The sequence below is a fragment of the Conger conger genome, chromosome 17 (genome assembly GCF_963514075.1).
Source record: "Conger conger chromosome 17, fConCon1.1, whole genome shotgun sequence".
Classification (NCBI taxonomy): Eukaryota; Metazoa; Chordata; class Actinopteri; order Anguilliformes; family Congridae; genus Conger; species Conger conger.
The window spans coordinates 40,752,552-40,823,027 of NC_083776.1; the positions used below are offsets into that span (position 1 = coordinate 40,752,552).

Below are 70,476 nucleotides of genomic sequence, written 5' to 3' on the forward strand. Positions count from 1 at the left end.
ACAGATCGGTGCCCCACAGAACTGCAGAAGCACCGACAGCACCATGGAGAGCTGCCATACTACTGCCACGGGGCCTAAGGGATGTCGCTGGAAGACCAATATTATCCCATTGAATTGGCCAGGACCATGGAGCGCTCCTCACACCTCACACAAGTGGCCAGCATTTCCCCCAACAAGCAGGAGCCACAGGTGTGCTGCACTGCTGATCAGCCTGCAGCAGTCTTAAGCAGGAGCAGAGGCTGTTTGGCTTGGACTTCTCAGGAGAGAGGGCTGTTGAGACCCACTAACTGGGCTCAGGGGAAGGGGCTGTGGGCCACCGATTGATATGAAATACTGCTGCTTGAAGATTGGAACTAAACTGTGGAGTCAGGGATTTGCCACCTGGTGGCGGTTGTGTGAAAAGCACTATGGATTATGGTACAAATGACATCTCTGCCTGTTACAGGCCAAAATTAAATGCGGCTGCCCCTACTCTCAGAACCTCCAAATTATATTTTCCCAGCTAGCAGAATTCTTACTGGAGAAGCAACTCGCTAAAATCACTGTAGCTGTCACAAACGGTACTTTACTTCAAAAATACAATGTACTTGAAATTATTAGTTTCATAATAAAAGATTATTTTAGCCCTAAAAGACTTCAAAAGTTGTTTTGGGCTATTGCATTTATTCTTGCTTGGTACAGCATATGAAGCTGCCATAGAAACCAAACCTATCAAGACTCCCTGACAATTTGTTTCATGAAAGATGTTTTTGAGTGAATCTTCAATGTATCCAAAGTTGAGGATGGTGGCACATTTATGACACCCCTTTTCAGTGTAAAAATAAGCGTAAATTAACTTTATTGCATTATTCCTGAGTTATATTGTCATTGCTAATAACCAGATTGTCATTTTTTATATGACTCAGGTCTCTGAGACTTCCACAGACAAAAATGAGTTTACTTTTTTGAGCTATGATGCTTCGAAAATGGCTTCTTGTGAAAAATAAAATTACATTTAAGGCCCAATATCTTTGAAATGAAATAAGAAGAATGTTTTTGACAACAGATTTGAATACTCCCAAGATAGCAAATATGAAATGATTTGGCAGTTTCCTGGTAGAATTATGGCCATTTCATGCAACTCTGTACTTTTAAAGTGATGACCCCCTAAATTTTAGAAGGTTCTTGTACAAAAACGTAAAACGAGTATGAAGCTGAAAACATGATGAATTTTTTTTTTTTTAATTGCAATTACAACAGATGCCGCAGTGTCCTTAATTTGAATTGACATTTGGAATGGTCCTGTTCTATTTTCTCACACTGGACTGCACTTTTTGCTTGAAGGGGTTTGTGCTTGTACTCACCCCAGTCTCTGTAGTTTACAGTGTGGGTCCTCCAGTCCAGCAGAGAGCGCTCTCACTCCTGACTCCTGCAGGCTGTTGAATTGGAGGTCTAGATCACTCAGCTCTGAGTGAGGAGAGCGCAGGACTGAGGCCAGAACATCACAGCAGCCCTCTGTGAGATTACACCAACCCAGCCTGCAGGGAAATCATACACGCATGCATGCGCGCGCGCACACACACACACGCACACGCACACGCACACGCACACGCACACGCACACGCACACGCACACGCACACGCACACGCACACGCACACACACACGCACACACACACACACACACACACACACACACACACACACACACGCACACACGCACACACGCACACACTTCAGCTTCAGTCCTGTCCACAGTAAATAAATTAACAGATTTGTTTACTTTAATGTTAAGTTCATTTTGTACTGATCAGCTGATTTTAACAGCATCCACCATTCTAGAAACTAATGTTTCCCTGAGGATGTACCAGCCTTTCTTCAACAGGTCACCAGGAGGCTGATGCATTAGGACCTATCCAAGTTGTAATTTGGCGTAAAATCAAAGACCAAAAATATATATATATTTTTTGTTAAAGATAGTCCTCCAGATGACGTTTCACCTATGTTTGTATGGTTTGTAGTTTAATTCTGGGACATTTGTCTTTCCAAAAAATCTCGAGGCTACCATTATGTTATTGTCTCATAGTTTTATTTATTTTTGCCTTATTTATCTTTGTTGGTTTCTTTGACTTTGGGGATCCTCTTTTGCAGGTGTGGATTTTGGTATGGGCGACATGGGCTGCCTGCCAGCCGATAGTCCCCCGGCCACCCCCAAACCCCACACAGGGTAACATGCACTTTCAACATACATCCATATGTTTTATTAAACACTTAACATTGTTCACGAGTCAAGTAACACATTCTCAATGACAATTTTAGGCAACAGCGCTTGAATAATTTAAAAAGTTATTTTGCCAACCCGGAAGTGGCTGACCCATGCTGGGACCCCCTGGTTGGCCAGCCTGTACCCCCGGACACCACAATATCATGTCATCCCTGCAGGGAGTCATTTAGGAAATTTGATGGTACTGAGTACACCGCAGAAGTGCAGTTTCACAATTCTCATTATACCTTTGCAAACTTTTGTGAATTGAAAGAACAAAATATGTAAGGAATTCCCACATACAGTGAGAGCAATAATTATTTGATCCCTTGCTGATTTTGTACATTTGCCCACTTACAAAGAATGGAAATGTGTAGAATTTATATTATAGGTACATTTTAACATTGAGAGACAGAATATCACAAAATAATCCACAATAACAACATCATATACATTTTATTAATTTAATATCATATTTTCATATGAAATAAGTATTTCCAAAAAATGTTGTGATCACATCTACTCAAATGTAATAATTGATTTAGCTCAGAGAAGGGACAGACAACAGAACCCACTTCTAAGAAATGTATCATGGCTCCACAGAGCTGAATATGTCTCCTTCCACTCAAACGTTTGGTGGAGGTACATTAATCACTCCGCACAAGGACAAGCTAAAATAACCACAGGCTGCTATGTATGTGCTATAATGCCTCACTCCATTGCTTCCCCTAACTTTCTTTTCGCCCAACCTCATTCCCAGAATAAATCATTAGAGCTAGCTTGCTCAGTGGGAAATGCTGCACACTGCACTGCCCCACGCAACACCACACAACCAGGTATGCTGACACCAGGAAAATGGGCCCATGTTGCAATATCTTTTGGAATGGCCACCCCAAACTACCGAGCACCAATCCCCTGTAAAAATTATTGCCAAAATACGACCCAGAACCCTTTTTCCTGTCTGCTTCAAAGGAAGCGGTAGTTTAGATATAGGAACAACTACTCATTGTAATTTAACCTTAAATCTCACCGATGTGCGGGAAATGACTAACACTAATTTAACTGAAGAGACTGATTGAGGAAATGGAACCGCTATTGCATTAGACATGTATTGGCAGTGCGGGGAAAATGCTTGGAACTTCCTGCCAGTTCACTAGGGTGGACATGTGCCCTTGTCACACCAGTACAGTCAGTTTTAATAGTGCAAGCAAAGCCAGAGGATGTAGGGAAACATAAAATAACACATAAAAGGAAGGAAGACAAACCAATCAGGGAAGATCACATCCAACTTCCCACATGTGCGTTTTCTGTGTTTGTGTGTAGTTAAGACTGGGTAAGATTACATTACATTACTGGCATTTGGCAGATGCTCTTATCCAGAGCAACATACAGTTCAGTAGACTAAGCAGGAGACAGTCCTCCCCAGGAGCAATGCAGGGTTAAGGGCCTCACTCAAGGGCCCAACAGCTGTGCAGATCTTATTGTGGCTACACCAGGTTTAGAATCTCCGACCATGCGTGTCCCAGTCATTTACCTTAACCACTATTGCTACAGGCCGCACCACTGATTATTGACTGTGTATTTGTCTTCTTCATTTCTGTATTAATTGACTGCTGAATTCTAAGATAATGGCCTGTTAAGAAATTCTTACTTTTAACTTGTGTGATCTCCATGGCTCTAATTCATTTTATACCTTTTTCAGCAATAGTGCTAATCCTGGGAGCATACATTGAGTACTGGTGGCATATAAGGGAGAGTGGAGTGTCAGGCATGATTAAATTCTACTTTAAAATGGAGTCAGATAACAAAGGTAAATGTATGGGCCCTATTATGGAGATTCTTGGTCGGCCCAGACAGGTAGAGAGCGGAAGGTAGTGTGGTACTACTGTCTTTGTAACGTTTTTAATTTTTTGTCCGTGTTATGTAGTGTGGTGTAATATTATTTGTATTTATTGTATGTTTGGGTGCATTGTACAATATGATAAACATGAAATAAAAATCATGCATTAAAAAAGGAGATGAACTGAATGCTACATAAATATTATTGATTGAAAAATCCATGGTTATATGAAATTAGACTCTTTAAATGTTGTGCTGCCCTGATAACAGATCGGTGCCCCACAGAACTGCAGAAGCACCGACAGCACCATGGAGAGCTGCCATACTACTGCCACAGGGCCTAAGGGATGTCGCTGGAAGACCAATATTATCCCATTGAATTGGTCAGGACCATGGAGCGCTCCTCACACCTCACACAAGTGGCCAGCATTTCCCCCAACAAGCAGGAGCCACAGGTGTGCTGCACTGCTGATCAGCCTGCAGCAGTCTTAAGCAGGAGCAGAGGCTGTTTGGCTTGGACTTCTCAGGAGAGAGGGCTGTTGAGACCCACTAACTGGGCTCAGGGGAAGGGGCTGTGGGCCACCGATTGATATGAAATACTGCTGCTTGAAGATTGGAACTAAACTGTGGAGTCAGGGATTTGCCACCTGGTGGCGGTTGTGTGAAAAGCACTATGGATTATGGTACAAATGACATCTCTGCCTGTTACAGGCCGAAATTAAATGCGGCTGCCCCTACTCTCAGAACCTCCAAAAAATTTTGTGATCACATCTACTCAAATGTAATAATTGAATTAGCTCAGAGAAGGGACAGACAACAGAACCCACTTCTAAGAAATGTATCATGGCTCCACAGAGCTGAATATGTCTCCTTCCACTCAAACGTTTGGTGGAGGTACATTAATCACTCCGCACAAGGACAAGCTAAAATAATTATAGACTGCTATGTATGTGCTATAATGCCTCACTCCACTGCTTCCCCTACCTTTCTTTTAGCGCAACCACATTCCCAGAATGAATCATTTGAGCTAGCTTGCTTAGTGGGAAATGCTGCACACAGCAGTGCCCCACCCAACACCACACAACCAGGTATGCTGACACCAGGAAAATGGGGCCATGTTGCAATACCTTAGATATGGGAACAACTACCCAATGTAATATAACCTTAAATGTCACCAATATCCGGGAAATGACGAACACTAATTTAACTGAAGGGACTGATTTAGGAAATGGACTAGACATGTATTGGCAGTGTGGGGAAAATGCTTCGAACTGCCTGCCAGTTCACTGGGGGGGGGATATGTGCCCTTGTCACACCAGTACAGTCCGTTTTCATCATTCAAGCAAAGCCAGAGGATGTAGGGAAACATAAAATAACACATAAAAGGAAGGAAGACAAACCAATGAGGGAAGATCGCATCCCACTTCCCACATGTGCATTTTCTGTGTTTGGGTGTAGTTAAGCAGGCTGGGTAAGATTATTGACTTTGTATTTGTCTTCTTCATTTCTGTATTAATTGACTGTTATATTCTAAGAAAATGACCTACCTGCCTGTTAAGGTAGGTAGGTCATTATGAAATTCTTACTTTTAACTTGCGTGATCTCCATGGCTGTAATTCATTGTATACCTTTTTCAGCAATAGTGCTAATATATATGGAGCATATATTGAGTAATGGTGGCATATAAGGGAGAGTCGAGTGTCACGCATGATGAAAACCAAATTCTAAATTCTAGTTTAAAATGGAGTCAGATAAAGGTACATTTATTGGCCCTATTGTGGAGATTCTTGGTCAGCCCGGACCAGTAGAGAGCGGAAGGCAGTGTGGTACTACTGTCTTGTGGTACTACTGCGGTGCACTTTGGAGTGGCCCTGTTCTATTTTCTCACATTGGACTCCTTTTTGGTTGAAGGGGTTTGTGCTCATACTCACCCCAGTCTCTGTAATTTACAGTGTGGGTCCTCCAGTCCAGCAGAGAGCGCTCTCACTCCTGACTCCTGCAGGTTGTTGCCGCTGAGCTCTAGGTCTTTCAGCACTGAGTGAGGAGAGCGCAGGACTGAGGCCAGAACATCACAGCAGCCCTCTGTGAGATTACACCAACCCAGCCTGCAGGGAAATCACACACGCAAGCACACATGCATGCGCGCACACACGCGCACACACGCGCACACACGCGCACACACGCGCACACACGCGCACACACGCGCACACACGCGCACACACGCGCACACACGCGCACACACGCGCACACACACGCACACACACGCACACACACGCACACACACGCACACACACACACACACACACACTTCAGCTTCAGTCCTGTCCACAGTAAATAAATTAGCAGATTTGTTTACTTTAATGTTAAGTTCATGTTTGTACTGATCAGCTGATTTTAACAGCATCCACCTTTCTAGAAACTAATGTTTCCCTGAGGATATACCAGCCTTTCTTCAACAGGTCACCAGGAGATTGATGCATTAGGACCTATCCAAGTTGTAATTTGGTGTAAAATCAAAGACCAAAAATATATTTTTTAATTTGTTAAAGATAGTCCTCCAGATATGTGCCCCTGTCACACCAGTACAGTTAGTTTTAATAGTGCAAGCAAAGCCAGAGGATGTAGGGAAACATAAAATAACACATAAAAGGAAGGAAGACAAACCAATCAGGGAAGATCACATCCAACTTCCCACATGTGCGTTTTCTGTGTTTGTGTGTAGTTAAGACTGGGTAAGATTACATTACATTACTGGCATTTGGCAGATGCTCTTATCCAGAGCAACATACAGTTCAGTAGACTAAGCAGGAGACAATACTCCCCTGGAGCAATGCAGGGTTAAGGGCCTCGTTCAAGGGCCCAACAGCTGTGCAGATTTTATTGTGGCTACACCAGAATTAGAATCTCCGACCATGCGTGTCCCAGTCATTTACCTTAACCGCTATGCTACAGGCCGCACCACTGATTATTGACTTTGTATTTGTCTTCTTCATTTCTGTATTAATTGACTGCTGAATTCTAAGATACTGGCCTGTTAAGAAATTCTTACTTTTAACTTGTGTGATCTCCATGGCTCTAATTCATTTTATACCTTTTTCAGCAATAGTGCTAATCCTGGGAGCATACATTGAGTACTGGTGGCATAGAAGGGAGAGTGGAGTGTCAGGCATGATTAAATTATACTTTAAAATGGAGTCAGGTAAATTTATTGTCCCTATTGTGGAGATTCTTGGTCAGCCCGGACCAGTAGAGAGCGGAAGGTAGTGTGGTACTACTGTCGTTGTTTTTTCTTTTTTGTATGTTTGGCTGTATTGTACAATATGATAAACATGAAATAAAAATGCATTAAAAAAGGAGATGAACTGAATGCTACATAAATATCATTGATTGAAAAATCCATGGTTATATGAAATTAGACTCTTTAAATGTTGTGCTGCCCTGATAACAGATTGATGCCCCACAGAACTGCAGAAGCACCGACAGCACCATGGAGAGCTGCCATACTACTGCCACAGGGCCTAAGGGATGTCGCTGGAAGACCAATATTATCCCATTGAATTGGTCAGGACCATGGAGCGCTCCTCACACCTCACACAAGTGGCCAGCATTTCCCCCAACAAGCAGGAGCCACAGGTGTGCTGCACTGCTGATCAGCCTGCAGCAGTCTTAAGCAGGAGCAGAGGCTGTTTGGCTTGGACTTCTCAGGAGAGAGGGCTGTTGAGACCCACTAACTGGGCTCAGGGGAAGGGGCTGTGGGCCACCGATTGATATGAAATACTGCTGCTTGAAGATTGGAACTAAACTGTGGAGTCAGGGACTTGCCACCTGGTGGCGGTTGTGTGAAAAGCACTATGGATTATGGTACAAATGACATCTCTGCCTGTTACAGGCCGAAATTAAATGCGGCTGCCCCTACTCTCAGAACCTCCAAATTATATTTTCCCAGCTAGCAGAATTCTTACTGGAGAAGCAACTCGCCAAAATCACTGTAGCTGTCACAAACGGTACTTTACTTCAAAAATACAATGTACTTGAAATTATTAGTTTCATAATAAAAGATTATTTTAGCCCTAAAAGACTTCAAAAGTTGTTTTGGGCTATTGCATTTATTCTTGCTTGGTACAGCATATGAAGTTGCCATAGAAACCAAACCTATCAAGACTCCCTGACAATTTGTTTCATGAAAGATGTTTTTGAGTGAATCTTCAATGTATCCAAAGTTGAGGATGGTGGCACATTTATGACACCCCTTTTCAGTGTAAAAATAAGCGTAAATTAACTTTATTGCATTATTCCTGAGTTATATTGTCATTGCTAATAACCAGATTGTCATTTTTTATATGACTCAGGTCTCTGAGACTTCCACAGACAAAAATGAGTTTACTTTTTTGAGCTATGATGCTTCGAAAATGGCTTCTTGTGAAAAATAAAATTACATTTAAGGCCCAATATCTTTGAAATGAAATAAGAAGAATGTTTTTGACAACAGATTTGAATACTCCCAAGATAGCAAATATGAAATGATTTGGCAGTTTCCTGGTAGAATTATGGCCATTTCATGCAACTCTGTACTTTTAAAGTGATGACCCCCTAAATTTTAGAAGGTTCTTGTACAAAAACGTAAAACGAGTATGAAGCTGAAAACATGATGAATTTTTTTTTTTTTAATTGCAATTACAACAGATGCCGCAGTGTCCTTAATTTGAATTGACATTTGGAATGGTCCTGTTCTATTTTCTCACACTGGACTGCACTTTTTGCTTGAAGGGGTTTGTGCTTGTACTCACCCCAGTCTCTGTAGTTTACAGTGTGGGTCCTCCAGTCCAGCAGAGAGCGCTCTCACTCCTGACTCCTGCAGGCTGTTGCCTCTGAGCTCCAGATCACTCAGCTCTGAGTGAGGAGAGCGCAGGACTGAGGCCAGAACATCACAGCAGCCCTCTGTGAGATCACACCCACCCAGCCTGCAGGGAAATCTCTCACACACACGCACACGCACACGCACACGCACACGCACACGCACACGCACACGCACACGCACACGCACACGCACACACACACACACACACACACACACACTTCAGCTTCAGTCCTGTCCACAGTAAATAAATTAGCAGATTTGTTTACTTTAATGTTAAGTTCATTTTGTACTGATCAGCTGATTTTAACAGCATCCACCTTTCTAGAAACTAATGTTTCCCTGAGGATGTACCAGCCTTTCTTCAACAGGTCACCAGGAGGCTGATGCATTAGGACCTATCCAAGTTGTAATTTGGCGTAAAATCAAAGACCAAAAATATATATTTTTTTTTTGTTAAAGATAGTCCTCCAGATGACGTTTCACCTATGTTTGTATGGTTTGTAGTTTAATTCTGGGACATTTGTCTTTCCAAAAAATCTCGAGGCTACCATTATGTTATTGTCTCATAGTTTTATTTATTTTTGCCTTATTTATCTTTGTTGGTTTCTTTGACTTTGGGGATCCTCTTTTGTAGGTGTGGATTTTGGTATGGGCGACATGGGCTGCCTGCCAGCCGATAGTCCCCCGGCCACCCCCAAACCCCACACAGGGTAACATGCACTTTCAACATACATCCATATGTTTTATTAAACACTTAACATTGTTCACGAGTCAAGTAACACATTCTCAATGACAATTTTAGGCAACAGCGCTTGAATAATTAAAAAAAGTTATTTTGCCAACCCGGAAGTGGCTGACCCATGCTGGGACCCCCTGGTTGGCCAGCCTGTACCCCCGGACACCACAATATCATGGCATCCCTGCATGGAGTCATTTAGGAAATTTGATGGTACTGTTTACACCGCAGAAGTGCAGTTTCACAATTCTCATTATCCCTTTGCAAACTTTTGTGAATTGAAAGAACAAAATATGTAAGGAATTCCCACATACAGTGAGAGCAATAATTATTTGATCCCTTGCTGATTTTGTACATTTGCCCACTTACAAAGAATGGAACTGTGTAGAATTTATATTATAGGTACATTTTAACATTGAGAGACAGAATATCACAAAATAATCCACAATAACAACATCATATACATTTTATTAATTTAATATCATATTTTCATATGAAATAAGTATTTCCAAAAAATGTTGTGATCACATCTACTCAAATGTAATAATTGATTTAGCTCAGAGAAGGGACAGACAACAGAACCCACTTCTAAGAAATGTATCATGGCTCCACAGAGCTGAATATGTCTCCTTCCACTCAAACGTTTGGTGGAGGTACATTAATCACTCCGCACAAGGACAAGCTAAAATAACCACAGGCTGCTATGTATGTGCTATAATGCCTCACTCCATTGCTTCCCCTAACTTTCTTTTCGCCCAACCTCATTCCCAGAATAAATCATTAGAGCTAGCTTGCTCAGTGGGAAATGCTGCACACTGCACTGCCCCACGCAACACCACACAACCAGGTATGCTGACACCAGGAAAATGGGCCCATGTTGCAATATCTTTTGGAATGGCCACCCCAAACTACCGAGCACCAATCCCCTGTAAAAATTATTGCCAAAATACGACCCAGAACCCTTTTTCCTGTCTGCTTCAAAGGAAGCGGTAGTTTAGATATAGGAACAACTACTCATTGTAATTTAACCTTAAATCTCACCGATGTGCGGGAAATGACTAACACTAATTTAACTGAAGAGACTGATTGAGGAAATGGAACCGCTATTGCATTAGACATGTATTGGCAGTGCGGGGAAAATGCTTGGAACTTCCTGCCAGTTCACTAGGGTGGACATGTGCCCTTGTCACACCAGTACAGTCAGTTTTAATAGTGCAAGCAAAGCCAGAGGATGTAGGGAAACATAAAATAACACATAAAAGGAAGGAAGACAAACCAATCAGGGAAGATCACATCCAACTTCCCACATGTGCGTTTTCTGTGTTTGTGTGTAGTTAAGACTGGGTAAGATTACATTACATTACTGGCATTTGGCAGATGCTCTTATCCAGAGCAACATACAGTTCAGTAGACTAAGCAGGAGACAGTCCTCCCCAGGAGCAATGCAGGGTTAAGGGCCTCACTCAAGGGCCCAACAGCTGTGCAGATCTTATTGTGGCTACACCAGGTTTAGAATCTCCGACCATGCGTGTCCCAGTCATTTACCTTAACCACTATTGCTACAGGCCGCACCACTGATTATTGACTGTGTATTTGTCTTCTTCATTTCTGTATTAATTGACTGCTGAATTCTAAGATAATGGCCTGTTAAGAAATTCTTACTTTTAACTTGTGTGATCTCCATGGCTCTAATTCATTTTATACCTTTTTCAGCAATAGTGCTAATCCTGGGAGCATACATTGAGTACTGGTGGCATATAAGGGAGAGTGGAGTGTCAGGCATGATTAAATTCTACTTTAAAATGGAGTCAGATAACAAAGGTAAATGTATGGGCCCTATTATGGAGATTCTTGGTCGGCCCAGACCAGTAGAGAGCGGAAGGTAGTGTGGTACTACTGTCTTTGTAACGTTTTTAATTTTTTGTCCGTGTTATGTAGTGTGGTGTAATATTATTTGTATTTATTGTATGTTTGGGTGCATTGTACAATATGATAAACATGAAATAAAAATCATGCATTAAAAAAGGAGATGAACTGAATGCTACATAAATATTATTGATTGAAAAATCCATGGTTATATGAAATTAGACTCTTTAAATGTTGTGCTGCCCTGATAACAGATCAGTGCCCCACAGAACTGCAGAAGCACCGACAGCACCATGGAGAGCTGCCATACTACTGCCACAGGGCCTAAGGGATGGCGCTGGAAGACCAATATTATCCCATTGAATTGGTCAGGACCATGGAGCGCTCCTCACACCTCACACAAGTGGCCAGCATTTCCCCCAACAAGCAGGAGCCACAGGTGTGCTGCACTGCTGATCAGCCTGCAGCAGTCTTAAGCAGGAGCAGAGGCTGTTTGGCTTGGACTTCTCAGGAGAGAGGGCTGTTGAGACCCACTAACTGGGCTCAGGGGAAGGGGCTGTGGGCCACCGATTGATATGAAATACTGCTGCTTGAAGATTGGAACTAAACTGTGGAGTCAGGGATTTGCCACCTGGTGGCGGTTGTGTGAAAAGCACTATGGATTATGGTACAAATGACATCTCTGCCTGTTACAGGCCGAAATTAAATGCGGCTGCCCCTACTCTCAGAACCTCCAAAAAATTTTGTGATCACATCTACTCAAATGTAATAATTGAATTAGCTCAGAGAAGGGACAGACAACAGAACCCACTTCTAAGAAATGTATCATGGCTCCACAGAGCTGAATATGTCTCCTTCCACTCAAACGTTTGGTGGAGGTACATTAATCACTCCGCACAAGGACAAGCTAAAATAACCACAGGCTGCTATGTATGTGCTATAATGCCTCACTCCATTGCTTCCCCTAACTTTCTTTTCGCCCAACCACATTCCCAGAATAAATCATTAGAGCTAGCTTGCTCAGTGGGAAATGCTGCACACAGCAGTGCCCCACCCAACACCACACAACCAGGTATGCTGACACCAGGAAAATGGGGCCATGTTGCAATACCTTAGATATGGGAACAACTACCCAATGTATTATAACCTTAAATGTCACCAATATGCGGGAAATGACGAACACTAATTTAACTGAAGGGACTGATTTAGGAAAAGGACTAGACATGTATTGGCAGTGTGGGGAAAATGCTTGGAACTGCCTGCCAGTTAAATGGGGGGGGGGGGGTATGGGCCCTTGTCAAACCAGTACAGTCCGTTTTCATCATTCAACAAAGCCAGAGGATGTAGGGAAACATAAAATAACACATAAAAGGAAGGAAGACAAACCAATCAGGGAATATCGCATCCCACTTCCCACATGTGCATTTTCTGTGTTTGGGTGTAGTTAAGCAGGCTGGGTAAGATTATTGACTTTGTATTTGTCTTCTTCATTTCTGTATTAATTGACTGTTATATTCTAAGAAAATGACCTACCTGCCTGTTAAGGTAGGTAGGTCATTATGAAATTCTTACTTTTAACTTGCGTGATCTCCATGGCTGTAATTCATTGTATACCTTTTTCAGCAATAGTGCTAATATATATGGAGCATATATTGAGTAATGGTGGCATATAAGGGAGAGTCGAGTGTCACGCATGATGAAAACCAAATTCTAAATTCTAGTTTAAAATGGAGTCAGATAACAAAGGTACATTTATTGGGCCTATTGTGGAGATTCCTGGTCAGCCCGGACCAGTAGAGAGCGGAAGGCAGTGTGGTACTACTGTCTTGTGGTACTACTGCGGTGCACTTTGGAGTGGCCCTGTTCTATTTTCTCATATTGGACTCCTTTTTGGTTGAAGGGGTTTGTGCTCATACTCACCCCAGTCTCTGTAGTTTACAGTGTGGGTGCTCCAGTCCAGCAGAGAGTGCTCTCACTCCTGAATCCTGCAGCTCGTTGTCTCTGAGCTCCAGATCTCTCAACTCTGAGTGAGGAGAGCGCAGGACTGAGGCCAGAACATCACAGCAGCCCTCTGTGAGATCACACCATTCCAGCCTGCAGGGAAATCACACACGCAATCACAAATGCATGCATGCACACGCAGACAGACACACACACACACACACACACACACACACACACACACACACTCACTCACTTCAGCTTCAGTCCTCCATCCATCCATCCATCCATCCATTATCTGAACCCGCTTATCCTGATCAGGGTCGCAGGGGGGCTGGAGCCTATCCCAGCATACATTGGGCGAAAGGCAGGAATACACCCTGGACAGGTCGCCAGTCTATCTCAGGGCACACACACCATTCACTCACACCATTCACTCACACACTCATACCTATGGGCAATTTAGACTCTCCAATCAGCCTAATGTGCATGTCTTTGGACTGTGGGAGGAAACCGGAGTACCCGGAGGAAACCCACGCAGACACGGGGAGAACATGCAAACTCCGCACAGAGAGGCCCCGGCCGACGGGGATTCGAACCCAGGACCTCCTTGCTGTGAGGCAGCTTCAGTCCTGTCCACAGTAAATAAATTAGCAGATTTGTTTACTTTAATGTTAAGTTCATGTTTGTACTGATGAGCTGATTTTAACAGCATCCACCTTTCTAGAAACTAATGTTTCCCTGAGGATGTACCAGCCTTTCTTCAACAGGTCACCAGGAGACTGATGCATTAGGACCTATCCAAGTTGTAATTTGGCGTAAAATCAAAGACCAAAAATATATTTTTTATTTTGTTAAAGATAGTCCTCCAGATGACGTTTCACCTATGTTTGTATGGTTTGTAGTTTAATTCTGGGACATTTGTCTTTCCAAAAAATCTCGAGGCTACCATTATGTTATTGTCTCATAGTTTTATTTATTTTTGCCTTATTTATCTTTGTTGGTTTCTTTGACTTTGGGGATCCTCTTTTGTAGGTGTGGATTTTGGTATGGGCGACATGGGCTGCCTGCCAGCCGATAGTCCCCCGGCCACCCCCAAACCCCACACAGGGTAACATGCACTTTCAACATACATCCATATGTTTTATTAAACACTTAACATTGTTCACGAGTCAAGTAACACATTCTCAATGACAATTTTAGGCAACAGCGCTTGAATAATTTAAAAAGTTATTTTGCCAACCCGGAAGTGGCTGACCCATGCTGGGACCCCCTGGTTGGCCAGCCTGTACCCCCGGACACCACAATATCATGGCATCCCTGCAGGGAGTCATTTAGGAAATTTGATGGTACTGTTTACACCGCAGAAGTGCAGTTTCACAATTCTCATTATCCCTTTGCAAACTTTTGTGAATTGAAAAAACAAAATATGTAAGGAATCCCCACATACAGTGAGAGCAATAATTATTTGATCCCTTGCTGATTTTGTACATTTGCCCACTTACAAAGAATGGAACTGTGTAGAATTTATATTATAGGTACATTTTAACACAGAGACAGAATATCACAAAATAATCCACAATAACAACATCATATACATTTTCTAAATTTAATATCATATTTTCACATGAAATAAGTATTTCCAAAAAATTTTGTGATCACATCTACTCAAATGTAATAATTGATTTAGCTCAGAGAAGGGACAGACAACAGAACCCACTTCTAAGAAATGTATCATGGCTCCACAGAGCTGAATATGTCTCCTTCCACTCAAACGTTTGGTGGAGGTACATTAATCACTCCGCACAAGGACAAGCTAAAATAACCACAGACTGCTATGTATGTGCTATAATGCCTCACTCCACTGCTCCCCCTACCTTTCTTTTGGCCCAACCACATTCCCAGAATAAATCATTAGAGCTAGCTTGCTCAGTGGGAAATGCTGCACACTGCACTGCCCCACGCAACACCACACAACCAGGTATGCTGACACCAGGAAAATGGGCCCATGTTGCAATACCTTTTGGAATGGCCACCCCAAACTACCGAGCACCAATCCCCTGTAAAAATGATTGCCAAAATACGACCCAGAACCCTTTTTCCTGTCTGCTTCAAAGGAAGCGGTAGTTTAGATATAGGAACAACTACTCATTGTAATTTAACCTTAAATGTCACCGATGTGCGGGAAATTACTAACACTAATTTAACTGAAGAGACCGATTGAGGAAATGGAACCGCTATTGCACTAGACATGTATTGGCAGTGCGGGGAAAATGCTTGGAACTTCCTGCCAGTTCACTGGGGTGGATGTGTGCCCCTGTCACACCAGTACAGTCAGTTTTAATAGTGCAAGCAAAGCCAGAGGATGTAGGGAAACATAAAATAACACATAAAAGGAAGGAAGACAAACCAATCAGGGAAGATCACATCCAACTTCCCACATGTGCGTTTTCTGTGTGTAGTTAAGGCTGGGTAAGATTACATTACTGGCATTTGGCAGATGCTCTTATCCAGAGCAACATACAGTTCAGTAGACTAAGCAGGAGACAGTCCTCCCCAGGAGCAATGCAGGGTTAAGGGCCTCGCTCAAGGGCCCAACAGCTGTGCAGATCTTATTGTGGCTACACCAGGATTAGAATCTCCGACCATGCGTGTCCCAGTCATTTACCTTAACCACTATGCTACAGGCCGCACCACTGATTATTGACTGTGTATTTGTCTTCTTCATTTCTGTATTAATTGACTGCTGAATTCTAAGATAATGGCCTGTTAAGAAATTCTTACTTTTAACTTGTGTGATCTCCATGGCTCTAATTCATTTTATACCTTTTTCAGCAATAGTGCTAATCCTGGGAGCATACATTGAGTACTGGTGGCATATAAGGGAGAGTGGAGTGTCAGGCATGATTAAATTCTACTTTAAAATGGAGTCAGATAACAAAGGTAAATGTATGGGCCCTATTATGGAGATTCTTGGTCAGCCTGGACCAGTAGAGAGCGGAAGGTAGTGTGGTACTACTGTCTTTGTAACGTTTTTAATTTTTTGTCCGTGTTATGTAGTGTGTGGTGTAATATTATTTGTATTTATTGTATGTTTGGGTGTATTGTACAATATGATAAACATGAAATAAAAATCATGCATTAAAAAAGGAGATGAACTGAATGCTACATAAATATCATTGATTGAAAAATCCATGGTTATATGAAATTAGACTCTTTAAATGTTGTGCTGCCCTGATAACAGATCGGTGCCCCACAGAACTGCAGAAGCACCGACAGCACCATGGAGAGCTGCCATACTACTGCCACAGGGCCTAAGGGATGTCGCTGGAAGACCAATATTATCCCATTGAATTGGCCAGGACCATGGAGCGCTCCTCACACCTCACACAAGTGGCCAGCATTTCCCCCAACAAGCAGGAGCCACAGGTGTGCTGCACTGCTGATCAGCCTGCAGCAGTCTTAAGCAGGAGCAGAGGCTGTTTGGCTTGGACTTCTCAGGAGAGAGGGCTGTTGAGACCCACTAACTGGGCTCAGGGGAAGGGGCTGTGGGCCACCGATTGATATGAAATACTGCTGCTTGAAGATTGGAACTAAACTGTGGAGTCAGGGATTTGCCACCTGGTGGCGGTTGTGTGAAAAGCACTATGGATTATGGTACAAATGACATCTCTGCCTGTTACAGGCCGAAATTAAATGCGGCTGCCCCTACTCTCAGAACCTCCAAATTATATTTTCCCAGCTAGCAGAATTCTTACTGGAGAAGCAACTCGCCAAAATCACTGTAGCTGTCACAAACGGTACTTTACTTCAAAAATACAATGTACTTGAAATTATTAGTTTCATAATAAAAGATTATTTTAGCCCTAAAAGACTTCAAAAGTTGTTTTGGGCTATTGCATTTATTCTTGCTTGGTACAGCATATGAAGTTGCCATAGAAACCAAACCTATCAAGACTCCCTGACAATTTGTTTCATGAAAGATGTTTTTGAGTGAATCTTCAATGTATCCAAAGTTGAGGATGGTGGCACATTTATGACACCCCTTTTCAGTGTAAAAATAAGCGTAAATTAACTTTATTGCATTATTCCTGAGTTATATTGTCATTGCTAATAACCAGATTGTCATTTTTTATATGACTCAGGTCTCTGAGACTTCCACAGACAAAAATGAGTTTACTTTTTTGAGCTATGATGCTTCGAAAATGGCTTCTTGTGAAAAATAAAATTACATTTAAGGCCCAATATCTTTGAAATGAAATAAGAAGAATGTTTTTGACAACAGATTTGAATACTCCCAAGATAGCAAATATGAAATGATTTGGCAGTTTCCTGGTAGAATTATGGCCATTTCATGCAACTCTGTACTTTTAAAGTGATGACCCCCTAAATTTTAGAAGGTTCTTGTACAAAAACGTAAAACGAGTATGAAGCTGAAAACATGATGAATTTTTTTTTTTTTAATTGCAATTACAACAGATGCCGCAGTGTCCTTAATTTGAATTGACATTTGGAATGGTCCTGTTCTATTTTCTCACACTGGACTGCACTTTTTGCTTGAAGGGGTTTGTGCTTGTACTCACCCCAGTCTCTGTAGTTTACAGTGTGGGTCCTCCAGTCCAGCAGAGAGCGCTCTCACTCCTGACTCCTGCAGGCTGTTGAATTGGAGGTCTAGATCACTCAGCTCTGAGTGAGGAGAGCGCAGGACTGAGGCCAGAACATCACAGCAGCCCTCTGTGAGATCACACCGACCCAGCCTGCAGGGAAATCACACACACACACACACACACACACACACACACACACACACACACACACACACACACACACACACACACACACACACACACACACACACACACACACACACACACACACACACACACACACACTTCAGCTTCAGTCCTGTCCACAGTAAATAAATTAGCAGATTTGGTTACTTTAATGTTAAGTTCATGTTTGTACTGATCAGCTGATTTTAACAGCATCCACCTTTCTAGAAACTAATGTTTCCCTGAGGATGTACCAGCCTTTCTTCAACAGGTCACCAGGAGACTGATGCATTAGGACCTATCCAAGTTGTAATTTGGCGTAAAATCAAAGACCAAAAATATATTTTTTATTTTGTTAAAGATAGTCCTCCAGATGACGTTTCACCTATGTTTGTATGGTTTGTAGTTTAATTCTGGGACATTTGTCTTTCCAAAAAATCTCGAGGCTACCATTATGTTATTGTCTCATAGTTTTATTTATTTTTGCCTTATTTATCTTTGTTGGTTTCTTTGACTTTGGGGATCCTCTTTTGCAGGTGTGGATTTTGGTATGGGCGACATGGGCTGCCTGCCAGCCGATAGTCCCCCGGCCACCCCCAAACCCCACACAGGGTAACATGCACTTTCAACATACATCCATATGTTTTATTAAACACTTAACATTGTTCACGAGTCAAGTAACACATTCTCAATGACAATTTTAGGCAACAGCGCTTGAATAATTAAAAAAAGTTATTTTGCCAACCCGGAAGTGGCTGACCCATGCTGGGACCCCCTGGTTGGCCAGCCTGTACCCCCGGACACCACAATATCATGTCATCCCTGCAGGGAGTCATTTAGGAAATTTGATGGTACTGAGTACACCGCAGAAGTGCAGTTTCACAATTCTCATTATCCCTTTGCGAACTTTTGTGAATTGAAAGAACAAAATATGTAAGGAATTCCCACATACAGTGAGAGCAATAATTATTTGATCCCTTGCTGATTTTGTACATTTGCCCACTTACAAAGAATGGAACTGTGTAGAATTTATATTATAGGTACATTTTAACATTGAGAGACAGAATTTCACAAAATAATCCACAATAACAACATCATATACATTTTATTAATTTAATATCATATTTTCATATGAAATAAGTATTTCCAAAAAATGTTGTGATCACATCTACTCAAATGTAATAATTGATTTAGCTCAGAGAAGGGACAGACAACAGAACCCACTTCTAAGAAATGTATCATGGCTCCACAGAGCTGAATATGTCTCCTTCCACTCAAACGTTTGGTGGAGGTACATTAATCACTCCGCACAAGGACAAGCTAAAATAACCACAGGCTGCTATGTATGTGCTATAATGCCTCACTCCATTGCTTCCCCTAACTTTCTTTTCGCCCAACCTCATTCCCAGAATAAATCATTAGAGCTAGCTTGCTCAGTGGGAAATGCTGCACACTGCACTGCCCCACGCAACACCACACAACCAGATATGCTGACACCAGGAAAATGGGCCCATGTTGCAATATCTTTTGGAATGGCCACCCCAAACTACCGAGCACCAATCCCCTGTAAAAATTATTGCCAAAATACGACCTAGAACCCTTTTTCCTGTCTGCTTCAAAGGAAGCGGTAGTTTAGATATAGGAACAACTACTCATTGTAATTTAACCTTAAATCTCACCGATGTGCGGGAAATGACTAACACTAATTTAACTGAAGAGACTGATTGAGGAAATGGAACCGCTATTGCATTAGACATGTATTGGCAGTGCGGGGAAAATGCTTGGAACTTCCTGCCAGTTCACTGGGGTGGACATGTGCCCTTGTCACACCAGTACAGTCAGTTTTAATAGTGCAAGCAAAGCCAGAGGATGTAGGGAAACATAAAATAACACATAAAAGGAAGGAAGACAAACCAATCAGGGAAGATCACATCCAACTTCCCACATGTGCGTTTTCTGTGTTTGTGTGTAGTTAAGACTGGGTAAGATTACATTACATTACTGGCATTTGGCAGATGCTCTTATCCAGAGCAACATACAGTTCAGTAGACTAAGCAGGAGACAGTCCTCCCCAGGAGCAATGCAGGGTTAAGGGCCTCACTCAAGGGCCCAACAGCTGTGCAGATCTTATTGTGGCTACACCAGAATTAGAATCTCCGACCATGCGTGTCCCAGTCATTTACCTTAACCACTATGCTACAGGCCGCACCACTGATTATTGACTGTGTATTTGTCTTCTTCATTTCTGTATTAATTGACTGCTGAATTCTAAGATAATGGCCTGTTAAGAAATTCTTACTTTTAACTTGTATGATCTCCATGGCTCTAATTCATTTTATACCTTTTTCAGCAATAGTGCTAATCCTGGGAGCATACATTGAGTACTGGTGGCATAGTGTGAGAGTGGAGTGTCAGGCATGATTAAATTCTACTTTAAAATGGAGTCAGATAACAAAGGAGAATTTATGGGCCCTATTATGGAGATTCTTGGTCGGCCCAGACCAGTAGAGAAGGGAAGGTAGTGTGGTACTACTGTCTTTGTAACGTTTTTAATTTTTTGTCCGTGTTATGTAGTGTGGTGTAATATTATTTGTATTTATTGTATGTTTGGGTGTATTGTACAATATGATAAACATGAAATAAAAATCATGCATTAAAAAAGGAGATGAACTGAATGCTACATAAATATCATTGATTGAAAAATCCATGGTTATATGAAATTAGACTCTTTAAATGTTGTGCTGCCCTGATAACAGATTGATGCCCCACAGAACTGCAGAAGCACCGACAGCACCATGGAGAGCTGCCATACTACTGCCACGGGGCCTAAGGGATGGTGCTGGAAGACCAATATTATCCCATTGAATTGGTCAGGACCATGGAGCGCTCCTCACACCTCACACAAGTGGCCAGCATTTCCCCCAACAAGCAGGAGCCACAGGTGTGCTGCACTGCTGATCAGCCTGCAGCAGTCTTAAGCAGGAGCAGAGGCTGTTTGGCTTGGACTTCTCAGGAGAGAGGGCTGTTGAGACCCACTAACTGGGCTCAGGGGATGGGGCTGTGGGCCACCGATTGATATGAAATACTGCTGCTTGAAGATTGGAACTAAACTGTGGAGTCAGGGATTTGCCACCTGGTGGCGGTTGTGTGAAAAGCACTATGGATTATGGTACAAATGACATCTCTGCCTGTTACAGGCCGAAATTAAATGCGACTGCCCCTACTCTCAGAACCTCCAAAAAATTTTGTGATCACATCTACTCAAATGTAATAATTGATTTAGCTCAGAGAAGGGACAGACAACAGAACCCACTTCTAAGAAATGTATCATGGCTCACATAGAGGGGATCCAGATGCGAGACTCAGACAGAGGTTTTGTTGTAATAAAGGTCTTTATTACCAGATAACAGGTCAGACAGGCGAGGTTCAAAAGCCAGCAAACAGATGCAGCAGGGATAAGGAAGTTTGTAATAGGCAATGGGTCAGATTTCTAGCAAAGAGATCTATCAATGGTAATCCAACTAGTGGCACCAGTGAGAATTACCTCCCACCATGACAGGACCCCCCTACTAAGGAGCGATCCCAGACGCTCCTTTAGCCCCCCACCTGTGAAACTCACGAATCAGTTCGGGGTCTAAAATGTCCCTAGAGGGAACCCAACAGCGTTCCTCCGGCCCGAAACCTTCCCAATCTATAAGGTATTGTCTCCCTCTGCCTACGCGACGTTCCGCCAGGATGCGACGGACGGTGAAGACCGGGCCCCCGTCAATTAATCGAGGGGGTGGTGGAGGAACTTCCGCAGGTGCCAGTACGCTCGTCGACACGGGCTTGAGACGGGAAACATGGAAGGTAGGGTGGATCCTCATAGAGCGAGGCAACTGGAGGCGCACCGTGACGGGGTTGATCTTCCGAATAATTTTAAAAGGCCCCACGTATCGAGGGGCAAGCTTACGCGACTCGACCCTCAATGGCAGATCGCGTGTGGACAGCCATACCCGCTGCCCCACCCTATAGCAGGGCGCTGCTCGACGACGCCTGTCGGCCAGCCTTTTCTGGTTGGCCGTAGCTCTTAAAAGGGCCACTCGCACTTTCCTCCATGTGGCCCGGCACCGCCGAACAAAGGCCTCAGCAGAGGGCACTGCGCCCCCTCTCTCTAGCTCCGGGAACAGAGGCGGGGGATAGCCAAATTGTACCTCAAACGGTGAGAGACCTGTGGACACATTTAGTAACGTATTGTGGGCGTACTCCGCCCACGTGAGCTGGCGGCTCCATGACGTGGGGTTGTCCATAGCCAGACACCGGAGCGTGTTCTCGAGAGTTTGGTTAGTGCGTTCTGTCTGTCCGTTGGTCTCTGGGTGGAAGCCAGACGAAAGGCTCACCGAGGCCCCCAACAGAGAGCAGAACGCACGCCAGAACCGGGAAGCGAACTGGGGTCCGCGATCAGAAACCACGTCCTGTGGGAGACCGTGAAGTCTAAACACATGATCTACCACCAACCTAGCGGTCTCCCCTGCCGATGGTAATCTTGGCAGTGCCACAAAATGAGCCGCCTTGGAAAAACGGTCCACCACCACTAGAATGACCGTTTTACCGTCCGATGGTGGCAACCCCGTGATAAAGTCTAGTGCGATGTGACTCCATGGGCGCTTCGGGATGGGTAACGGACGTAGCCACCCTGATGGTGGTCGGTGGGAGCCCTTGCTGCGTGCGCAAACTGGACACGCGGCTACGAATTCCCGGACATCCTTTTCCATCCCGGGCCACCAGAACCGTCGAGACACCAAATCTTTGGTGCGGTGGACCCCGGGATGCCCCGCCAGCCGTGAGGCATGTCCCCATTGTAGTACTTGGGAACGGACCCCCGCAGGCACAAAAAGGCTACTAGGTGGACCCCCCCCTGGACCCGGATCTTGGCGCAGTGCTCTCCGCACTGCCGACTCCACCCTCCAAACCACAGGCGCCACAATTTGAGCCCCGGACAGAATGGGTTCAGGCTCGTGCTCCCTATCCGCCTTGTCAAAAACCCGTGAGAGGGCATCTGGCTTGGTGTTCTTGGACCCGGGGCGGTACGTCACAGTAAAAGAAAAACGCGCAAAAAACAGCGCCCAGCGGGCCTGGCGCGAGTTGCGAGTCTTAGCCGATTGAATATACTCCAAGTTTTTATGGTCCGTCCACACTGTGAACGGATGCTCCGCCCCCTCCAGCCAATGCCGCCACTCCTCCAAAGCTAGTTTGACCGCTAGCAGCTCCCTGTCTCCCACATCGTAGTTTCTCTCGGGTTGGGACAGCGACCGCGAGAAAAACGCACAAGGGTGCACCTTTTGGTCTTGGGGGGACCGTTGAGACAAAATAGCCCCTACCCCCAGCTCAGAGGCGTCAACCTCTACAATGAATGGTAGGGAGGGATTCGGAGTTATTAAAATAGGTTCCGAACAGAACCTATTCTTTAACTCAATGAACGCAGCTTCCGCACGAGCTGTCCATACAAAACGCGTCGGGCCCTTCTTTGTGAGCGCGGTAATGGGTGCGACTACGGTGCTAAAATTACGGATAAAACGACGGTAAAAATTGGCGAAGCCTAGGAACCTCTGCACCTGCTTAACCGATTCCGGGGTAGGCCAATTCTTTACCGCAGAGATTTTATTCGGGTCCATCTCGGTTTTCCCCGCAGATACAATGAACCCCAGGAAAGATACCGAATTAGCGTGAAACACGCACTTTTCAGCCTTCACAAAAAGGCGAGCCTCCAAAAGACGCGACAACACTAGTCTCACGTGGCGAATATGCTCAGAGATAGTGGCGGAGAAGATCAGGATATCATCCAGATAGACGAATACAAACCTCTCCAGCATTTCTCTGAGCACATCATTTACTAACGCCTGAAACACTGCGGGGGCGTTGGTAAGACCGAATGGCATGACGCGATACTCATAATGGCCAGAGTGTGTGTTAAACGCGGTCTTCCATTCGTCGCCCTCTCGTATGCGAACCAAATTGTACGCGTTACGGAGATCTAATTTTGTGAACACCGATGCCGCCTGCAGGCGCTCAAACGCAGAGTTCATCAGCGGTAAGGGATATCTATTCTTGACTGTGATCGCGTTTAGTCCCCGGTAATCAATACATGGCCTAAGACTGCCATCCTTCTTTTTAACAAAAAAAAATCCCGCTCCCGCTGGTGACGATGATGGTCTGATAAAACCATTCGCTAAGGCTTCGCGAATGTATTCTTTCATTGCCTTGCTCTCAGGCACTGACAAAGAATAGAGTGCGCCCCGGGGTGGGACTGTCCCTGGGTGTAACTCGATCACACAGTCGTATGACCGATGCGGTGGTAGTGTGGTCGCGCGCTGCTTGCTGAATACCTCTGCCAGCTCGCCATATACCCTCGGAACGTTGGTTGGTAGCGGAAATTCGATAGCCCCAACCATACGTTCCTCACCCCCACTACCTGAGGTCTGAAACAAGCTCTCAGTGTCCCAATCAGAGCCCTCACTGCCCTCCCCGTCGTCAGTAAGACGATTCCAATCACACGGAGTCCCACTCCAGACTCCCCTCCTGCTCCTCCTCCCCCTCAGGTACCCTGACACTAGGATTATGGGGCTCCCTAGCCTCCTCCTCGTCCAATTCGGACCCTATGTCAGTCTCAATAGGAGGGGTCGAGGAGTTATACACATGATTGGAGTGCTCATCACACTGCGGACCCCACCGGGACACCGGGTTGCTCCCGTTACCCCAGTTTATTTGTGGCTGATGCTTTACCAACCAGACATGTCCTAAAATAATCGGATAAACCGGAGATTCCACCAAATAAAAATATATACGTTCCCGGTGCCCCCCAAACGGGATACGCATAACCACTCGCTCCGTTTTGTGACGAACCACCCCGGAACCCAATGGGCGGCCGTCCAGCGCCGTAATGGATTGGGGCTGCGGTACAGACCGAACCGGCAGATTATTTTGCCTAGCCCACTGACGGTCAATAAAGTTGTCCACTGCCCCAGAGTCGATAAAAGCTTCTGTCCTCACTACGGCCCCCTTCCACGTCAGTTCGACGGGAAGCACTGTGCGAAAGCTAATACCTGCACCTGGTCCCACTAGTGACTCTCGCTCCACTAGTGGGACTGCTCTTTTGCTTTCCGGTTAGGACAGTTTTTTATTAAGTGCCCTGGCCGTTTACAAAAGAAGCACAACCATTCTCTCCCAGGCCGCCTCCTAGGACGCGCCAGCGTGGTGCTGTCAAGCTGCATGGGTTCCTCCAATTTGTGTTCCCCCTGTCTCTGCTCCGCCTCTGTAAACTGGCTCAGGGAGGGCGGAACCGGCCAATTGAAACTGCCCATTCTGCCGGCTCTCTCTCGCTCACGTTCCCGAACCCGGTTATCAATACGAATCGCTGTCGATATTAGTGAGCCTAAATTCCCCGGTGGCTCCACTGTGGCCAGCGCGTCCCTGACCGAGTCTGACAGTGCACATGTAAAGAGTGTCATTAGCGGTTCGTCCGCCCACCCCGTCTCCCCTGCCAGAGCCTGGAACGCCACTGAAAACTCTGCCACACTCTGAGTTCCCTGCCTCATCCACGTTAATCGGGCCGCCGCCTCTTTACCCGTGACATTGTGGTCGAATACTCTTGTCATCTCCTGCATTAGGAGCTGGGAGCTGCTCATTAGGGGGGATTGTGCCCGAATCAGCGGATCTGCCCAGGCCAGAGCGGTCCCGGTCAACAGGGATAAAATAAACGCTACTTGGGAATCCTCGGTTGAGAATCGTGAGGGTTGGGCTTTAAAAAAAATTAAGCACTGGGAAAGAAACCCCCTACATCTACCCGCCTCTCCCCCGTACCGCAACGGCAACTGTAACTTAGGTTCCCGTATTAGTGGTGAACTGGGCTGGGATGCGGATCCCGTAGAAGGGGAGGAAGTGAGTGGCTGAGGGTTGTAGGGATGTGGTGCCTGAGCTTGTGGGGAATGGAACTCGCTTGCCAGTAATCGAAAACTATCGGCAAGCTCCATCAACACCTCTTGCTGCCTGCCCAGCCTAGACAGGATCTCGTCCTGCCTCTGAAAAACCATGGTCTGCTGCTCGGTGGTAGCTGTCTGCTGGGTGTGCAATTCCTGCAGCGCCTGCCCCTGCCTAGCTAGCCTAGCCTGCTGAGCGGCTACCACCGCTTCTCGTGGGGAGTCTCCCATCTCCCTTCCAGTACTGGTCGCTGGTCTCTCCATGGTGGCTTTTGTGTTCTGTAGCGTTGGAAGCTAAGCGGAGAGCCAGGGGCGACCAAAGGTAGAACCTTTTTTAACCGACACGCGAACGTGTCAGTCACTAAATCCCAGGGAGAACCGAAATAGGGATACCCAGCTAGGAACAGGATCTCTCCCGGAACAATGGGAGGAAAGGAAATTAAACAAACCAAATTTAGAAATCGTAAACAGAGAAGTAGCTAAAAAAACGGCTAGAGAACGTAAAACAACCCTTAAATAACTAGGGCGATCCAATACTTTGGTACCGTGCCAAATAGCTGGGCACTGAGTGAAAACCAAAAGAAAATACAACCTAGCGAGAAAAGCTAGGCACGAAAATAAAAACCTCGAGGCGCAGCTCGGGACAAAAATGCAAACCAAAATACAACACCGGGGACAACGTCCCTCTACCATCGACTCACACGAGTCCAAAAGAAAAACAAAACCCTTGAGGAAGGCGCCAGCACACACAACACTTCCAGCTGTACGCCTTCCTTACCTTTTAGATATTTCTCCTTTTTAGCAATGAGAGAATTATCCACCAGCACCGTACCTGACTCGTATAGGGTTAGCGTCTACCGGGCGCTTTACCGGCTTTGTGCCAAGGGCGAACGGTTGAACACAAAAGCACAGAAACTAGTCCCTGCTGGTCTTAAATACTCTCCCGGGAGGTAATTCCCCTGGCGTAAACGAGGAACAGGTGGAAACAATAATCCTCGGCCAACTAGTGGCACCAGTGAGAATTACCTCCCACCATGACAGGGACATGTTTCTTTTGAGAGGTTTTGCCCCATATCTAGGAAACAGCTACACTGGCGGTGATTTTTAGAATGCCTACACACATAATTTAAGCATTTCATCCAAATACGCTCAAGTGAAAAAAGCATCTCAGGGACTAATGTGATCTAATTAGAATTTCAAGTAAGTAATTTGTAATAGATTACTTCCCCAACACTGTATACAGGTCAAAAGAGAACACCAAATGCATCATGATACCAAATGCATCTACTACGTGATGAAGCAGCTAATGTGATTTCTGGTGCATGGTGACTGGTCACAGATGACAACCAACTAGCCTCTGTAGCTACCACAAGCGATCTGACAGTCCATACACAAACAGTGACTTTAAGAACCTGATTCACATCTGATGAAATCATCTGTGTGCTCAGTGTTCTTAAGCCTCGTCACACAGTCCAGGTATGAAGATTCCCTTCCCCCTACCAGGTTAATAAAAGTAAGCAACAACGATCCTTGCCCCTTATTCCTTTCTTGATTCATTACATTACATTACATTACATTACATTAATGGCATTTGGCAGACGCTCTTATCCAGAGCGACGTACAACAAAGTGCATACCCATAACCAGGGATAAGTGCGCTGAAAGACCCTAGAGGGAAGTACACATTCAACTGCTACCTGCACAACAAAGATAAGGACCAGGGCCTATTCAATTTATTTTAAGGAACAACCGCCAGAAATTGTAACCACAACATAAAGGACCCCGGTTCTCATGCTCCAACACTGGAAACCTGCAGGAAAACACCGTGTTGTGACCACGTGGACAGGCTGTTAAGTTTAGTATAGTCTTAACGGAGATCGTTGAGAACCTGTGTGTTTCTGTTTGCCTTTATTACAGATAATTAAAGCAAATTATGTATGCTGTCAACTTGTTCTAGTTGGTTGGTTAGTTGAATCAACCTATATTTTGGGCTTTGTTTTGTTTGTGGTAGTTACACGGCATGACAGCTGTAGCCAGCAAGTAACACATTGAATATCTAAATATTCACAGTGTAATCTAAACCAGCGCTTTGCTTAGAGTGACTTCTGCAAGTATGCTCATTTATTACCACTGAGTCATAGATTCAGATATTGTCAACAGTCCATATAATGGAACCCATTTCTTTTGTACAATTTTTGTATTGTCTACTCAAAGACCTACCTCCTAGCTATTTAGGCTTCCTAAACAAGCTGAACTTTAATGATTCTAGTGCAGGAGTCCTCATTACAATGTCGAGAAATTCATAGCCAAGTACATGCCAATTTTTATATACGGTTTTTTATACGTTTCCATTTTTCTGTTTACACCCTTAGCAGGTCGATAATAGGTGTGCTGCTGCTTTTTGGGCATGTAAAGTAAACATGGTGCAACACAGTAAAAGGGTTATAGCACAGTTTTCATGGTTTGCATGAGTAGGGACCAAAAAAAACAGGTAATGTCAATTTCACACCGCTAACATGCCAGGTACATGATAAAGTCTCTCCTATTCTGTCTTGTTAAGACACTGTTTGAATAGCAGCCAGGTTGATAATGTTATAAATGCCACCCAGTTAACTGCTTTTATTTTGTTGGCTACAGTCAGCTTCGTCCGGGTTAACTCAGCAGTTATTAGACTTCAAGAAATTGATATTTGTATGAATGGAAATATATATATATATATTTTAGTTAAAACATTTTCTATGGGTGGATGAGTTTTAAAGAAGACAAGAACAACGGACTGATGCAGATGTAAGTTCATGTTAGCACTTGCCTAGCTTATAGAAGCAGATCTATTAGCCTACCTCTTGAGTTTAGATAAATAGGGTGTCACGAACACAATATCAGAACCAAGTGCTGATAGTAAATCTTTATTAAGAAGGTCAGACGGCCTTGGTTCAAAAGCTAGCAATCGGGAACAACACAGGATGAGCAGATCATCGAGAAGGGACAGGCCAGGGTCAGAATCCAGGTAGACAAGGTAACTGAGAGAAGGCAAGATGAAGCCAAATACATACAATGATCCATCCATCCATCCATCCATTATCTTAACCCGCTTATCCTGAACAGGGTCGCAGGGGGGCTGGAGCCTATCCCAGCATACATTGGGCGAAAGGCAGGAATACACCCTGGACAGGTCGCCAGTCCATCGCAGGGCACACACACCATTCACTCACACCTATGGGCAATTTAGACTCTCCAATCAGCCTAACCTGCATGTCTTTGGACTGTGGGAGGAAACCGGAGTACCCGGAGGAAACCCACGCAGACACGGGGAGAACATGCAAACTCCGCACAGAGAGGCCCCGGCCGACGGGGATTCGAACCCAGGACCTCCTTGCTGTGGGGCGGCAGTGCTACCCACTGCACCATCTGTGCCGCCCCCATACAAGGATCCAAAGAGCAGTAATAATAATTGTATGCAGTCAGAGGGTTATTGGTTAGATTCCGCCCTGGGTGTGTCGAAGTGTCCCTGTGCAAGACACCTAACCCCCAAATACTCCTGATGAGCTGGTTGGTGCCATGCATGGCAGCCAGTTGCCATTGGAGTGTGAGTATGAGTGTGTACGAAAGGGTGAATGAGAAGCATCAATAATAAGGTGTTTGGATAAAGGCGTTATATAAATTCCAACCATTAACCATTTAAACCAGGAGATCGGGGGAAGGGGAAGGCAGAAGCGGAGATGGGGCTCGGAGGAGGAGAAGGGTGGAGGACAATGGGCTGAGCGAAGGGAGCAGGCTTAGAAGTGAGACAGGAAAACACAGGGACAGGCAATGGGACAAGACAAACGTGAGCGCGCACAACATGAGCTTGTAGGCAATCTGGCCCAGAACAAAGAAACAGACAGGCTTATATTCACAGGTAACGAGACGCAATGAGGAGACTTGTCCTGCAGCCACTCAAGCAATGTCTTGGCTATATGCTCCGGGTCATTGCCGTCCAGAAAGGCAAACCATCAACCCAGTCTGAGGTGACATGAAGTCTGGAGCCAGTTTTATTCATGGACCTCTCTGTATTTGGCTGCATTCATCCTTCCCTGAATTCTGACCTACTGAAATATGCAGATAAGCTTGAGCAGGCTATAATTCAAAGGCAGAATTTGCCATCTCGATGCAGTCAAGCTGTTTCTCATTTAAAAATGCTCTCTATATCAGCTGACAACTCCGTTTCTCTGTTTACAACTTCGCTACGTACCACAAGAGAGCTGTTATGAGATAGCTAACCCTCTATCCTAAAGTTGTATTTGTTTGTAAATGTATGGTGCAGGGTGGAGCTGGTCCAGACTGCAATTTAAGGCCCGTATTAGCCTACAATGTATTCAGAACAGAAACGTGGATGTTGTTAACATTAGCTCATCAGTATGAACATTAACTTAGCGTTCAGTAAACAAATACGTTAGCTAGCCAAATAAGTTAGCTAGCCAACATTAGCTGATGATGTTTGCTTCAAAAGCCGGACCGGGATGTGAGTTCTGTCTGTTTGTTTTCGTGTAGATTCTTGTTGTTTAATTATTATTATTCAGTATTTTTCATATCTGGTTTATTGTTTCCATTACAGTTATTGCATTTCTGATCCCCTGTGATGTCTGTGTCTGAATGTTTCTTGGCCCGAGTCACTTCCCTGTCTGTGTGCCTCAGTATTTGGGTGGTTTAGGTAGTTTCCAGGTTTTCAACGTTTCTTCCAGCCTCAAATTCCTTACTTCTGGCTTCTCTTGCTAGTTAATGTTGTAAAGCACGATTCTTACTAACAACTACTAATTTAGATATTGTACAGTATTAATCATATTAATACACTTACTGTCTGTCTAACTAACAGTCAGTTAAATTGAGTAGTTTAGATTTAATCATGTAACTAACTCACATTATCTCCTAGTTTCCATGCTGTTCTATAACTCCGCCTTCCTATGCTATCCCTGATTACTTGCTTAGTTTCAGCAAAATGTTCGCACATGTTTCTTACTATCACGACATCTCCAACTCTATGCAATTACAATAATATTATTGTATTATTGTATTACATATTTATTATTGTATTGTTTTTGATTATTTGCTTGGTTTTTTCGACTGTGATTTTTGCCTCAGCCCTTTTGTACCTTTGTTTTTCTGACTCCCTGGATTTTGACCGTTGCTTGTTTTATTAAACTATTTTGCTTTCTGTTTTTGGCATTGTCTGTTGATCTCTTGGCTCTGAACTTGGACTGAATGAACAATGTTTTTGGATAATCCCTGCTTTTGGGTCCTCAGTACCATACATAACACAGGGTGCACCTGGCTACTTATTTATTAGGCTACGTGTTTATTAGGATGAACGTTGGACATAGACATGGAAACACTGAAATTCTAATTTGTTGAATAAACATATTTTTGGCAAAGTTATTTATATTTAGAATGTGACCCATTCATTGTACACTAGTTAGATTACACATTTATTTATATTTATAAGACGGCACATTTCCACTGCAAAGATGGCACATAAGTAAAATCTGAGACGTTATAAAACTAACCTTACAACTGGTTCATTTAGATTTTAAGACTGCTTTTGAAACGGGATATCCATATTTACTTTGAGAATTATAACAGCTGCTGATGTTGCCTTTTGATTGCATCACAAAACGCTCGATCGCTGATGCCATTAATGGAATGTAAAACCGTGGTCAAAGTTTTGCAGAGTTGCCCAGAACCAGAAGTATCCCAGAAGTGATCCAATAGTAATCATTTGAAATTGCACCTTTTTCAGTCATCTAAAATATTGCTTTCCAACTTATTTTCACTCATATAATTTGTAATCAGTTCCAGAGTAATCTACCCAACACTGCTTACCTTGGTGTAAGTGTGGTTCTAGTTCTGGGGTGAAAATCCCCATGTAATGTAGTCAAGCACATTAGAGTCCAAAACCTTTACTAATTGTCTGCTGGGTCACAGGTGCATAGACCAAGTGTCATCAAGATGTCTGGTGACCAAGTGTGTAATACTATTGATAGCCTCACCCCTGTTCATAAACAAATCAAAAGGGTCCCAGTAAAGATTTTACCTCCTCTTTAAATAGGGACACCATAACCTTCTCCAAGCACTTTGGCTTTCTAAAAAGTGACTGAAACCTATGAGGCTATATGCCAACTGCACCTCTTTACACTCAGCAGAAGAGTCCTGTTCTGTAGGTGGGAAAGATGTGTACTGTGAGCAGAGGTGGGAAATCTACCCTGTTACATTTACTTAAGTTAGTTTTTTAATAAATTGTACATTCTGAGAATCGATACTTTTTGCTTTTACTCGAATATATTTGAAAAGGAAACTTTTACTCTGTTACATTTGGCAACTTTTCTTGTGGGTTTTTTTTGTGTTTTTTTTCACACAGCACTACTCACTCCAGTCTCTGTAGATTACAGAGTCTTATTTCAGGCTGCAAAGAAGAGTTAATATACTTAAGTAATAACTCAAGACAGGAAGTGTATTTTGTGATTTTATCACAGCAGTCACCTCCCAAAATACAAAATAGACTACTCACGCTAGTTTCTGTAGATTACAGTTTGGACTTGTCAGGCCAGCGCAGAGCTGCTCCACTGCTGAAATGCTCAGCTTATTGAAGCTGAGGTCCAGATCTCTCAGGGGTGAGTTTGATGACTGGAGAGCTGAGGCCACAATATCACAGGACGTCTCTGTGAGGTTGCACTTCCTCAGTCTGCAAAAAAAGAGTGAATACAGCATAGTACAATAGTATTATCTGTATAATACAGCCCATAATGAAGTTCCAGACAGTTTATTTTGGTAAGCCTAATGGTTGGACTATGTCGTTGACAGTTTTTTAATGATTTCTCCAGCCTCATAATTTAAAATATATATATATATATATATATATATATATATTTTTTTTTTGTTCCATTATAGTGAGTGTGGTTATATTGCATTGGCACTTCCATTCAATATAGCACATTTTGAACCTCAATATCTAGCCAGTTTCAAAATCTCTCAATGCCATTTTGCAGGTCTACTACAATCACTGATTACTTGCTTGGATTCTGCGAAGTGTTCGCACCTGCCCCTCACTATCACTACGTTCCTTAACTCTGTGCAATTGTCCACTCCCTAATCCGGAGCCGTATATTTTACATGTGGGTCTATGTGCATCCAGTCCATGTTTTCATTTAAACCCCAGTCTCCACAGTGTTCCTTGTCAGAATGTTGACATTATTCAGAGCCGAGTTACCAGTACAACTGTTTATTGAGATTCTCTTCAACAACCTTTGATTTGATTTCTGGAAGGACACCCATTGCCCTTGATTTCAAGTTTTTGCCTTACCCTTTTGTTATTTGGTTTTTTTGCACAAAAATGACTCAATTTAAATCCAACAGATACCAAAACAAGACCACTCTTTCTGTGGGAAATTCTGATTTTTTTCTAATTCCATGACTGTACATTTTATTAAATTGATTTAATTTGAATTATTTAATTTCACAATTTTCCATAGACTTAACATGGCGGAACACAATGTTATCTTAAATGTGGCTAATTGAATGTTCTAAATGGGGCGGGAAGTTATAAAGCTTATGTTCAGAAATGGTATCGCATGCAGGTTGTCACTAGAGATGGCACAGACAGGCTAACAGCAGCCATTCTTATGTGCCTGTCCAAAGTGGAAAGCAAGCACTCAAAAGGTGGTCAAATACAGTAAAGCAAGGGCGGCCAAAAAGAGACCAGCTTGGTCGGCGTACATAAACAGAAAATCGGTACTATTGAAGATAGTTTATTAAGCTAGTCATAAACACTAACAAAGTGAGTTCCTAGGCTAGCCAGCTCGCACTAGCTACATGGAAAAATGGCAGTGAAAGTGTTAATGCCAGCTAGTTAACGAGCAACTAGCCTATCGTTATGCTTTTAAAAGTGGTTATGCCTTGCTAGCTAGCTAGCTAACCAACTGGCTGATATGGAATATTGCTCATTACACATGAGATAACATGCAATCTCGCAAGCAAGATGGAACTTAATATGCAAATACCATGTTGTTGGCACACAGTTGCTGTCTACTTAAGATTTCACTGCAGAAATGCATTTCTGACAGCAGAAGCAGGCTTGCAAGACTAGATTTTCTTTACAGTTTTTCTCAATAGCTTTGACCCATTTCATACATACTGCACAACTTTATGGTTCACATCCAAAAGCTTGTACCTCACCCAAAATCTTTTACTCATGTTTGAAAATTAAATCATTGTTTCAATTAATTAGTCATCAAAATGAAAGTCCCTTTATCCATTGTTTTAAATCAAAACTGTCAACATGGTCAGACATATTGTCATTATTCTAAAATTCCCCAGCACCGAAGGTTTCTCGTGCTCACAAGAAACTTTTAGCTTTTTTAGATTTTTGCAATGTCCCTTTTCAGGCTCCAGAGTAACGGCAGGATTTAGAACTAATTTAATAGTGCTGATCAAGAGTTTAAGATTGTAAGAATCTTTTGAGATAATATGTGACTCGATGCCGCAAAGGCTGTACCATTGCGCAGTTCTGAACTTTACAGAATGCAGAAAAAACTGCATAAGTGATAAGTGCAGATCTAGAATCTTGAAATACTCAGCTATCATTCAGCTATAAATCAATTATGTATCCAATTGTGCAAATATGAAAACAACAATAAGATATAAAGTCCGGTCGCATTTCTTGTCAGTCTTCCACATTCTTCTTTATGGTGGAACAATTGTATTCTATGCAAATAAATGCAAATGAAGAGGTGATTATAACAGGCCCTTTTGGCTTGCTGCATTAACACTGTAGAAAAGCCAAATTCAATTTGGTTCTCCACAAAAGTATTGGGTTTGCATATGTTCCCACCCATCAACAAGATGCAGATAAAATGTGGCTATTCATATAAAATCAAGAGGAAGGGTAATAGATCCGCTTCTATAAGCTAGACAAATGCGGTACGGTTTGAAGATAGCTGGCTCTGCGCCATGAAAGTATAGATTAATAAGTGCTACTAAAACATAATGTGCTAATGTTAAATTATATCTGCATCAGTCTATATGTTCTTCTTTTCTGTAAAACTCATCCACAGATAGAAACGGTATCAAATTTTAATTAAATTTGTCAGGTTTCTGTTATCTGTTTTGTTTAAGTGTGTTTATTGTTACCCTCTGTGCTCACCATAGTCTGTCAGTTTGCACACCTGATTGTTACCGGTGTCTTTAAACCCCTCTGTTTGTCGCACTCGTTGTCTCCAGCGTTATCTCATTTTATTGTTTGATCTCCTGTTTTTTGACCCGTTTCTACTTTCTGGATTACCCATCTGTTCTGATTTGACCTGCTGCTGAACAATCTGGCCAAATATGAACACAGCAAATCCAACCCCGAACCCAGGAGGCGCTGAGACTGCAGGGACAATGCCTTGGAGTGAACAATGTTAACTTGTATAAAAAACACAAAAAGTAAACTTAACAATCTCCCTCTTTTTTTTTTTTTTATAGAACAAGAACAAGAGTAAAACCTAGATCTGGGAGATAGACTTAATAAAAATGTCTTTTATAGCGGCATTGACTATTTCAACTAAAATGTATTTTCTGGTCGGAGTGTTTTATTTCAAAAGCCATGTGCCATCATGGAGTGCCTTTAGAAGTACAAGTGCCGATGCTCCTTTTTTAGTCAAGCAGTCAGCAAGCTGTTCTTTTGTAGTTGACCTAATAACACTTTGTATCTTCTGAGCTTGGATCAGCTCCTTGATGCTGCTTATCTCCAGACGTAGTCTTTTTTCAGTAACGGATTTTGTGGATTTGATTGCATATAAAAAACCAGGAAACGAACTTTAACTTTTGTACTTTACTAGCAATCGTTAATCAACAAACATTGCTTCACTTGTCTCATCCCAGAATCATTCGCGCATCCTCCTTAGCTTAATACAACCAGAACGTAAATACCGTAAGTACAGTCATATAAGCTCAACACAAAAAGTAAACTTAACAAACAACAACGAACTTCTTTCCCTGAACCAGAAATTTGGCCCATCTTCACCACCAGATTGTATGTTCTCCCTGTCTGCTCTTGAGACCCAAGCCATGGAGAACTACATAAACGAGTCCCTGGCTGCCAGTCTGATCCGTCCCTCCTCTTCTCCAGCCGGGGCTGACTTCTTATTCGTGGAGAAGAAGGACAAGTCCCTCTGCCCCCGCATCAACTACCGTGGACTGAACAATATCACCGTCAAGAACCGTTACCCCATTCCGCTGGTCTCTTCTGCCTTCTTGTCACTGCAGGGCTGCCAGTTCATTACCAAGCTGGACCTCCGCAACGCCTACCACGTTGTCCGCATCCGTGAGGGGCCTTCAACACCCCCAGTGACCACTATGTGTAGCTGGTCATACCTTTCAGACTCAGTAACGCCCCCGCTGTCTTCCAGAACTTCATTAACGACATCCTCCAGGAATCATGATATCCAAGTTCGTGTTTGTTTACCTAGATGACATTCTCATCTTCTCTGCCTCTGTGGAGGAACACATCAGTCACGTCTGCCAAGTCCTCCATCATCTCCTGGAGAACTGGCTATTCGTCAAAGCCGAGAAGTGCGAGTTCCACCACTCCACCGTCCAGTTCCTTGGCTTGGTTGTCTCCAGGGGCAGATGGAAATTAACCCTGAAAAGAACTCCGCAGTAGCTAATTAACCCCCCCCCCCCGGGGCTGAAGAAACCATTGTCCTTGGCTCCTGTCCTGACTATGCTTGACCCAGAGAAGCAGTTCACTCTCGAGGTGGCTGCAATGCGGGGTCCATCCCTGTGCCTACAAGGTACATCCCTGTGTCTTCCTCTCACTGTCTCTCACCAAGATAAATTACAGCATTGGCGACCCTGAACCCCTGGTGCCGAAGCTGGCATTTGAAGAGTGGCACCACCTGTTGGAAGGAACTACCATCCTGTTCATTGTCTGGCCTGACCACTGCAACCTGGAGTATCTGAGGTCGGCCCAAAATCATAACCCCTGCCAGGACCGGTGGTCCCTGTTTTTTAACAGATTCCACTTTCACCTCACCTACCAGCCTGTTTCCAAGAACATTAAGGCTGACGAAAGTCCTTAGTGTTTTCGTTGAAGAAGCTGACTAGCCTACACAAGAGAAGCAGCCACTCTTAACTGGGTGCGGTTTCTTTTCTACAACATCATCAGCCTGGTTGCTATTCAAGCTGTATTAGCAAGTCAGAGAGTAGGGGACACTTGATCATGGACCTGGTATGTGACCTGAGTGAAATTTACCTGGTGTGTTTGTTCGGTCCCTGATCATGCAAACCACGAAAGCTGTGCGTTCTCTGCAGAGGCGGCACTACAGGACAGGCAAAGCAGGCAATTGCCTGGAGCCACAAACTTTGGAGGGCCCCCAGGAAGGCTGATCACAATAGTCCTATGGCAATGACAATCTAAACATCTGATCGGCAGGCAGTGCAGTGTGTACACCACTAGAAGGGAAGCTTTGAGAGGGCGCCGAAGGATGACCACATTAGTCCTATTACAATGACAATCCAAAATGGGAACCCCATCAAAATATCAAGTGTAGTGTGTAGCCTACTCTGGAAACCCCCCTAGATGGGGCCCCATGTATTCTGTTTGAATAAAGGTTCAAAATGAAAAGGATTTATCCTAGTGGTTCTGAAAAGAAAAATCAACAAAACTAGGAAAAGAGGAACCAGGACCGTGGTAATTAGTTAGCTTGCTTAGTTGAGTAGCCTAAGTTATCTAACCAGCTAGTACCTGGTCGGTAGGTAGCTAGCCAAGAATTTAAGGTGGATGGTGGAAGTACTGTGGCCCGCTTGTAATTAAGATGATTGGCTCAGACTTCCTTTGGCTTGGGGCAAGTGTGAGGCAGAGGACGGTGGTCTCCCCGTTTTATATGTGGAACTTTCTCTTGGCACTGCAGCATGTCGTTTTGATGTGACATGCTGTTTCCAAGGCTTTTTGCGAGGTGTTTCTTTGTGTCACTTAATTTGAAATGCAGGGTTTTCGTTCTCACCATAGTTTAGTGTCAATATAATCATTCTCCTCCAGCTTCACCAGCTTAGGCTCCGGACAGACAGTAGGCCTTGATGAATGTGGGGGTGCCGGAGAGCACTTCCTCATTAGAGCTGGGGATCTTCTTACTGCCTCCACATCCAGCTGTAGCTGGTTAAGCTGATGGCTCATCACTTTGAGATCCTGCTCAGTCTTGGTCATCACCTTCCATTGGCCTTCATCATGATCTCTCTGTAGGTCCAAGAAGGACCTCAATATCCGGGAGAACTTTGCCAATGCCGTTTTGCCATTTACCTGCCATTGCATTTGCTGGTATATTTATCTATTGCAAAACTATTGCATTCTCCCAACCCAGGCGACTGCGTTTACCAGACTTTTATTGTTATGTGGCGCACAAACCCAACAGGTTCGGCCGTGATTCTGCCTCACATGTAACCAAACACAAAAAATAACAATTCCACAATCAGTATATACATTAAATTTTCCATTTTACACTGTAGTTGGGAGATTAACAGGTTCACAGGTGAAATGTGTCGAGGACCCGGCCCTAGGCCCCCCTGATGAGAGATTGACGGGGGATGGGTTAGGAAGGAATGCATTGTTAACCCCTCGCACAGGCCATCGAGGTGGTAGTAAGAACGCCCGTAAGAGGAAAAATATGTGGTTCAGAGATAATGAGCAGCCATACTTGTCAGTAGAGGAGTCGGAAGTCGGGGGACTTAGATTTAGGGTTTTAAGGAGCAAGGTTAAAGTTCTGACTGAGAATACCCCAACCCTACAGGGGAGGGGCACAATGCCTGGCTAAAGAGAAAAAAAATAAGGAAAACGAAAGGGATGTGAATACCGAAAGAATATTAAGAGGCTTCAAGGGCCTTCCTGATTATAGCACAAATAATTTATCGGATAGATTCAAAGGACTAACCAATGGAGGAGTTAAATGATGAATTACACTCAGCTATTAGCTGGATGTCCTTTGTAGATCCCTTAAGGCGCCGAGGAGAGGGGCACCTGAAGAGTGTGTTGAGATGGTGGAGGGCACTAACTTCTGGCTTGTATGAAGAGAGTCCAAGGAGAGATTATGACAGGGAAACAAATACCAGTGATGAATAGGTTCCTTAAAAAAAAATACAAAAAAGCTAGTGTTTTTCCACTCGTATATTAAGATGGTGGAAATTCCCAACCGGAGGGGCACATGAGATAAAGTATTGGGGAAATTTCTTTTGAGGTATGAGAAAATGACAGTGGGAAAAACAGAAGTGATGAATATGGTCACTAAAAAACAAGTTACAAAATAAATTGAAATATTGGGGACATTTCTTATCAAAAAGGTACACTTTTGTATGCAAAAAAGATATATAAGGAATAAGCTTTTAGACCTTAGGATGGCATCTTAGAATTTTGCTTCAGAAGTTATCTATGGGCTGTTGAAGAGAGAGCAACGCAAGACAGCTGTAGTCAAGCTGGAGTGGCGCGCTCCCTCTGCGCGCCACTCCAGGATCTGGATATGGAGAACAGAGTGATGTACGCGGTGCGGACTCAGCCCAAGAGTTGTGGCAGCGGGACTGATGTCGAAGAGGTGTTCATGCGCATCCCTCATCATACAGAAAAGCTGGTGAAAGAGTTAAAGGGCTTTTACGACATGCTTGGAGCCATGAACTGCACCTGGAGGCCAACAGACGGGACGCGGGGTTCCTCCATGCTACAGAACACCTTCCTGCTGGACCCACGCAAGAACCTGAAGCCTCCCCCCCTAACCTCAGTGTCAGTGAGGAGAGGCATATGCTGCGGCTGCACTGAAAAACCCCCAACGTGTTCGAAGACATACCAGTGCACATCCCATACAACAGGCAGGAGAAGTACGAAGTGCAAAGTCACGTCTTTCGAAAGTCTGGGTCCTGATCCTGCCCCAGATTCCCAAACCAATGCAGCTGTTCAAAGAGCTCATCAACAGCAAGGAGGAGGGATCAAATCCCGCAGAAAACAAGATGACTATATTTAGGGCATGGGTGGTAATTATAACCTATATTATTTTAAAAAGTCGGAAAAGTAGTACATAGAAGCTCAACGTTATAAGTTTCCTTTCATTTTTATGTCTTATTTTTTAGTAAGATACTATATACGATATAAATAAGTAGTAGACTTTAGGGGTGTTCGTACCCATTGTATTCATGGAAGTTCAGTAGCTTTTATCTCCGTGAAGGGGGAGCCATAAGATAAGGCTAAGGCCAAAGAGGATGGGTATTTGAGGGGTGTACCTTGATTTTTAAACATCATGGTGGAAAGGTAAATTAGAAAGAGCTAAAGGGGTATATGTAACTTGCATGCGATCAGCAAACTGAAAAATGATATTTACACTGTAATCTGTATAACTCTATTCTTTTGATTGATTATAATAAAGTATATCTTACTATAATCATATGTGATAAAGATTCTTTAGAGGAATAGATTGAATATAGGACATCGAATACCAGATTTGCATCACACCCTTCACTTCGAGACTGGGCTGGAAGTTCAGTAGAACTTACCAGGGCTCCAGGACGTTCGGAGTACTTGAGTTCGTCCCCGAGACACCTCATTGTGAGGTACTGCTCGTGGGAACGTGAGGTCTGAGCTCGGCAAGGGGTCCGTGGCTCACGACAGATGGAAAATGTGCGCACTTCCGGATTCCTGTATTTCCCCTGTCCCACAGTCAATGGCAGCATGGCTACATTGTGAAAGACACATTTTAATGTTTATAATGCTTGGTTTACCCTTAAATCTTTATCCGTTTAATCTTAACATTAATGAAAAACTAAAACTGTCAATATAAAACAATATGTGTACATGCGTGAACAATTTTACAAGGAACACTTTTGGCTGAACCGGCCAATTCGTATCAGCACCACTATCCATGTTTCCATTAAATTTATTTTTTATTATTATTACTAATAATAGCCAATGAGGGAGTTTCTAAAAATGAAAACAAATGAGAGAGCTGTGTAGGCTACTGTGTTTGTGTGTGTGCGTGTATATGTGTGACTGTATGCAAGGCCCAAGCTGAGGTAGGCTAGCATTCAGCTTCATTTAGCCTACTGTAAAATCTCTCCGGAGAACAGCCTGCTTGTGAAATGAATGGTGCGCAGTTAACAAATGATAACTGTCAGCAACTGATAAACAATGCAGAAAATAAAAGAATGTATGACTTACATAGATGCTATAACACGATACTAGTTAAGTAGTTATATCCTTAATCGGAACAAGTTTACATAACACTCTCTTGGCATACACAAGAGAGAAGTGAGGAAAATGGCAGCAGGCAGTAATTTTTGCTCCAAGGGGGAGGAACCAGGAAGAAACTGGCCAATCACAAAACAGTCTTAACTATATGTTATGCATTCATCACTGATGTGCAGCTACTGCAGCCAATGTAAAAATAAATAAGTAAATAATCATTACGTCTACTCGTCAAAAATGAGTACTCGGCTCACCCCTAGTAACCACATCTGGTAGGTAGGTTGGTGCAATGATCATTGCTTGTTTAAACCAAAGGGTCCAAGGTATGAAATGAGCCTCATAGATACTAAAATAATTGTTTCTCCTCTTTCTTCTGTTCAGTAGTCACTGCTGCCCATATCAAGATTACACCGTTATCTGCAAGTTACGGAGTGACCGTCGTAAACTTCTTGGAACAAGTGCATGCTCTAAAACATGCTCTTTGCTCTCTTGCTGTGCATTTTTTTTTAACAGCTTGAGATAATACTCAAGATAATACTTGGGATATACGTGACATGACAAAACAGTGTTGAAGGAAGTGTATTGATGTGCATTATGTTTTAATTAATTTAAATTAATTTATAAAAAAGAAGCAATGGAGAAAGCACAAAATTTGAAAATAAAATGTTATCCAGAAAAAATAAATAATGCAAATTGATTGTGGTTGTCTCAAATACTTGCGATCACGTGATCATACAACAATCGTGACAGCCCTAACCTGATGCTGGTGAAATTACCAATTCCACTTGTGCCCAGGCAAGTTTGCATTTGCTTTGTCAACAAAATAGGGTCGCTTGCCTTAATATTGTAACTTAATACAACCTTAAAATTTTTACTGAGTTGTATATTTTGATATATCAGATTAGTCTGCTAATCAACAAATTCATTAATTGTTTTTGACAATTGGTAAGTTTCAAATTAAAATTGAATGAAGTTAACGGGGGCCCGTGGTGGCGCAACTGGCTAAGATGCAGCGGACTTGCGGTTGCAGTTAACTGCCAAAAGCCAAGTTGGCTGGCTCACATGGAGCAGCAAAATTGGCTCGCTGCTCCAGAGGGAGGGACTTGGCAGGGTTAGTAGATCGCCGCACAACAAAAAGCACCTTGGGCGCCTTGGAATCACAGAAGCATGAGATGGTTTGAAGAAGGCGTGTCGCTCTTCTTTGGGCCGCCGAGGGACAGGGTGTGGGTGGTGTATCTAATACTAGCTCTAATTGAATCAGATGGGGTACAATTGGCTACCAAATTGGGAGAAAAAAAAAAAAATATATATATTTATATATAATAAATAAATAAAGTGATAAGTAAATAAGGAGTTATTGCATTTGATGCTGCTTATGTTCTGGATTCAGAACATTAAATGAGGGCACCAGCTTGATTCAAAAATATATATACAGTATACGTTTATAAATGTTTCTTGCTCAACATTTTTATTTAATTTTATTGTGATTAGATATTGATAATGTGAAAATACGCTGTTAATCACCTACATAATTCATGACAGAATACTCACATGGCCTTCCTGCAGTTCCTGAGCACTGGGATCAGCCTCTGACGACCTGCTTCTGATGTGTGGTAGGTCTTCAAGTTAAACTCAGCCAGGGTCTCCTCTGACATTAGTAACATAAAGGCTAGAGCTGAAGCTTGGTGTGGTTCCAGCTGTTTATCAGAAAGTTTTCCCAATCTCAGGGAATTCTGGATTTCCTCCACAAGAGAGTTGTCGTTCAGTTCATTCAGACAGTGGAACAGATTGATAATCCTCTCTGCTGAAGATTCCTTTCTGATCTTCTGCTTAATGTACTGGACTGTTTTCTGAGTGCTCTCTGATCTGCTTTCTGTCGGTGTCCATAGTCTTTGAAAGAAACACTTCTTGTGTCTGCTTCCTGTCTGTGTCAGTTGTTCTCCAAGGAGACTTTGAACGGTGTCCAGAGAGAAGCCAAGAAGGAATCGGAGGAAAAGGTCCAAGTGTCCATTTGTACTGTCTAAGGCCTGATCCACTGCCCTTCTGTGTAACTCAGACAGCTGCACTTGGCAAATGCGAAATTGAACTCTGAGTACATTTCTGTTCTCCTTTACACATGAATGAAATACAAACAAGGCAGCCAGATACTCCTGAATGGTCAGATGCACAAAGCAGTAGACATTCTCCCGATGTAACCCACCCTGAAGTTTAAAGATCCCTGTGCATACACCAGAGTACACTGAAGCTTCGCTGACATCAATGCCACTCCTTCTCAGGTCCTTCTCATAGAATATCAGATTGCCCTTTTTCAGCTGTAGAAAGGCCAGCTTCCCCAGTTTCAGGATGATTTCTGTATCTGACTCTGACAATTTCTCTGGGTTTGGCTCATTGGAGCCATGATATTTCTCATGCTTCTTACAGGTCTGAATGAGCAGGAAGTGCGTGTACATTTCAGTCAGAGTTTTGGGCACATCTCCACTCTCAGTTTTATCCAACATTGTCGCCAGAACAGTCGCAGAAATGCAGCAGAAGACTGGTATGTGGCACATGATGTAGAGACTCCTGGATGACTTCAAGTGTGAGATAATTCTGCTGGCCTGGTTCTGATCGCTGACTCTCTTCCTGAAGTACTCCTCCTTCTGTGGGTCATTGAAGCCATGTACCTCTGTCACTCGGTGGATGTACTTCTGTGGAATCTGACTGACTGCTGCTGGCCGGGAGGTGATCCAGACGAGAGCAGAGGAAAGCAATTCCCCCTCAATAAGATTTGTCAGTAGCTTCTGCACTGAGGCTGGTTTTTCTACATCACGCCAAATTCCACTATTGAACTTTAGAGGAAGTCGACACTCATCTAGACCATCAAAAATGAACAAAACCTTTACCTTACGATCAATGATTTTGATCTCTTCTGGGGAAAGATTATTCAGGAAAGTAAGTTCTGGAAAGTAATCCTGGAGAAGTTCCACCAGACTAAATTCTCTCTCCTTCAAATTAAGATCACGGAAAGGAAGAGGGAAGATAAAATCAATGTCCCCATTGGCTTTTCCTTCTGCCCAGTCCAGAATGAACTTGTGAACAGAGACAGTTTTCCCAATGCCAGCGATGCCCTTTGTAAGCACAGTTCTGATGCGTTTCTCTTGGCCAGGTAAAGGCTTAAAGATGTTATTGGAGAGGATTGGAGTCTCCTGGGTGGTTTGTCGCTTGGATGCTGTCTCAATCTGTCTGACCTCGTGCTCATTATTGACCCCCCCACTTCCCCCCTCTGTGATGTAGAGCTCTGTATAGATCTTATTGAGGAGGGTCTGTTCTGCTGAACTTTGACATATGTTGTCACAAAGATTCTTCAGATGCTCTTTCAGGTTATGTTGGTCTTTTATGATGGATTCTCCTGAGAAGAGGAAAATCAATGTTAAACCTTTCATTAATCAATCAGTAAAACAAGTTTGATTAAGCACATTTCCTACAACAGGTGCAATTAAATGTGCTGTACATAAACAGACAGAAACACACAGGGTGATTGAAAGACACAAATAAAAAACATCTTCCTTGTCACGTTTCATGTTTGTCACGTCATGTTTCATGTTTAGTTATTGTCTTAGTTATGTTATTGTCATGTCACGTATTATGTTAGTCTAGTCTCCTTAATTACACCTTAATTGTTTCAATTTCCCTTGTCTTCTTACTAATCTACTAACTTTAGATCAGGATTGGGTAATACTAACATTCTAAACATGTGTTCATGTTACCTTACGTTTCTTATGCAAGTCAGCCCCGCTGACAGCTTTCCTGGCTACCGGACTTTTGTTATTTGTGTACAAACTATGGTAAATATATCGACAGGCACTCAAATACCACAAGTTTGTCCAAAACTGCACCCAGATGTCCTCAAGTGTCCCTAAATCTCCCCAAATACAAAACATCAGCATATATTTTTGTCCAGAGACATTAATGATCAGAAAAGCTTGTTTTATGTTAAAACTGATTTTTTGATATAAGATGTAAAGAAACCTTCAGGTGTGTTTTATTCACATATAAGGTCTCCAAAAAGGATTACTCAACCTAATTTCTAACAAATCTGCATCACATTTGGAACTGGAACTTTATTTCAAAATGAGGTTAACCAGAGCCCCGTTAGCCCAGTTAGCCAGTACAATTACAGGTTTATCTGTAGCACGCTCAAATCCGGTAATTACGCACATCTGTATATGCTATCACCTGAATATGACACATTATACCTTGTTGGAAAGGGTAGGAAACCTTGTACAAGAAGCTTACCACGTTTTGCATTAGTTTGGTACTGAAATGACCTATTAATGCATTTACGCAACAGTAAGAAGTAGTTCAAGGCAGCATTAGCTTTACAGTCGTAGATTCATAACCAGGTGGGATATTTGTAGGGAATGATCCACAATGAGGTGATTACTACACGGTTTGAAATCTGCGTATTGACCACCTATACCATGGTCTTTTACCAGAGATGAAAACCTAAGCAGGGGTTGTGCAGAGGTAAAGTCTTCACATTCTCCTCATTAGGTTCAAGGTGGGAGTTGGCTGAATGAAGATGAAGGAAATAATCTTGAATCCCATTTAACTGTTCATTGACCAAGGTGCCCTGGGAAGTATGTTCATCTATGCAGAGGCTTCAGTAATTCCCCGGACAAAGACAGAAAAACCCGTCTATGGTTTCATATCTTCTCCTCCTTCTTACGAATAAACCAATAAACCACAGTGACAACCTTCCGCGTATGCCTTCTTATGGCGATTAGACAGGCAAAATTCCGACTACATACTCCCTGCCACATATACTAGGGGGGCACTCGTAGACCGCTTATGATTAGGTTGTTTGTAAACTTGTGCAAACCTCTGAATGGCCATGTCCTATTGTTCACTTTCCCAGCTTCCCATGGGTCATTATGCTAGCGAGAAGATTTTTTTTTATCTTGTAAAATTCCAGGTTTTAAACGCGTCTTAAATTGGTTTAATATTCCCAACTTCTTATTCTTAATTCCCGGTCCACCTTAAATCTTTTACTGCTGTCTCAACTGCCTGTTCACAATTTAGCAGCAAAATCTTTCACAGCAAAGCTTAAATCGTCTTGGGCCACACATTACAGAAACATCACGCAATTTAGCCAAAATAGCCAACTTATCTATATTGTACTGGTGATAGCCAAAAAGGAAAAGATTATAGCTACTTGACCGCTGTCCGTTTACAAACAACCATTTCTGGACGTCACATAGCAAGTAACATAAGCTCTCTAATGTTTTGGTAGATTGCTAATCTCAATGTAACATTACTGTAATTCATAAAACTATTCACTGTTATAGCAGATGGCATTTCACAATTTTAAAATGTGAATAGTTTTACAGGCAAGAGAAACAAAAATAATAAAAAAATTCAAAAATAATAAAAAATTGTAAGAACATTTCACTCATATAACACTGCTTGCCTTTGGTCTAACTGCAGGCAGCGTATTAATTTAGAACGGTAATTAGGCTTGACCTGGACTACCTACCAATCATTGAAGGATGATACAAATGTAATCACCCCTAGCATCCAGAATCAAGTATTCACCCAGACCATGGTTCCATAAATATATCTGTATCTAATGATTTGCAAAACAAACTTCCATTCCAAACCAGAATTAGATATATGTTGGTTGGCTGAGGAATAAAAGTGAGCAAAAAAAAGAAAGGGTTTATTCATGCAACTCCTGGATTGCATAGTTTTGTTCTTATATTGGTCGTGAGCATGACTTGTTTTGCAAATAGGAGGCTGATAAGCATCAAAACTGCTGTTCTCGCTAGTGGAGATAATAATCTGGCATCAACGCCTTGTGGGTTTATTACAGTTTTTTGTATGATATAAATATGAATGCAATAATTTCTGATGTTGACGACTCAGCCACAAGGAGGCAAAGTGGATAGGATCCACTTTCTATATCTGGTCTTTGTCACTACGCGTGCTGCTGCATTCTGTACATACTGTAACTGACTAATTGTTTAGTTTTTTTCTGTAGACAGGACAGCATTGCAATAATCAAGCCTCCTGGTAATAAATCCATGCATCCATTCATGGTTGTTGCATCCGAGCACAATAAGAATGTTCAATTCTTTAATGACAGTGAGGTCTGTAAGCATTTGGACAGTGGTACAATTTCTGTTCTGGCACTCTACTCTAGATTTGAAATAAAACAATGAATATGAGGTTAAATTAAGACTGTCTTCCTTAGTTTGACAGTATTTACATCCATATCAAGTGATCCGTGTATGAATTACATCTTGTTTTATGTATAGTCCCCCCATTTTAAGAGACCAAAATTAATTGGACTGGTGGCTTCTCGGCTATCTCTGATTAGTCAGGTGTATTTAATTGCCTCCTTAGTGCAGTTAAGAAAGCTCACAGTATCTAGTGTTGATTCTACACTTTTGATTGGCATTGGAGTCTATTATTGGTGTTCGTCAACATGAGGACCGAAGTTGTGTTGAACAAAGTTGAGTAAGTCATTATCATTCTGATAAATGAGAAAAAAAACAGCCAGGCACATAGGCCAAACAATAGGCTTACAGATAAAAACTGTTTGTAACATCATTAAGAACAATAATAATTAAAAAAACTGCAAGTGAAACAGGCCAAACAGTAGGCTTACTGACACAAACTGTTTTTAACATCATTAAGAAGGAAAAAAACTGGTGTATGTTTGGGGTCACTGCCTTACACCATCCACCATGACCATGAGTTTGGAGGCATTTGAACACTGAACTTGGGCAGTGTTTCACAGATGAGGGCAGTTCCTTTGCTCTTGCCATTACTCAGACACAAGTCAGTGTTGTTCTTATCTGTATTCAATACCTTTTCCAGAACTGAGCAGGCTGTTTTAGGTACAACTTAGCTAACTGTAACCTGGCCATCCTGTTTTTGCAACTAGTAGATTGCATCTTGCAGTGTCACCTCTGGTGATCTGTTTGTGAAGTCTTTTGGTCATTATCACATCCCTACGTGTGTTTCTGAACTGTAATTCCTACATGGATCACCTGATATGGATGGATGTATATACCCTCAAATTAGTTGACATTCAGCACTTTAACTTAATTTCAAATGCAATGAGCTGGAATACAGAGCCAAAAGAACAGAAATTGTACTACTGTCCAAATACTTAAGGACCTGTATATGAATAATTGTGGAGTGATTTTATAAAAAAAATATATTATTAAGGTCAGCAAATCAAATTCAATCAGCCTCCACTTTTATCATAGTTCATGTACGCTAAGTGCCAGGTTAGTAAATATGGACAAATGAAAAGGTGTTTTGTTGCACATGATTACCAGCTATGTATGTATCCCCTGCAACCACTTCAGAAACAGCTTCATAATTATTGACAGACACTTTATTTTATTAATTTTAACTTATGTATAGCAGTGGGCTTTATTAATGATTCAGTGGAATCAAGTCTTACATTTTTTATTTGAAAAATAAACCCTGGCAACCCTGGTTTAATACTTTGTGCAAACACCCCAGGCAAAGATGACAGCCAAGAGTCTTTTCCTATAATTTGTGATAATGTTAGAGAATTTGAATAGATTTTTCACAATTCCTCCAAGCAGAACTTTTCAGAATCATTGATATCATTGGGATCCGGCCTCTTCAGTTCAGACCTGTTGTGGCAACAACAACAACTTCATATAAGCAAATTAAGCATTAAATCTTTCAACAAACTTACAAAATTACACAGCTCCAGAACTTCCGCAAATTATCGCTATGCATGATTTTGTTGCTTTTCAAACATTTTCATAATTACAAGTGTACGGTCAGATTAGTGTATGAAATGCAACAACAAAGATGACCTTATCCATCCTGGGATGGCCAGGCTCACGGAATATACCAACATATACGCGCCTTTTGGTTTTTTTCCTCCAATTGTACGTAACATCGGTTGCAGGTTGCCATTGATAGGCCACATAAATGTATCCTATTTGTAATCAAGTTTATAAATTACAATCATGATATTGAAGACAGGACCATAAATGAATACAGACACACTATCGGTGGCATTAGGATGGTCTAATTGTGGAAATATTGACACTGTGAAGGAAAAAACATTATGGGAGGTTTTAGCCTATCTCTGATCTGAAAACGAAGAACATTACTTCTTACAAACTGAATTCCCATCATATTTAGTATATAAAACATATCTATTTTAACCATGAAAAACATACTTTGAATCCAGACTATAATGTTATGCTTACATTTAGCTTTTGCCACTCTATTTAATAGGGAGTATCGTATACATTTTACCTCCCTATTGTTCTCAAATAGTGACTCTGGACCACTGGCAGCAAAACATCTTCAAAACATCAATGACCCACCACCATATTTGACAGTAGATATGAGGCGCTTCTCCTTGTATGCATTCCATTTGCCAAAGATGTCGATGGTGTGTATGACTAAAACGTTCAATATTGGTCTCATCTGACCAATAGGGCACTCTCTTGTGATAATTCCATAACATTACATTACATTATTGGCATTTGGCAGATGCTCTTATCCAGAGCGATGTACAGTTGATTAGACTAAGCAGGAGACAATCCTCCCCTGGAGCAATGCAGGGTTAAAGGCCTTGCTCAAGGGCCCAACGGATGTGTGGATCTTATTGTGGCGACACTGGGATTAGAACCACCAACCTTGCATGTCCCAGTCATTTACCTAAACTACTACGCTACAGGCCACCCCAAAATTCCAGTTTGGCAAACTCAAGATACTTGGTTTTGTTTATTGTGCTCAGCAAGGTCTGTCTTCGTGCCACCCTACATATGTGTTGTTGTGTAGTTGCCATTTAATGTCTTATTTACACTTGGCCACCCAAAGACAACCAATCTCTGGAGTTCTTCTCTGCGATCCTTGAGTTACTCATGGCCTCCCTCACCATGTTCCTTCCCTTGCATGGGATTAATATGCACTTGCGTCCTCTTGCAACCATTCCATATGTTTTTTTATTAATGCCCTTACTGTGCTAAGCAGTATTTTTAACAATTTGCAGTCCCCCCAAAAATAATTGGTTGAGATAAATTTGTTTCTTAAATTTCATTAACTTTATTTTAAAATGTATCTTAAATTTCATTACCATTGGTTACTGTGTGTATTTGCAGCATTCCTGTATGTGTTAAAAACTACAGTTTACAATTTGCGTGATTCTAGAGCAATTTACAACCAACATATGATTCTGCTATTGCTATTGTAGCTGAGTTTGCGCTGAAAACAAAGATATGAAACACTTTGGAATCACTGTAAAGTTGATTAAAATGACACAAATGTCAAAGCATCGCACAGTTACCAGTTTTCCTAATTTCACCCCCAGACCCCAGAGGGTAAACCAATCAATGTGACAGGACATCTCTGGGTAACATGAAACAGTCACATGCTCCAATACTTTTGCTCACAAAAAAATTGGGTCGTCTGATACAAAAGGTGTTATGTTCCAAGTTGTTTAACAAATCTGATGACGGATCTGTCATCTCATGTACATATTTTGACCTCAAACTCAATTGTGAATAGACTTCCGTGTATAGCAAAAACAAAAGGAATTGACCTTGCTGTTCCAATACTTTTGGAGGGGACTATATGTATTTTTTGTCCTCATTACCCAACTTGTGATGGTCAATTAACATCTGTGTCTTCTGAATTGACAGTTCTTTGGCTTTTCCATGCTGATTGTTTACAAAGGGATTTTGCATGTTTCTCACCTAATTTGTATACTCCCGCTAAATTAAAGTGAAATTGTATTGGCAATTTCACTTTTTTTTTTTTATTCACAATAATTGTTAGGGGTGCCAATAATTTTGGAAAAAATTAAATGACTAAACATTGAAACATCAGAGTATTGAAATCAAAGTATATAGTTTTCCTGTATGTTTAAAAATGAAATATCGATCATTATCCATGTTGTTTATTTCATGCCTTTTTTATTGTATTAAGGGTGCCAATAAGTTCTGGAGCCCACTAAAGAAGCAATTAAGTGGGCTAAGCCCACAGAGCAAATATTAAGCCCTTTAGGTCATAGCCACAAGTCAGCTAATGACATAACTGCCCCATATGTTGAGCAGTATTATAAGCTTCCACAAGTAAGTGCACATATTTGTTAAATACATATGAATCTTTCGAGCCACCATGTGTTTTGATTTGGTCAATGCTTTAGGTTTGCTTTTGTTGGAATGTTTAATGGTGTCAGTAAACATTCCAAGTTTCATCTCTTCATGTCCAACCATCTGCAATTTAATAGCTATTGTGTGATAACCCACGCCCACAGGCAAGTCCATTGGCTTACTGTGGGCAGAGCGTTTAGTGTATCACCCTGGTTTGTATAACATTTAAAGATGTTCATGTGTAGATATTGTCCACCAATTTTTTGTGCACATCATTCGAAGTATCAAGGAGGAAATAGATTCTTAGTGTTTTTTCAAAATGGAAGATGGCAGACTCATGATTCTTTGAGGCAAATTTTTTGCATGGGTCAATCAGCATAATTTGTACAGAACATGTTGAGTCGTACCCTCCATCAAGCTCTCCAGTTTTCAAGTTTCATATGAAGCAGGCTAGGGGAATTGTGAAAGTGAAAACACGAAAAAAATACACGGTTGTCATCATTCAAGATGTCGGCCACATGTCTGGCACAAACCTGTATTTCTAACAAGTTCATTGAGCAATATAGCAATTGTCAAAAGTCTGGAACAAACCAGTGAACTTTTGTGATTTTCTGTCAATACAGGTTTATCACTTTTTGTCAAACCATTTTTGTTTTATTGGCTTTTTTATAATAAGCTACACCCACATTAAATTTAATTGGCTTAATGCAGGAAGAATCTTTAACAAAGAAACATTTACATTTCAAGATCTTCGTATGTACAACCTACATACCAAGTTTCAAGCAAATTTATACAAAATTGATCCAAGAGAATTTGTTTGTCTGGCACCAAGGAGTCTGTGTTCTGGGAATTTTAATTCTGGCCAAAACAGTTCAAGAATTATTGGCCAAAATATGTTGTGGCTTGTTATATCACCAAAAACTGTAAAGTTCACAAGGATTGCCATTTCACAAAACCACCAAGATTTGTTATGGTGATCACTAAGCGATCTGCTTAGGCTGCTGAAATTTGATTTCTCCATAACCTGGCTACCATCAGGCAATCAACTTGTCCTTATAGATTTTCATAGGACCTTTAACCATCACTTCATCAGGCAATGGTTTAGGAGTAGCAAACATTTGTTTGCTATAGTGCCACCTATTGACCGATTTACAATCGGGCAGAGTTTTCTGATAATTGGACGCATTGTACCACCACCATGAGGTCGATCGAGGTATGACTCGCAGGTTGTCCAAACTGTGCAAGGATCTACCTACCGCCTGGTTGGTTTTCATCAAAAATAACCAGATGGTTTGGCCAGAATTTAATTAAATGGAAATATAACAATAAAACCAGCGATTACAATAGAGTGCTTGGATTAAAAATGATTTACTTACTTGTTTCTTTCTTCAGCTTTCCTTGTAGGTTGTCTTTCTTTGGAAATTCATAAAAAGGTAAATTCAATAGCATAAATCAAAATCAGAGCCTTATAGAACAGGGCTATTCAACTGGCAGCACAAGGGCCAAATGACCCACCACAGACATACTCTTGACCTATGGAACTGAGTATTAAAGGACTAACACACTTTCTAGGTTTGTATATGCAATTTGCACAACAGGGTATTGATGAAACACAAACATGATGAAAGTATTAAATATGTCCGTTCTTTAGTTTTGGAGAAGTAAGCGTTTTGAATGTTTCATATTATTTTCAACCTGGAAATTTAGGCTTAGAAAAATATGTTTTAAAATACATTTAAATGGCTGAATTATAAAAAATATGCACATTTGTTTTATTGGTGCTGAAAGACAACTGGCAAGTGTCTCATTCAACCGCCATGTAATTCCTTTAATATAAAAACATTATTATTATTATTATTATTATTATTATTATTATTCAGATACATCACAAAATGTTTCCACATCTGCATCTGTTCCATGTGAGTGTAATTTCCACTACAGACAGTGATAAAATATTAAGTAATATTTGTACACTTATCATTTCCATCCATTATCTGAACCCGCTTATCTTGAACAGGGTCACAGGGGGGATGGAGCCTATCCCAGCATACATTGGGCGAAAGGCAGGAATACACCCCGGACAGGTCGCCAGTCCATCGCAGACTTTTATAATTTGTTTACACAAAATGTACAACAAATTGTCACGTTTCAGGTCTGTCTTGCCATGTTTTATGTTTATTCATTTTGACTTAGTCACGTATTTTCTTATGTATTATGTTAGTCTAGGTTCGTCATGTTTAGTTTGTTTCTTGTTACGATTTATTTTTTCGTCATGTCTAGTTATGTTTCGTTACGATTATTTTACCTTGTTATGTTGAGTGGTTATCGTCTTAGTTTGTTTAGTGTGATGTTTTGATTTATGTTTGTTACGCTGACTGCTCGTTGTTTAAACCATACACTTTTACATGTCTTTCCGCAAACCTTACGTTCCGCCTTTCTCTTTCTCTCCTTTTATCATTCACACCTTAATTGTTTCTATTTGTCTATTTACTAAAACTACTAACGCTAGATCAGGATTGGGTAGAACTAACAAATTAATCATGTGTTCATGTTACCTTACGTTTCTCGTGCATGTCATTTACTAATTTACTAATGCTAGGGCAGGATAGGTTTATTACTAACGATTACTAATTACCTTGTTAAACTTGTCATCCATCGCACCTGTTTTTCATTTCCTTGCTGCTCTCTAACTAATTGTCTACACCTGTCTTTATAGCCCAGTCGCACTACTGTTCTTCGCGAAATTGTCTGCCTCTTGTACGTCAAAGCAACTCTTGAGCATTTACTGTCATTGATTACACGTTACGATCCAAGCCTGATACCGACCATTGATTATTGATTTCTGTTTCGTTGACCACCGTTTGTTTTTGACCACGTCCTCGCCTACCGTCTTTTGTACCTTTGCCTCGCTGTTTGTTTTATGGTTTCGACTTCCGCATCGCCCTCGACTACGACCCTGCCTGCCGTCCGCCTGTACTTCTGCCCCGCTGACAGCCCTCCTGCTACCGGACCTCCCTGCACGTCTACCGACTACGAGTTCGCCTCATCCCTCGGCACCGTGCTTTTTGTTTGTTTATTGTTTGTCTGGCTGGATCTACGTGTATGGACTTTGCTTGTTTTGACTACGCTCCTGGGATTCGTCCCGAATAAAGCCCTGACGGGACTTTATCCGATTACTGTTTCTGAGTCGTGCATTTTGGGTCCAACCCCCACGCACCCGTCTCACAAATCCTATTCATACATTAGTGTATGGACGCTTTAGCACATTTGCAACCATTTAAAAATGGTCCGCAGTAAAAGCAATTGAATAACCATTAAAATGAGTAATGAAACGGGGTCATTTTTACATCCAATTATTTTACACACTTTATTTTACATTAACTATTTTAAATGCCAATTTAGAGAATATTTTATTCTCTGTAAACATTATTTTGTGATGTAGTCCAGTACATAATACAGAATATATAACTGCCATCCTGACACCCTGGGCCGGTGAGACTTAAGGGGTTAAAATCCTTTTCAAATAAGTGTTCTAAAGATTTTAAAGAAAGAGTATTTTGAAGTACTTTCATACCTGTGTGCCTCCCAGCCCTGTCTCCTGCTCAGTTCCTGGGGTAATACCTGCCGGGACATAAGCTGGCTTAACAAGCATAAACATCTGCAGCTTTAACAGACACTTGTTGCACACTTATACACTAGCTTATCTACTTGAAATATAAACTAAAAAATGTGTAGAAATATAATCTAAGTGTGCTCTCAATCTCAAATTCAGGAAAGTATACAGTACATGCACAATATAATTTGAAAGAACTTTGCCACTGTTTGTATGGAAGTGTGGATTATGTTGGGACAGAGCAATGCTTGCATTACATAAGTATATACAATTAAAAATCCGTTCTTACTTTTGTTATCAGACTGGAAGATATAATTGACAGTCACTGATTCAACAGTAGATTGATGTATCACTGGTACTGCAGCAATGCCTCCACTCTGAGCTGTGATAGAGATAGGGGGTGATCCCACATCAGTAAGGCTCTGCTCACTGTGGTCCATGGCACTGCCTCCACTCTGAGCTGTGATAGAGGTAGGGGGTGATCCCACATCAGTAAGGCTCTGCTCACTGTGGTCCATGGCACTGCCTCCACTTTGAGCTGTGATAGAGATAGGGGGCAATCCCACATCAGTAAGGCTCTGCTCACTGTGGTCCATGGCACTGCCTCCACTTTGAGCTGTGATAGAGATAGGGGGTGATCCCACATCAGTAGGGCTCTGCTCACTGTGGTCCATGGCACTGCCTCCACTCTGAGCTGTGATAGAGATAGGGGGTGATCCCACACCAGTAGGGCTCTGCTTACTGTGGTCCATGGCAATGCCTCCACTTTGAGCTGTGATAGAGATAGGGGGTGATCCCACATCAGTAAGGCTCTGCTCACTGTGGTCCATGGCACTGCCTCCACTCTGAGCTATGATAGAGATAGGGGGTGATCCCACATCAGTAGGGCTCTGCTTACTGTGGTCCATGGCACTGACTCCAGTCTGAGGAATGGAGAGGGACTGATCCAAGATCAGTAGATGCCTACTCTCTGTGGTCCTCACCTGTTGGAATTGAAAGAAGATCTTCAAGTAATTATGTGAAATATCCTTTAGATACAATTCCTGCATATTACTGACCATCTTAGAGGAGGTACTTATTACCATTGTAGGGGCAATGGAAACTTCATTTCCCATAAGGACACATGAAACACGTCATTTTTGACTCGCCTCCAAGCTGGACACAAGCTACTGTAACCAATACTGTAGCACTGGAAACACACAGAGGGCAAAATAAATTTAGAAGCCCATATAAAACTTGGGATGTGAGGCCGAGATATGATCGCGCAGTTTAGCTCACTTCACAGTCACTGAGAACCGGGAAGAACTTCCAAACAACCTGGAACTTGGTACACGCCATGTGTATCACAACCAACAGCTAAACAAGCTTTTAGCCTCTGACCAAAGCCACCAGACATTGCGTCGCCTAGGCTGAAGGATTCCAATTCCTCATTCAAGGCTCCACTATTGCGCTCTCTCCAGGTCACCCACGACCTGCGACAGCTATACGTGAATGGACTCAATAAGACAGGCCAAACATCCCAGGCATTAGCTACTGTTTAGTTTAGTCTTAATTGTCATTAGGCTGCTGTGAATGTGATATGAACAGTAGTTGATGACAGAAACATTGTGAGAGTTGTGAAGAAAAACCCCAAAACATCAGTCAGTGACATCACAAACAATCTCCACATGGCAGATGTGAAGGTATCTCAATCAACTGTTTGATGAAGACTAAGAGAGCAGCAATATAGAGGCTGTATCACAAGATGCAACCACTCATCGACATTGGCTCAGGCTGTAAGAGCAGTGGTCTGACAGTTGGAGGGTTGCCTGTTCGATCCCACCCTGGGTGTATCGAAGTGTCCCTGAGCAAGACACCTAACCCCCAAATGCTCCTGAGCCGTTGGTGTGTGAATGTGTGTATGAATGGGTGAATGAGAAGCATCAATTGTACAGAGCTTTGGATAAAGGCGCTCTATAAATTCCATCCATTTACTATTCCTCAGTAGTAAGAATTGGAAAGCGAGATTACAGTTTGCAAAGAAGTACAGAGATGAGCCACAAAAGTTCTGGAACAAAGTTTTATGGGCTGATGAGACCAAGATTAACCTCAGCGGTGCTAAGTGATGGAAAGGCCAAAGTATGGCAAAAGAAGGGATTTGCTCATCATCCAAAACATACAAGCTCCTCTATGAAGCATGGTGGAGGTAGTGTCATGGCTTGGGCTTGCATGGCTGCTTCTGGAGTGGCCTCGCTAATCTTTATTGATGATGTAATTCATGATGGTAGCTGCAGGATTAATTCAGAAGTCTACAAAAACATTATGTCTGCCACTTTATGGAGACATGCGTCCAAACTAATTGGGAGGAACTTCATCATGCAGCAAGACAAAGACCCAAAACACATTGCCAGCATAACAAAGGACTTCATTAGGGGAAAAAAGTGGAAGGTTTTAGACCTGCCAAGTCAATCACCCGACCTTAATAAAATTGAGCATGCATTTCATCTCCTGAAGAGGAGATTGAAGGGAAAAAAACCCTGAAATAAACAACAACTGAAAGAGTCTAGAGTATTGAAGTTGCATGTTGGTTGGACTGCAGTCATTGAGAATATGTAGTTTATATTTGGTAGTAATAGGGCGGCACGGATGGCGCAGTGGGTAGCACTGCCGCCTCACAGCAAGGAGGTCCTGGGTTCGAATCCCCGTCGGCCGGGGCCTCTCTGTGCAGAGTTTGCATGTTCTCCCCGTGTCTGCGTGGGTTTCCTCCGGGTACTCCGGTTTCCTCCCACAGTCCAAAGACATGCAGGTTAGGCTGATTGGAGAGTCTAAATTGCCCGTAGGTATGAGTGTGTGAGTGAATGGTGTGTGTGCCCTGCGATGGACTGGCGACCTGTCCAGGGTGTATTCCTGCCTTTCGCCCAATGTATGCTGGGATAGGCTCCAGCCCCCCTGCGACCCTGTTCAGGATATGGTGCCATATATGGTGAGCAGAGGGGCAAAGCAAAGTCACAGTCAGGATGGGCAAACAGGGTTGTGGTTTGAAGGTGTTGCTATTCCTCTCTTGACCGTAAGAAGTCCAAAATTTCCTATTGTACCTTTAACTATTGAGATGGCCCAAAATAAAAATTTAAAAATAAATTAAATTTGTCAGTACTCCAGTTTTTTTAATGCACAGGTATCGGATTGTTACTCGGTATCGGCCGATACACAAGTTCAGATATCGGAATTGGGGAGGAAGAAATGGTATCGGAACATCTCGACTCTATATTGCTGCTCTCTAAGACTTCTTCGAAACGGTTGATTGATATACCTTCACCCCTGCCCTGTGGAGGTTGTTTGTGATGTCACTGACTGATGTTTTGGGGGTTTTTATTGACAGCTCTCATGTTTCTGTCATCAACTGCTGTTTGTCGACCTGTCCGATGTCGGTTTCTCAGTATGCCAGCGCTTTCTTTGTTTTTCAGGACATTCTAAGTTGTTGTACAAGCTATCCCCAATGCTTGTGCAAGGGCTCTGATTTATTTCCTTTCTATTCTAAGCTTCAAAATGGCTTGCTTTTCTCCCAAAGACAGCTCTCTGGTCCCATGTTGGTTCATCATTTCTCGCACAAATGCCATCTTCACAGGCAAAACCCAAGATTATTCAGAACTATCCAATAGTTTATCCAATCAGCCTAACAGGGCAACACATCTGGGCAACAAGAAACACCTGTCAGTCACATGTTCCAATACTTGCTCACCTAAAAATGGGTTGCTCTGATACAAAAGGTGATATGTTCTAAGTTGTTTAACAAAGCTAGATGAAAATACCAGGAAATAAAAGCTGAAATTCGGATCTGTCATTTCATGTACATCTTTTGACCTCAAACTCAATGGTCTTCAGTGTATAGCAAAAACTGAGGAATTGACCTCGTTCTTCAAATACTTTTGGAGGGGACTGTAGTTATCCAAAATTCCTTCAGAGGAAATACCTAATAGAATATGCTTCATCTTTGTTATAACAGGATGTAGTTTTTCTAATCAAACAGTCGGTAATGTTACCAATCTGATGCGATCTTGGCTCGTAACAGGAAAATGTCTAAAAATGGATTTATTAGTCCCATTACCATTGAAATCAATGGTATTTGGCGGCCATCTTGAAAACATTCAAAACCATTTCAGATGGTTTTCAAAATGTCAAAATTGACATTCAGTACCATTTCTTATGACAACAAATGATTTATGATAGAATTTTATTGAGAAGTAGATCGTAGATCACATCCATAACGCAATGGCGTCACATGCATAACGCTGGCATTTCCTCATAAAAATCTAAATAGAAATATTTTCAAAATTGCTATTTTCATGTTCAGCCAAGCCTCCTACATTACATGGATATCAAACTTTCTGCATTACCCTTTAGAATTCTTTAAAAAAAAGTTTTTAGAAAGTGTTGGGTGAAGTCGGGTAAATTGGGCCATTTGTCTTTAAAAAAATAGTTGTGCACACAATGTACATCTTCCAAATATGTTTTTTATTTATTCAGCCCTTGTTGTTGTTTTTTTTATTACATATTTTTTTATTATACTGTTGAAATTATATTTCCTTCCATGACTGAAATGCTTTCTTTTCTCTTCCTTTCTTCCCTTCCTCTCTCCTCTCTGCTCATTTCTTCCTGCCATACTGTCTGCAATAATTAGTTTGAGGGGGGGGGCGTGGCGGGATTAAGAAAAAAAAAAAAGCAACACATCCGTCACAGAAATAAAATAATGATAAAAATCACTCAAATAACATACCGTAAATTACAAACACTTGTGTGAACAGGGACCACACAGAGGCAATGGAGCATTTAACATTATAGTACACCAACTGTTAGATTAACTACCATGAAGAAACAGAGGTATTGAGTAATTAAACGTAGGCAAAGAATGGCTAGACATTAAGGATTTTCAGCCGTCCTCACACATTAAAGTGTGTTCAGATCACTTCAGATCACAGGTAATCTGACAAGAAAAACCGGTAGGACATAACAAGCAAGCTTACTTGCTAGCTAGCTACATTAACATTGCAGCAATCTAGAAAATCCAACGTAAGCAACTTCACCACAAACAACTTCAACAAAGAAATCAAGCAGATGGCCATCACCCAAACGTGTCACAGTTAGGGTTACCTCAGTTCAGTAAAAATCCTGGACACATACAAAACTGGCAAACTGAGTAAGCCGGACTGTCAATCGCTCTCGAGGGTGCATGAGCCTGAGGGAATGTGGTGCGCAACTACCTTGTGCTTGGTGCCAATTCCTCTTTCATTACACAAATAAAGAGTGTAATTCGTGAAGGTTAATAACGTCTCTGCATTTGTTACATTACATTTAGGAACGAACACTGGATACGCTGTCTACATTTCATTAAGCAATACCAATGTATGCAACGCTCAAAAATACTTAGATTCTACTACCTTACCTCTAGCTAAAATAATGTCCATGTCCACAAAATTGTGACCGCATCCTCCATCTGTACCATAGCTTGTTTGAAGCACAAGACTCTTGCCTGTGTGAACAAGTCAATCAACCTACAGGACCAGTTACACAACGTTCCGCCGAGTTGAACAAGCCTCCCTTGGTGTGTGGCTCTGACTGAGAAGACTGTTTGCCCAAACTTGCTACGTCTGTGTTGTACAACACAGTCCCCTGTGGTAGTTGCCCTTGTTGCCCCGCTGCTGTCCTTCTGCATTATGAACTCAGTGGGGGAGGTGCAAGCCCATGTAAGACCTTAAAGATGAGGCAAGCATCTGTTAAATATTTAAAACTATCAAAATACAGTGTACTTTTGTACTATATAGCAATGGTAATAGCTATTGGCCTTTCAGTGAAGTGTTTTTAGGGTCTGATTGTAAAGGGACTCAATTGGTTTTAGAATTGTCATGCTTGCTTGTGACCTGCTTGTAAAACAGTATGCTATGTGGGAGAAGACCATTGCATGCATAAAGAGGTTAGCTGCCTCTGTTGTTAGGTATGGTCTTCTGTCTAAAGTTAGCCAGGTTGAATTTGATAGTGTTGGCCACCTTTTTAACATGCTTTTTAAAAGACAGCTTTTAATCTAGAATGATTCCAAGGTAATTCAACTGTGCAGATTTTAGCCCCATCCTGATCTACTGATATAATCCCATACAGAATATGAAATAAGTACCGCTGTGGCACAAGAGTTCAATACATCACACAGCAATAAACAGATAACAGCAAATGTTTAATATTTTTCTAATTCAGGTTTAATCACTGAATACAATTGTGTGAAAATGCACAAACAGGTTAAAAAAACAAAACAATCATGACACAATAAATAATTAACCTCAATCCATTATTGTTTACAGTAATCAGCTGCATTTGCCCACAGAATATTGCACATTGGAACTTAAACGGAAAGGAATTAAATCAACTGTTAAACCTAGTAAAATGCACAGTAATGGGAGACATTACTTCAAAAGCCTTTTACACTGCCCTTTCACACTCATGTTTTATTCATAGAAAGTAAAATAAATAAATACACCTTAAATATTTACTACAAAATTGTATTGAAAATGAAAAAACAAAATGTGTATTTTGATATCAAGTGCTTGACCAGTGTGTTTCTGTGTCTGCGTGTGAGTGCATGATTGTGTATGTGTGTGTCTCTGTCTGCGTGTGAGTGCATGTCTATGTGTCTGTTTGTGAAGTCTTCTGTGCACCATAGTCACTGACACATTCATGCCTGCCCCCTGAAGAGCATTTCTGATCTGTCAGACCAGGAGTGCCCACAGGATTTATTTCCAAGGTACATATGCAGAAAAAACCAAGGGTAACCTACCTGTGGACACTGCCTCGCCCATTATATAAATTTAATGTATCTATAATGGTATACAGTTACCAATTTTAACATGATATTAATCCACCACTTGAACACTGCAAGGAGACAAAACTGAAACTTTGGGCAAGCCTAGATGTTCCATTTTCAGCTACGTGACCGCTAAAACAACAGATATTAGCTTTGCATAGGTCCCAATACAAGGGCAAAAGCAGGACATTCTGAATGGAGTGGCCAATGAAGTGGGGCAAATCATTTTCAGAAATTGCACCACCTGACCTTACTTCACAACATAGTTTGAAAGCCATAAAACTTAACGCTCATCTCTTCCAGGGGGGAAGTTATGTTTCTACAAATAAGTGCCTGTTCAAAAATAGTTTACCTTAGAGCTGGTTGCTAGCACAGCCAATAAAAGCTGTCACACAACAGTGAAACAGTGAGGACAAACATTTAAGAAAGGCAAAAGAAATAAAAATAATAATGTGGCTCTGACCAGTGCGCACAGACTCTGCAAAATACACCCATATTATGCAATCTGAAGTACCAGTAAAATACCTAGCTTGCTCATACCTACGGAGTGAGTCTGAAAACTAACATTAACGCATTTTCCATTTAGTAATTATTGGAATAGTAATTTGGCCTATGTAGTATCACAGAAAGAGCACAAATATGCGAAAGAAAACTTGGTCATAAAACATCCATAGCTATTTTGATCTGTAGTGCTATGTCTTTTGGAACTTGAAAGTTCCACTGTGGTGAACTGTTTTCTTTTTGACATATGAAGCTAGTTGCCTTTGCGAGCACCAATCAGTTACCACCAACCATGGGAAAAGGCAAAACAAGGTGATCACCTATCCACCAATCACTTAAACGAAACGCTGTAATAATCCATAACCAATGAAAATTGCGTACTCTGCATACAGATGGGGGCGCCACTGTGTCAGACAGGTAATTAGAGACTTCATTATGATGATGAATTTCAGTCCTCAATTGTACAGGTTTTTCTTCTTAATAATGTCCCAAACAGTCAATTATGTTACCATTTTGTGATGCGATCTTGGCTTGTGACAGGAAAATGCCTAAAAATGGATTTATTAGTCAAATTAACATTGAAATCAATGGTATTTGGTGGCCATCTTGAAAACATTCAAAACCATTTCAGATGGTTTTCAAAATGTCAAAATTGACATTCAGTACCATTTCTTATGACAACAAATGATTTATGATAGAATTTTATTGAGAAGTAGATCGTAGATCACATCCATAACGCAATGGCGTCACATGCATAACGCTGGCATTTCCTCATAAAAATCTAAATAGAAATATTTTCAAAATTGCTATTTTCATGTTCAGCCAAGCCTCCTACATTACATGGATATCAAACTTTCTGCATTACCCTTTAGAATTCTTTTTAAAAAAGTTTTTAGAAAGTGTTGGGTGAAGTCGGGTAAATTGGGCCACTTTTTGGCTATTTGTCTTTAAAAAAATAGTTGTGCACACAATGTACATCTTCCAAATATGTTTTTTATTTATTCAGCCCTTGTTGTTGTTTTTCTTATTACATATTTTTTTATTATACTATTGAAATTATATTTCCTTCCATGACTGAAATGCTTTCTTTTCTCTTCCTTTCTTCCCTTCCTCTCTCCTCTCTGCTCATTTCTTCCTGCCATACTGTCTGCAATAATTAGTTTGAGGGGGGGGGGCGTGGCGAGATTAAGAAAAAAAAAAAAAGCCACACATCCGTCACAGAAATAAAATAATGATAAAAATCACTCAAATAACATACCGTAAATTACAAACACTTGTGTGAACAGGGACCACACAGAGGCAATGGAGCATTTAACATTATAGTACACCAACTGTTAGATTAACTACCATGAAGAAACAGAGGTATTGAGTAATTAAACGTAGGCAAAGAATGGCTAGACATTAAGGATTTTCAGCCGTCCTCACACATTAAAATGTGTTCAGATCACTTCAGATCACAGGTAATCTGACAAGAAAAACCGGTAGGACATAACAAGCAAGCTCACTTGCTAGCTAGCTACATTAACATTGCAGCAATCTAGAAAATCCAACGTAAGCAACTTCACCACAAACAACTTCAACAAAGAAATCAAGCCAATGGCCATCACCCAAACGTGTCACAGTTAGGGTTACCTCAGTCCTGTAAAAATCCTGGACACATACGAAGCTGGCAAACTGAGTAAGCCGGACTGTCAATCGCTCTCGAGGGTGTGTGAGCCTGAGGGAATGTGGTGCGCAACGACCTTGTGCTTGGTGCCAATTCCTCTTTCATTACACAAACAAAGAGTGTAATTCGTGAAGGTTAATAACGTCTCTGCACCATTTGTTACATTACATTTAGGAACGAACTCTGGATACGCTGTCTACATTTCATTAGGCAATACCAATGTATGCAATGCTCAAAAATACTTTGATTCCGGGACATTTAGTTTAATTATCTTCTCCAGGACAGACAACAGTCCTGGAGAATCCAGTACGGGTGGCAACCCTAGTCACAGTACCTAACTAGCTGGCTAGTAAACCCATTTAAAAGTGAATAACTTAAATAACAAGAATCACCACCAGAAATTGACAAAATGTACTACCTTACCTCTAGCTAAAATAATGTCCATGTCCACAAAATTGTGACCGCATCCTCCATCTGTACCATAGCTTGTTTGAAGCACAAGACTCTTGCCTGTGTGAACAAGTCAATCAACCTACAGGACCAGTTACACAACGTTCCGCCGAGTTGAACAAGCCTCCCTTGGTGTGTGGCTCTGACTGAGAAGACTGTTTGCCCAAACTTGCTACGTCTGTGTTGTACAACACAGTCCCCTGTGGTAGTTGCCCTTGTTGCCCTGCTGCTGTCCTTCTGCATTATGAACTCAGTGGGGGAGTTGCAAGCCCATGTAAGACCTTAAAGATGAGGCAAGCATCTGTTAAATATTTAAAACTATCAAAATACAGTGTACTTTTGTACTATATAGCAATGGTAATAGCTATTGGCCTTTCAGTGAAGTGTTTTTAGGGTCTGATTGTAAAGGGACTCAATTGGTTTTAGAATTGTCATGCTTGCTTGTGACCTGCTTGTAAAACAGTATGCTATGTGGGAGAAGACCATTGCATGCATAAAGAGGTTAGCTGCCTCTGTTGTTAGGTATGGTCTTCTGTCTAAAGTTAGCCAGGTTGAATTTGATAGTGTTGGCCACCTTTTTAACATGCTTTTTAAAAGACAGCTTTTAATCTAGAATGATTCCAAGGTAATTCAACTGTGCAGATTTTAGCCCCATCCTGATCTACTGATATAATCCCATACAGAATATGAAATAAGTACCACTGTGGCACAAGAGTTCAATACATCACACAGCAATAAACAGATAACAGCAAATGTTTAATATTTTTCTAATTCAGGTTTAATCACTGAATACAATTGTGTGAAAATACACAAACAGGTTAAAAAAACTAAACAATCATGACACAATAAATAATGAAACTCAATCCATTAGTGTTTACAGTAATCAGCTGCATTTTCCAATAGAACATTGCACATTGGAACTTAAACGGAAATGAATCAAATCAACTGTTAAACCTAGTAAAATGCACAGTAATGGGAGGCGTTTGCCACTGGCTTCTTCTTTGCAAAGATGCAGACACTGGAGATGAAATTATAACTGCAAAAGCCTTTTACCCTGCCTTTTACTCTTTTGTCAGTATCACACTCAATGTTATATTCATATTTTGGTCATAGAACGTACATAAATACACAAATATTTACAACACAATTTTATTAAAATGAAAAATAAAAATCAGATTTTGATAGCAAGTGTTTGACCAGTGTGTTTTCGTGTGTGTGTGTGCATGTGTGTGTATTTTAGGTCCTGATATGCAGAAGAATGGCCTCATCCATTTTTAAATTGCTGGCTAGCTCCAACTAACTGAACGCCATCTGTGCCAAGCACTTGGATTTGTTCTGGCTACAAGGTGGGCCGGGCTAAAGCAAACAAATGCATTGTTGTGATGTCACATCTTCACGGAATTCCATACGGATTTATTTGGGGACTGTGTGTTTTCATACTTTCACAGGGTTTATAATCTCCTTTATAATAATAGCAAGGGAAATGTCATTTTCCACAATATGGGACTGAGGTTGAGGTTAACTTTACTGTCTCCAAACTTGTTTACCCATTTTGGAAGAAAGTGCTCAAATGCATAGGGGAGTGGCTGGGTACGACGATACCTGTGTCATCAAGAATATGCCTACTGGGAGACCAAACAGAATTGTCCAATATTTCAAGGGATGACCTGGTAATGATAAATGTAGGGGTGGTCACGGCTGCCCGAATGATCCTCGGATTATGGAAAAGTACATCCTCTCCAGGCATTAAAAAATGGATGGAAGCTATGTTAGAAATAGTATCATATGAACATATGTTGGCTAGAATCAATAATGAAGGTGGGAAATTTGAGAGGTCATGGGATCGATTTTTCGCTCACAGCACAGCTGGGACACTGTGTTGATCTGGATGTACTGCTGTTGATAAATGTTTATTTTGGTTGCTTTTCGTGTATATATTTCGCATAGGCTTTTGAATGTTGTATAACTAAAAGTAATAATACTGTCTGTTTGTGTATAATTGACTAAATAAAAACTTTAATGACAAAAAAAACCTTACTGTCTCCCAAAGGAGAAAATTGTATTGGATCAGAAATAAAAAAACGGAATAAAAAAACCCAAAAGATCTATTTCACAGTCAAAATTCATACTTTACATATATAAAACATAAACATGCACATATCACCCCTCCTATGATATTTGTACATTACATTACAAGTTATTTAGCAGATGCTTTTATTCAAAGTGACTTACAGTTGATTAGAATAAGCAGGATACTATCCCCCCTGGAGCAATGTGGGGTTAAGGGCCTTGCTCAAGGGCCAAACAGCTATGCAGAACTTATTGTGGCTACACCGGGGATTGAACCACCAACCTTCTGTGTTCTCCCCAGTCCATCACTCAGGCTCGACACATTTCGGGGACACTAACACTTTATGATAAAAGATTATTAAACATGCCTAGCATTAAAAAACATCAATCACTGTTGAATGCACACTGCTCAACTTTACTGATGTAGTCTTTCAACACTCAGTTTGGCCGGCTCACGTGGAGCAGCAATAATTGGCTCGCTGCTCCAGAGGGAGGGACTTGGCAGGGTTAGTACATCGCCGCACCAAACAAGCACCTCGGGCGCCTCGGAATCACGGTTACAGCTTGGGAGGCGAGACAGCTTGAAGAAGGCGTGTCGCTCTCCCGTTGGCCGCCGAGGGACGGGGTGTGGGCGGTGTATCTAATACTAGCTCTAATTGAATCGGGGTCCAATTGGCTACCAAATTGGGAATAAAAGGGGAAAAAATCTGATTAAAAAAAAACAAAAAACAAAAAAACACTGCCCAGTGCTGGTTCAAATTGGTCAAGTCATTAGTTAATATGAGACTGAAAAAGCATATTTTTTTATAAATCGATTCATAGAGTTCAGTGTCGACCTCTGTTCTTCCAGCACCTAGCAGTATTCATTGATTCCAATTCATTACCTCAAAATGAAAGCCTCCAATTAACTCAATAATTAGGCTGGAATCGTCATCGCTAAAACATTCTTCTAGCTACTGTTGTAATACAAGTATTTAAATGGAAATACGAAATAACATAACCAAAAAAAGCGAGAGGGTCCAGTTCCACTTCTGCACTGACAGGAATCAACCCATATAGTTTCTGCTACACATAGCCTAGGCCTACTCCCGCTTAGCTATGTCGGCTCACCTGGTCTTTTTTTTAACCACACTTGAAACAAAAACATCCAGGGCCATGGCTCTTCTCAGCCATTTTTGCTGTCTCCCGGCAAGCTTTCCCATAAAATATCTGACGATCATCTCCCTTCTTCCTCAGGAAGAGTATTGTATTGTGGTATTGTAGTGTTCTATTCTTTTCTTTGTTTGGTAACATAATGGTTGGTGAACATTTGCCTAACGTATGTAAAAAATAAAAAAATTTTTAAAAAAAGATAATAAAATAAAAATTTCTAGGGCATTTAAAAAAAATTTAGAGGGCATTTTTTGCCCAAAGCACCCGTTAATTGCGAACCCTGGGCGGGGGTGTTACGCTCCCTTGCACTGGTGTCCCTGCATGCTTGTGGCTGGCACTGACAGGTGCAGCCAATTGGCCAATTAACGAATTGGCAATTATGTGCAGCTATTTTCACCTGGTCTAAATGAATACATTTAGCAGCCGCTGCAGTTTCGGAAAAGTCACTTTTTTGAAGAGAGCTTTGTTCAAGATACTCCTTTTTAGACATCTGTGTTTTATTTGTTTGGCATATTTTCTGTTCAGTTAAACATTTCTGTTTCTATTGTGTGTTGGCAAGTCAGGCTGGTTCTTTTTGATTGATTAATTAACAGATTATTTTTGTATGCTATGTTTGTAGTAGTTTAGGTGGCTTGTGTTTTGTGTTGGGTTGGGTTTTTTTCTCATGTTCTTTTTTGATTCATTTGAAACATTTCTGTGTGTGTGTGAGTGTGTGTGTACTCCAGTTGACAGAGGGACACTGAGGAGTACTTCACTCCAAATCCAGCACAGAGGGTTGTGTGTTGAGTAAAGTGTGTGTGGAATCTGTGCAGCAGGGTCAGTGTGTCAGAGTCTGCGATGCTGTAGAAGGACACGGTGCTGGCCAGACGGTCCACATACTCTCCTACCCTGTACACACACACTCCTACACCCTCCTGCTCTACGGTAAGGGGAGGGGGTGGCATGTATGGGTGTTGGGTTCTCATTGTGCCACACAGAGTATCTGTGTTTGAAGCACAATGTGCTTTTATTATACAAAGTTTTATTCTCTCCAAAACCACAGTCCCATCCTTTCCTGCCAGTTCCTCTATATGTCACTGCTATACAAACCAATCCCCCCTTCGACACACTGTACTCCCAGTAACAGTGCTCACATGCACTCTCTCTGCACACAACCTGGAGCTTAGATTCAAATCTCTCTGGATGATCAGGATATGGCTGCTTTGCCCCCCCATGTGTGTGTCACCTTCCTGTTCCCCTCAGACAGAGAGAGGTATCTGTTCGCTGTATTTGGATCCAGTGTGAGCTGACAGCCATCTGTACACCATCAATGACACAAATTATCATTATTAATACTCACCACATTATGACAGAGAAAGAGCTGTGGTAGTATCTCTGTGTTTCTGTATATGTGTTTCTGTTTGTGTGTAACAGCACTCACTCATTCACTCACAGCAGAGTGTGTATCTACAGAAAGTGTACCGTCTCAATAAAAATTGCTCCTCCATGGTCTACACTGTAGAAACAGCAGAACAGAGTGAGTCTGTGTGTGTGTGTGTGTGTGTGTGTGTGTGACATCCCTGGGTAAAAAAAAATATAAAAAATGAAATATGTTTTATAATATATACCACAAGCTAAATTGTCTACAGATATTATTTCACTGCGTGTGTGCAGCAATAGGCAGCCAGTGGAGGGCAATGAACAGTGGGGTGACATGAGCCAGCCTGGGCTGACTGGCGGTCAGGTGGGCTGCAGCATTCTGGACCAGCTGGAGGGGCAAGCCAGTAGACCAGCTAGGATGGAGTTACAGTATTCTGGGTGAGAGAGGACGAGTGCCTGGACTAGGAGCTAGGTGGCTGTCTCTGACGTTAGCTAGTGAAATAAACATGAAAAGTTCCCATTGTTGTTAGCCTTAAGCTAAAACGAAATTTCTGTTTTAGATTACAGGGAGGAATAGCTGGCTGTGTTGTATTTAAATGCTATGCCAGTGATCAACCATTCTATCTGCTCCCTGTCTAGCTATTTCAGCTACATTTAGGACAATTAACATATTAACTGGGGAATGGCCCGATCTGAACAGTGTGCTATCCAGTTTAGGGCCACCGTTAATGTTCAGCACAGTTAATTCAAGAGGTCGCTGATCAAGTCATTAACGTACCCAGTCAGTGCGTTTATCTGCCCTCATTAAATGTAGCTGATAGCTAGACAGATAGCTAACATATGATCACTGGCATACAAGTTTATATATAGCAAGCAAACCAGGTATTCCTCCCAGAAATACAGTTATATAATACTTGTATAATGGAAAACCCCATAGTGCTCCAAAAACTAGCAAGTCCCTAAGGGTGATCTGTTTTAGCCCCCCATAAATCGCATTATTTAGCAAATAAACATTTCAGCAATGTTAGCTAGATATCTGAGGGAGAGCAGCATGCCATGCAAATCTAATTCTACACTGATATTCTGGGTAATGATGTAATATAAACTGTCATAACAGGTTAAGTACCCGTATACTAGCCCCGCCCACCACTGTCAGAAAGAAAAAAAAGTTTTGTGAGCAGAAAAGAGAACCTGGAGCAAGAGCAGTAGTCCTGCACACAAAATAGTTTTGTGTGCACCTTCAGAATATGTGCATGCCCAAAGCCTAG

The 70,476-nt window shown here is 41.9% G+C and overlaps 1 protein-coding gene across 1 annotated transcript; it reads right to left on the bottom strand.

Annotated features, from left to right (window-relative positions):
• Positions 1-13,455: 13,455 nt before the first annotated feature.
• On the bottom strand, positions 13,456-60,739 carry LOC133116333 (NACHT, LRR and PYD domains-containing protein 12-like). Its single transcript, XM_061225772.1, has 8 exons — positions 60,604-60,739; positions 55,474-56,167; positions 55,146-55,192; positions 52,948-52,984; positions 42,984-44,820; positions 32,748-32,921; positions 18,064-18,237; positions 13,456-13,633 (listed from the first exon to the last, which is right to left on the bottom strand). The coding sequence occupies exons 2-8, from the start codon at positions 56,090-56,092 to the stop codon at positions 13,456-13,458; spliced, it is 3,066 nt and encodes a 1,021-aa protein (XP_061081756.1). The 5' UTR covers positions 56,093-56,167; positions 60,604-60,739.
• Positions 60,740-70,476: the final 9,737 nt, after the last annotated feature.

What these genes read in the sequence shown, in the direction of transcription:
- LOC133116333 (XM_061225772.1), bottom strand. Translation starts at nt 56,092, where the DNA reads ATGGACCACAGTAAGCAGAGCCCTACTGATGTGGGATCACCCCCTATC. An exon ending in CAGGGCTGGGAGGCACACAG is followed by an intron (nt 52,985 to 55,145) that starts GTATGAAAGTAC and finishes GAATTTCCAAAG; the next exon opens with AAAGACAACCTACAAGGAAA. An exon ending in AAAGCTGAAGAAAGAAACAA is followed by an intron (nt 44,821 to 52,947) that starts GTAAGTAAATCA and finishes TCCTCTTCTCAG; the next exon opens with GAGAATCCATCATAAAAGAC.